At 39.0% G+C, this 72,089-nt stretch overlaps 4 protein-coding genes across 4 annotated transcripts; all 4 read right to left on the bottom strand.

Annotated features, from left to right (window-relative positions):
* Positions 1 to 24,395: 24,395 nt before the first annotated feature.
* LOC121795491 (glucomannan 4-beta-mannosyltransferase 9-like) lies at positions 24,396 to 26,495 on the bottom strand. The gene is made up of 8 exons (XM_042194034.1): positions 26,076 to 26,495; positions 25,760 to 26,012; positions 25,591 to 25,701; positions 25,374 to 25,510; positions 25,187 to 25,300; positions 24,917 to 25,116; positions 24,646 to 24,840; positions 24,396 to 24,555 (listed from the first exon to the last, which is right to left on the bottom strand). Exons 1-8 carry the CDS (start codon positions 26,493 to 26,495, stop codon positions 24,396 to 24,398), a joined length of 1,590 nt encoding a protein of 529 aa, XP_042049968.1.
* A 1,419-nt stretch (positions 26,496 to 27,914) lies between these two features.
* On the bottom strand, positions 27,915 to 28,596 carry LOC121795496. Its single transcript, XM_042194039.1, has one exon. The coding sequence runs from the start codon at positions 28,529 to 28,531 to the stop codon at positions 28,082 to 28,084; it is 450 nt and encodes a 149-aa protein (XP_042049973.1). The 5' UTR covers positions 28,532 to 28,596; the 3' UTR covers positions 27,915 to 28,081.
* Positions 28,597 to 30,618: 2,022 nt separating this feature from the next.
* On the bottom strand, positions 30,619 to 32,517 carry LOC121795495. The gene has a single exon (XM_042194037.1). The coding sequence runs from the start codon at positions 32,079 to 32,081 to the stop codon at positions 30,789 to 30,791; it is 1,293 nt and encodes a 430-aa protein (XP_042049971.1). The 5' UTR covers positions 32,082 to 32,517; the 3' UTR covers positions 30,619 to 30,788.
* Positions 32,518 to 37,318: 4,801 nt separating this feature from the next.
* On the bottom strand, positions 37,319 to 40,425 carry LOC121795493 (sulfite exporter TauE/SafE family protein 4-like). The gene is made up of 12 exons (XM_042194035.1): positions 40,033 to 40,425; positions 39,745 to 39,904; positions 39,429 to 39,629; positions 39,271 to 39,332; positions 38,898 to 38,943; positions 38,762 to 38,814; positions 38,589 to 38,675; positions 38,444 to 38,494; positions 38,136 to 38,375; positions 37,954 to 38,047; positions 37,740 to 37,880; positions 37,319 to 37,644 (listed from the first exon to the last, which is right to left on the bottom strand). Exons 1-12 carry the CDS (start codon positions 40,204 to 40,206, stop codon positions 37,562 to 37,564), a joined length of 1,392 nt encoding a protein of 463 aa, XP_042049969.1. The 5' UTR covers positions 40,207 to 40,425; the 3' UTR covers positions 37,319 to 37,561.
* Between the last annotated feature and the right edge of the window lie 31,664 nt (positions 40,426 to 72,089).

Here is a 72,089-nt window from a genome sequence, read left to right as displayed (position 1 = left end):
AATCTTTGCAAAAATGACTAAGCCTGTTGGCCTGATCCCTTTCAATGGAAAAAATGACTTTATGATCTGGAAACAGAAAATGAAATGTGTTTTGATTCAACAAAAGGTGTTTAAGGTTGTTGATGGCTCCTTACCTGAAGATACTGCTCAGGATAAAATTGATGAGATGAATGAATTGGCTAGAGCCACTATTGTGTTAAAACTGTCTGATTCTGTGATTAGGAAGGTTGATCATATAGAATCTGCTTCTGAGATGTGGAAAAATCTTGATTCTCTGTATACTGAAACTTCTATGTCTTCTAGAATGTACCTGCTTGAAAAATTGTTCAAATTTAAGCTTGACTTATCTAAAGACATTGATGACAATATTGATAGATTTCAGAAGCTTGTGCAAGACATTAAAAGGTCTGGTGATAAAACCATAGATGAATAAACAAGTATAGCTCTAATGAATGCCATACCTGACTCATATAGTGATGTTAAAGCTGTCATTAAGTATGGCAGGGATTCTGCTCCTCTGGATTTAATTGTAAGCTCCTTAAAATCTAAAGAATTGGAAATAAGGGAAAGGGCTGCTGATAAGAGTGCTTTTAATAGGGCTCTAAATGTAAGAGGAAGATCTCAAACTAGAGGGGGCAAAGACTCTGATTATGGATCAGGTTCCAACTCAAATTCAAAGAAAAATCATAGTCTAGGTCCAATAGCAGGGATCCTAAATCCTTTAGAAAGTGTTTCAATTGTGGGGAAGTAGGGCACTATAAAAAGGAGTGCACTAAGCCTAAAAAGAAGAAAACCCCTAATAATGACACTCAACTTGAAAATCTTGTCAATGTGCCAAATATGATGCTGATAATGAATGTGTTTTCATGGTGCATGATCTGATGTATATTAATGCCTCTCCTGTGTGCCCCTTTACTTCAAATGATTGGCTTTGTGACTCAGGATGTACATATCATGTTAGTCCTTTTAAGGAGGTGTTCTCTGAGCTAAAACATGTTATTAATACCTATGTGTCAATGGCTGATGACAAGAAATGTGAAATCCATGGAATTGGCACAATATGTTTAAAATTTGACAATGGTTTTGTGCTCTGCCTGAAAAATGTGAGATATGTTCCTGATTTATGCTACAATCTGATGTCTTGCACTGCTTTAGAAGCTGCTGGCATGGGGGGAAAATGGGGGGATGGATGCATGAAAATTTGCAGAGGATCTATGTGTCTTTTCAAGGCCAAAAAGAAGTGTGGCTTGTATGTTTGTAATGTTGTGCCTCTATCATGTGAAAATGCTTATGCCAATGTGATTAAGAGTGATAAAACTATGCTGTGGCATGAGAGACTAGGACACATGAGTGAAAAAGGCTTGAATATACTGAAAAAACATGCTATGTTGACTGATTCTGATGTGCAAGGCAGCCTGTCTTTTTGTGACACCTGTGTGCTGGGTAAACAACACAGGGTTTCTTTTCCTTCTCCTGTGCCTGTTAATGTGAGCAATGTGTTCTTGAGTACTTGCATATGGATGTGTGGGGTCCTGCCTCTGTATCTTCTCACTCTGGTTCTGTTTATTTTCTATCTATCATTGATGATTACTCTAGGAAGGTTTGGTGCTTTCTCATGAAACATAAGTATGATGTCTTTGAGAGTTAAAAACCTGGAAAATGTTGATAGAAACTCAGACATGTAAGAAGATTAAAGCTATCAGAACTGACAATGGCCTTAAGTTCTGCAATAAACAGATTGATGAGTTGTGTGCTGCTCATGGTATTAAAAGACATAAAACTGTTCCTTACACACCCCAACAAAATGGAGTGGCTGAAAGGATGAATAGAACTTTGCTTGAAAAAGTGAGATGCATGCTTGCAAAATCTAATTTGTCAAAAAAGTTTTGGGGTGAAGCTTTATTAACTTCTACTTATCTGATTAATAGATCCCCTTCTGTGCCTCTAAATGGTCAGTGTCCTGAGCATGTGTTTACTGGAAAAAACTTATCTCTTTCTCACCTAAGGGTGTTTGGCTGTACTGCTTTTGTGCATACTAAGTCTGATAAACTTGAGCCTAGATCTAGGAAAGGTGTTTTTCTTGGATATCCTGAGGGTGTTAAGGGTTATAGAGTCTGGCTGAGAGATGAACCAGGGTTCAAGGTCATTATAAGCAGGGATGTTGTCTTTAATGAGACTGAATTCCCTTGCTTGAAATTGACCTCTGACTCATCTCTACCACCTGAGGACAGTGAACCTCTTATGGAGGAAGAGTGCTCAATACCACTCACTGATGTGGAAAATCAAGATGATGCTCCAAGTGAGGTGGAGCAGCCTTTCTGGCATACTTATCCAGCTCTTACATCTGATGACACACCCCATGAAGGAGAGTTAATTGATAATGTGCCCCAAAATGTGAATGACAATGATGTGCATGCTAGCCCTATTAGGCAGAACTCTCCTGCTCAGAATGTGTTGCATAGTCCTGCTGGTGTTCAAAATGCTATTGATAATACTGACTTGAGCAATTATGTGTTAGCTAGAGATAGGACTAGAAGGCTTAATGTTCACAAACCTGTTAGATTTGTTGGCTTGGTTGCTCTCATTAACTTGGCTTTTAATGTGTTTGAATCTGATGGGGATGAACCCCAGTCCTATAAGCAAGCTACAAAGTCTAAGTTCTGGAATAATTGGCATAAGGCAATGTTAGAGGAGATGCATTCTCTTAGAGTCAATTTTACCTGGATTCTTGTTCCTTTGCCTCCTGGTGCATCTGTGGTTGATTGCAGGTGGTTATATAAGCTAAAAAATGAGGTGGAGGGTCTTAGGTACAAGGCCAGACTAGTTGCAAAAGGGTTTACTCAACAAGAGGGGGTAGATTACACTGAAATCTTTGCTCCTGTTGTTAAATTTACTACTGTCAGATTGATGCTTGCCTTGTGTACTCACTTTAATTGGGAGTTAAAACAGGTGGATGTTAAAACTGCTTTCTTGCATGGTGATTTAGATAAACCTATCTATATGAAGCAGCCTGAAGGCTTTGTTGATCCCAAGCTCCCCAATCATGTGTGTTTGCTAAAAAAGGCCTTGTATGGCTTGAAACAATCCCCTAGGCAGTGGAATATCAAGTTTAATAATTGCATGCATAAGTTAGGCTTTGTAAGAAGTACTTTTGATGCATGCTTGTATATTAAGAATCTTGAGTCTCCTGTGCCTGTGTTCTTGTTGCTCTATGTTGATGACATGCTTATTATGGGACCCTGTTTGAAGACTATCAAATCTGTGCAGTCTGCTTTAAGTGAAAACTTTGACATGAAAGACTTAGGTGATGCTCAGAAAATCTTAGGGATAAATATTTCCAGAGATAGAAAGTGTTCTACCCTTGTGTTGAAGACTATCAAATCTGTGCAGTCTGCTTTAAGTGAAAACTTTGACATGAAAGACTTAGGTGATGCTCAGAAAATCTTAGGGATAAATATTTCCAGAGATAGAAAGTGTTCTACCCTTGTGCTGCATCAAGAACCCTATGTGTGCAAAGTGCTTAAAAAATTTAACATGTTTGATGCAAAACCTACTTCAGTTCCCTTGGCTGCCCATTTTGTGTTGAGTAAAGATCAATGCCCTCAAACTAAATCTGATATTGATGCTATGAAGAAGGTTCCCTATGCTAATGCGATTGGCTCAGTGATGTACTTAATGGTAAGCACTCGGCCTGACATTGCCTATGCTGTGTCATGCCTAAGTAGGTACATGTCTAACCCTAGTCCTGTGCACTGGGAAGCCTTAAAGTGGCTTCTGAGATATCTGAAACAGACTGCTAAATATGGCCTGTGTTATTCTAAATGTGATGAAGGTGTTACTTTAACTGGTTTTGTAGACTCTAACTATGCCAATGACAGGGATAAGAAGAAGTCAACTACCTCATATGTGTTTACTGTTTGCAAGTCTTGTGTTAGTTGGAAGTCTCAGTTGCAGCATATAGTGGCTCTTTCCACTACTGAGTCAGAATATATTGCTATCACAGAAGCAATGAAAGAGGCAATCTGGTTGAAGGGAGTACTCTCTGAACTTAAGTTTGTGAAGTTATCTCCTATTGTGTTCTCTGATTCTCAGTCTACAATTCAGTTATGTAAAAACCCTGTTTTTCATGATAGGACAAAACACATTGATGTTAGATTTCATTACATTAGAGACATTGTAGAAAAATGTGAAGTATTTCTTCAAAAGGTTCACACTGATAAAAACCCTGCTGATATGGGGACAAAAAGCTTACCTGTTGAGAAACTTCTTTTCTGCATAAGGTTTTTGCATTTTGATTTAGGTTAGATGCATGTCCCGGGGATAAAGTCCTCAGTCATTTACTTGCATTGGTAAAGCAGGTATATGGCTAGAGGCAGGAAGTCCTCCTAGACTAATGGGTTTAATCCCTCTGGTGTCTGGAGGCAGCATGGTGATTCCCTAAATGCCAGTGAACCTTGGTTGTGTTCTTTGAGGCTGAGGGGGATTGCCTTATTGGCTGTGATGAGTTTCACTTTAGCTTGTAGCACTTGCTGGTTTCTCAGAATGAAGTCCAAGGTGGAGTATGTTGAATAATTGGTGGACCTTCATTTGGGCTTGTCTATTTCCTTGGCCCATGTGATGATTGAATTGGGCTTGGCCCAATACTTACTCCTCATACTCCAGATGCCGCCATGTGTACTCTCACCCGGATCAAGGCTCTAAGCCGTTGGATGGCGATGTGTGCTTGTTATGTGAGAGGTTAGACCCTTCAGTTTCATTCATTCACTGACACACACTCTCTCTCACTTCTCTTGCTCTCGCTCTCTCTCGCTCTCTCCTTCTGCTTTCTTCTCCGACGGTTTTCCGTTGGTTCTTTTGGTGATCTTGCACGGTTGAAAGTGCAAAGGATCTAGCTACAGTAACTGAGGAGGCAACCACTTCGGTTGCTAATGTGTTGGGCGAATTAGGGTTTCATGTGTGAGGTTTTTCTGGTGAGATCGTTCTCAGAGGTGATAGATCTGGTGTTGTGGAGCCTGTTGGTGCTGGAATCTAGAGTGTGAGGTTAATCACCCAAGGATTCAGTTGTGCTCCCTTGGATCTGTGTTCTTGAGAATAGGCTGGTGCTATCGGCGAGTGTCTGAGCCGAAGCATTGTGTTTCAGTGTGTTTGCTTTGTGTTCTGTTGTGTTTACTTGTGTAACCTTGTTAGATCCGTGAGGATCGGTTTCTTGTGTTACTGACTCGGTTGTTGAGTGTACAGGTGGAAGACACTGGAGCTTGAACTGGATTCTTATCTTGTGTAATAGTTAGACTCCTATTCTGTATTTCGATATTCAATTCCTTGTAATATCAGTCGCTTGGTTGGAGTTTGACTGAGCTCCCTTATAAAGAACAAAGAGGTCTTGGTAATTAGTGAATCCGATCTAAGTCTGATCCCTACACAACAAAACGATATAAAGCTAGACTTTTACGCTTAAAATGGAGATTTACTAATTATATTTGTATCTTTGGTTAAGTATGACATGACATTTTGATATAATGGTTTGATGAAAAGGTGTATAATTAGTGAATTGATTATTCGCCTTGAATCATGCTTATCCTTATGAGATTTGAGTCTTTATTTCTTTTTAGTGTGATTTATCTACAAGCATGTATATGTTTCTAGAACTTACTCCTAATCTGCCTAAGTCAACATAGTGTTTAAGTTGATTTAAGAGAATGTTAGGTCATCTTTTCTTAGTTGTTTTTAACCTAAATTTTCGACCCTCTCAAAGTTTCATTTTTCCTTTGGAGCCAATTTTGAGCCTTTAAGCATATTCTATGGAAGCCAAAATAAATGAGGACAATTCATTGGGTTAGTATAGTTTTTGATATCTTTTGTAGAGGAATTGGAGAGATAAGGAGGAAAGTGTAAAAAGTAGTGTGCTTAATATAGAAAAGTGCAAGTTGTGAAATAGTAAAAAATTTAAAATGCATGTTGATCTAAAAAGGATGCTTATGAGAAAGAAAAGAAAAGAACGAAAAAGAAAAAGAAAAGTTGTGAAAGGTTGTGAAAAGAAAAGAAAAACCAAAGGATTGGAAAATGAGTTGAAGGAGGAAAATAAAGTGTTAGAAGTGTCTTGGGTTTTAGAAAACTGGAGTAATTTAAACTCTACTTAGGATATTTTTATGTTTGAGTCACATTTTAGCCAAATATTCCCCACCTACCAAAGAGCCTACATTACAACAAAAAATAAAGACATTTCGGACCTTTGATGCTTAATCACATCTAGTAGAAGAGAGATTAGACTTTGAGCAAAGCCTATGGTAAACTTTGCATGATGCATGATTTGAGTGCTTATACACATTAACATTTATACGCTTTGAGAGTGAGAGATAAATAACTTCCCATCTTTGGAAGTTTGCCACATGTGAGTGCATGAATTCAAGGTGTTCTACGAGTTAGTAATGAAAGTACACATATAAGCCTTGCTTGATTTGATTGCGTTAATTCATGCTTAATCTATTATTCCATCTTTTGAGGCAATTAAGACGTCTAGTCCTTGTGCATTCCGTGTGTCTATTCTTGTGTCTTTTATGTTTTGTTCGAGGACAAATAAAAAGGTAAGTTTGGGGAAGTTGAAACCCTCGGATTTTGCACGGTTTTAAGGCCATTATTTGGTCCGTTTTGAATGTCAAAGTTGCATTACATGTCCATTATTTGCATATTCTATGTATTTTGGTATTTTGACATGTTTTGTGAGAAATGTGCATATTTGAGCTTAAAAAAGGAGTCAAAACGCGTCGTAGGAAATCTGGAGTTTCTGATAGCGTCCAGCGACCGCTGCAACATTGTCGGCAACTGCCGGCGCTCAGCGTCCGCCATACCTATAGCGGCCCGTTCCGGAAAAATTGTGCAACATTGTCGGCAACCACCGACGCCCAGCGACCGCTGGACAATTCGTGGTGACCGCCACCCAAGAGTTAGAAGCCTCGGATCAATGCATGGCGACCGCTGGCCAAGGTGCAGTGGTCTGCCACAAAAACGCGGCGAGCAGATTTGCCTAATTTCTCTCCAAGATTTAACATATTTTGCAACCATTTTCCTTATTTGAGACGAGGCGATTTCTTCCCTATAAATAGCCCCTCAAGCTTCATCATTAGGATCCCCCTTTTTAAAACATATTTTCCAGGGATTAAAAGTTAGAGTGCTTCATTGTGCAAGGAACTAGAGAAGGATTCAAGAACATCAAAGCTACACGGATTCAACCTTTGAGTTTTATTTGCTTTAGTTTTATGTTCCAATTGTTTTCCCTTCAATCTATGTTTTTAGATTATTCTTGTTAGGGTTTGTATACTAGAAATCACCTTTCGAGTGATTGAATACTGTAAAACTCTAATTATTATTTTCCAATGAATGCAACAGATTATTTTTGTCATGATGTTGTTATGTTTTACATTTAATGGATGTTTATTGCATATTTAAATGTACAAGCGAACATAACAAAGTCTAAGTCTTTGTTTTAGTAGACCGGTTGTGGGCTGCGCTCAATTTAAGGTACGCGGTCGGTCCTGAATAAAGAAAAATAATAATTTCACAACCTAGATAGGCCTAGACTACCTATCGTGAAAGGTTGCAATGTCAGTCCGACTATTTCTTAGCTTTATTGAAATAAGATGACGTTGGTGTGGTATAGCACTGAATGGATCTAACAGCAAGACGAGTCTTTATGCTATCTACTGAAAGACGAGGTCTTGATAATTAATTTCTTAATCAATGTACGTTAGCATTGACCATACGATATTGAGTATCTACTACTTTGACTTACCAAAGGTGGGGGTTTTTCATCACCCAACGATCCAGGTATATTGGGTAGTGGTGATCATTATCTGGCGGTGCTAGGATTGCAATTATGTTGAATCGTGCGTGAGGAGAGTCTCGTTTGATAACATCCACAAGAGGAGCTCGAAACAAGGTTTTATTATTCGAAACCTAGCTAGTTGGAGTTTTATTACTCTATGAATAATAAATAAGAGTTTCTTGCTAAGTCCACTCTTGGAGATTAAAATATGTTAATTAATTAAGTCCATAGCAGGCATTGATTAATTAATGGATGTTTCTATATTAAGCACGAGAAATGAATTACACACACAAAAGGAAACCCGAAATACTTGTAATTTCAGATTTGGAAAGGCAGTGCAATATTACTTCTATAATGGCTGCTTATAATATTCCAGTATAAGCTTGTATTAAATTGTGGGTTCAATTTAATTAGTAAAAAGCTAATTGGGTGAGGCAATGTCCAAATTCTTCCTTAGATCCCTGACTGTGCCCAATAAGTGACTTAATATAAATAAAGAATAAATGAGACAGAAAATACACTTTTTCCTGATCATAATTTTCGTCCCTCTCCATCTAGAGAGAGAATCGAAAATTGCTCTCCTTCCGTGAGCAGTTTTTTGTCTTCGTTACTTAAGTCCTAGTACACTGGTGAGATTTGCCCACACAAATATCAGTCTACAGTCCGGGACACCAGTCAGAAGATCCAAGGTCGAGTTCTCAAGATCTTCACGTAGAGAACACGCAAGACATCTTAGATTCTCAAGTGAATCAACGAGGTAAATTGGCTAACTCCGTAGTACGCATGTTTTAGGGATATTTTGTGCTAAAGCATGTTTATAATTCAAGTTGCGAGCATGATACATGTGATAATTACGCGAATAGAGTTTGTCTGAATAATCTGCTAAATAGATCAGTTTTGTGTGATCCGTTAGAACGCACGCTTCCGCTGCCAACCCCTTCAATTCTATCATGTGTAACTAAATTTATAGGATTCTAGGGATGTGTTAGTAACGAATTTGGTTATACAATTCCTTTTCTATTTAATATCCGTTTTGTTATTACTTTGTTTCTTCCTTAAGTTGTTGGATAATGCTTCACGTTTGAGTGACACATTCTGTGATGAATTAATATAACTTGCTACTTAATCATAAGAGGAGGTTGGCGAGTTAGGTCCACTTAATAGACACTACAATTAGCTTCGTTTAAAACGGCACGGTTAAATGAGAGTGAGGACTTTTTAAGGGTCTTAGGAGCTTTTAGGACTTACGTATCGATTGACAACCCAAATGTTTGTAACCAATGTTTGCATCGCATGAGCATAAACTAGGTGACTCGTTCTACCCGAGTAAGAACTGTGCTAGGGTATTGTAGTTAGAATTTGTATAACCATAACTGTGAACGCATATCCCTGGAATTCCCTTATATCGATACTTTTATCTCCGTGATTTATTTGCAATTAGTTGTTTATTACTTTTAAACTTTTCTTTGTTTTAAAAAATCTTCAAATCTTTCAGTATTATTTAATTTAGAGTGTAATATTATTTAATTTTAGTTTACTTTCTTTTGATTTTTTTAGGTACATGAGGAAAGCAAGGAGCGCAACAATGGAGGTGTTCTAATATTACTTCAAATTTTTAGGTTTTAATTTTGTTTTCGTTTTTCTTAAAAAAAATTAAAATTAAAATTTTCCTTGCTTAGTTTTTTTTTCCTTTTTAAAAAAAAAGGTGCAGCGAAAGAGGAACAGTAAGGACAAACCATCCTCAGCGGTCCGTTGGACTACAATCAGCGACCGATGTGACGAGTCAGACGCGACATTCTATATAAGGTATGTTTCCTCCTTCCTTCTTTAATTCTTTGTAAACTTAGCATTCACTTCTCCCCTCTCTTTAAATTCTATTTCTCCACATTATTCACACACCCACACTCCAAAGTCACATCAGTCAATTAAATTCTTTGGATTCTACCAAATTGTTCTTGTGCTCAATTGTCTACCAACGCAAGGTACGTTCTTCTTGTAATTTCTGAGCTTTGTCTTGAATTCTTTCATTGGATGACTTTGTTGTTGGTATATATTTTGGTAGTTTAGATTGGAATTTGATGGAGGATGATATACTTTTGATAATTTGTTGGTGAACTTGTGCGTTGGATTTTTTGGAATTAATTATTGTTGGGTGTGCTTGAATTAGCCTCTTTTTGTGGATGAAATTTGAATACCCCGTTGACTTAATTGTTGATACGCATAGTTCATGTTCATAGTATTGTGAGGCTATTTTATTTGGCATGACTTGTGTATATTTTTGAGTTTATATTGTTTTGCATGATCTTGGTCTATTATTGGAAATTCTTGCAAATTTTAGGGGAATAGAGATCATGATGGGGGGATTATTTTTGAATCAAGGTAGATTACTTGGTCTTGCATGTGATTATTTTTACACCTTGATTTGGTTCAAGTTTGGGGGATTGCCAAACATTATGTGTTGTATCCTACTACAATTTTCATTATTCTATTCTCACATTGAGAATTTGTAGGTACAAAGGCATCCCAACAAAATTCCCACAGTGGGGGGTAACTCATGAGCTTCAAAGAACGTCAAGCTAAAGACGAAAAATAAGCGCTTGTTTAGAGGCAACCCAACCATTTATTCCAGTTTTTACAGTTATTTTTGCGTTTAATTGTGTTTTCATATTTTTGAAAATTTTTGCAGGTTGTGGAGGCCGCAGCGGCCCGCTGGCCAACTTCTGGAAACATTCTGAATCGCCGCAGCGACCGCTGGATGGCCCCCAGCGACCGCCGCTCAATTGCAGTTTCCAGCATGATTTTTCAAATTTTTTGAATTTTCGCCTCGTCCAGCCTCTACATGAAATTTTTCAAGGTATGTTTTCTTTTTAGTAGTTTACTCACGTCCCTACTAACTCTACAAACTTATTTTACACTTTGTTGTAAATAAGTTTGAGGGGATGAAGTGGTGGACCGTGAGTTTAGGTTTTTGTTTTAGTTTTTTTTTTTAAGTTTTTGTTTTAAAAATCCCAAAGGTGAATCCATGTCATGAACTTAACATGGAGAACTTAGAAACACGCATGCTTAGGGAAACATTAGATCGAATTGCCAATGATATGAAGTTCTTTTCATCTTTGATTAAGTATGGCTTGACGTTTTGATATGATGCTTTGGTGAAAAAGTGCATAATTTGTGAATCGCTTGTTCGCCTTGAATCATGCTTATCCTTGTAAGATTTGAGCCTTTATTTCTTTCTTGTGTGATTTATATGCATCCATGTATATGTTTCTAGAACTTGCTCCTAGTCTGCCTAAGTCTACATAGAGTTTAAGTTGATTTAGGAGGATGTTAGGCCATCTTTTCTAAGCTACTTTTATACCCAAATTTTCGACCCTCTCAAAATTTCATTTTTTTTTCCTTTGGAGCCTATTTAGAGCCTTTAAGCCTATTCTTTGGAAGCCAAAATAAATTGGGACAATTCTTTGGGTTAGTATAGTTTTTGATATCTTTTGTAGAGGAATTGGAGAGATAAGGAGGAAAGTGTAAAAAGTAGTGTGCTTAATATAGAAAAATGCAAGTTGTGAAATAGTAAAGAATTCAAAATGTGTGCTTGATCTAAAAAGGATGCTTATGAGAAAGAAAAGAAAAGAAAGAAAAAGAAAAGTTGTGAAAGGTTGTGAAAAGAAAAGAAAAACCAAAGGATTGGAAAATGAGTTGAAGGAGGAAAATAAAGTGTTAGAAGTGTCTTGGGTTTTAGAAAAGTGGAGTCATTTTAACTCTACTTAGGATATTTTTTATATTTGAGTTACTTTTTAGCCTAATATTTCTCACCTACCAAAGAGCCTACATTATAACCAAAAATAAAGACCTTTCGGACTTTTGATGCTTAATCACATCTAGTAGAGGAGGGATTAGACTTTGAGCAAGCCTATGGTAAAGTTTGCATGATACATGATTTGAGTGCTTATACACATTAACCTTTATACACTTTGAGAGTGAGAGATAAATAACTTCCCATCTTTGGAAGTTTGCCACATGTGAGTGCATGAATTCAATGTGTTCTACGAGTTAGTCATGAAAGTACACTAATAAGTCTTGCTTGATTTTATTGCGTTAATTCATGTTTAATCTATTCTTCCATCTTTTGAGGCAATTAAGACGTCTAGTCCTTGGGTATTCCGTGTGTCTATTTTTGTGTCTTTTATGTTTTGTTCGAGGACAAACAATAAATGTAAGTTTGGGGGAGTTGATATGCTCGATTTTGGAAGGTTTTAAGGCAATTATTTGGTCTGTTTTGAATGTCAAAGTTGCATTACATGTCCATTATTTGCATATTCTATGTATTTTGGTATTTTGTCATGTTTTGTGAGAAATGTGCATATTTGAGCTCAAAAAAGGAGTCAAAAAGCGTCGTAGGAAATCTGGAGTTTCTGATAGCGTCCAGCGACCGCTGCAACATTGTCGGCAACCGCCGGCGCTCAGCGTCCGCCATACAATAGCGGCCCGTTCCGGAAAAATTGTGCATAAACTGAAGACACGCCCAGCGACCGCTGGGCAATGCGTGGTGACTGCCACCCAAGAGTTAGAAGACTCGGATCAATGCATGGCGACCGCTGGCCAAGGTGCAGCGGTCTGCCACAAAAACGCGTCGAGCAAATTTGCCCTAATTTCTCTCCATGATTTACCATATTTTGCAACCCTAAAACCTTATTTGAGAAGAGGCGATTTCTTCCCTATAAATAGCCCCTCAAGTTTCATCATTAGGATCCCTCTTTTTAAAACATATTTTCTAGAGATTAAAAGTTAGAGTACTTCATTGTGCAAGGAGTTGGAGAAGGATTCAAGAATATCTAAGCTACACAGATTCAACCTTTGGGTTTTATTTGCTTTAGTTTTATGTTCCAATTTTTTTCTCTTCAATCTATGATTCTAGATTATTTTATCATGTGTAACTAAATTTATAGGATTTTAGGGATGTGTTAGTAACGACTTTGGTTATACAATTCCTTTTCTATTTAATATCCGTTTTGTTATTACTTTGTTTCTTCCTTAAGTTGTTGGATAATGCTTCACGTTTGAGTGACACATTATGTGATGAATTAATATAACTTGGTACATAATCGTGAGAGGAGGTTGGCGAGTTAGGTCCACTTAATAGACACTACAATTAGCTTCCTATAAAACGGCACTGTTAATTGAGAGTGGGGACTTTTTAAGGGTCTTAGGAGCTTTTAGGAGTTACGTATTTAGGATTGACAACCTATTTTTTGGAGATACCCTTGGCCATTTTGGCCTTATTTATCTCACTTTTTCTTAGGGTCAGGTTACATCATTTCCCGCCCTTCTATTTTCTACTTTCTTCTCTTTTTCCAGGCCAGGTTATAAATTCTTCCTGCCCATTTTCTAACTCTCTCTTTTTTTTCTGAGTCAGGTTACAATGTTTCCTGCCCGTTTTCTTTCTAACTTTCTGCTTCATCTTCCCCTGTTTCACAACCTATCTCATATCCCGAATGGTGAGTTGCCCTAGCCTATCCCCTTGTTCACATGATTTGAAAGAATTAAGCTCAACTTGTTATTCCTATTGCCTTTAGTCTTCACTAGCCTATGTCATTTCCCCCTAAAGCATCAATGGGAGCCTCTCCAATTTTTGTTTGAGTAGAAAGTGTTCTACTTTGGCTTCTAACTCACATTTAGAGGGCTTAACAGAGGGATTAGATTAAAGCTACTTCTATCATTCTTACATCCTCCAAACAGATTTCGGTTTATTAAAGGTGGGAGTCTCACAAATCAACATGCATCCTTTCTTTAATCACGTTTACTAAGGGAATCTTGACTTTATTTTGTTAAACCAGTTCATATCTAAAAACATATAAGTTCAAAACAACTAACAAATGAACCCTAATTGACTCATACATACACATGTTGACAATGACTACACGACTGTTTCCCCATCCCACTTCATTACAGCTTGTCCTCAAGTGGATTGATGAAGTGGAAAACATGGTGTTTGGTGTCAAAACAGACAAACAAACTTCTCACATTTAGACCAAGCAGTGGGAGAAGTTGAAGAACATCAAACGAAAAATAAGCCCATTAAAAGGAATCAGAGAAACTTCTCACACTTAGACCAAGAAATGGGCTAAGTGGGTGAAGGCCAAACCAAAACATATAAAACATATTAACAAGGAAAAGAAAAACTTCTCACACTTAGACCAAACACTGGGCTAAGTGGGAGAAGAACATGTATAAACAAACAGAAAGCAAGTAAACATGAGAAAATAGGCAAACATGTTTACGCAAAAACTTCTAACACTTAGACCATGCAGTGGGCTAAGTGTGAGAAAGTCATACAAAACATACACATAGACAGATAGGAGCATGGACAAGCTGACAAGAATAAAATTGAACCAGAAATTAAAATTTACTTCGTTCTGCTAGTTTAGTTTTTCATCTGGCTCCCCTCGAGCCAGATTGCCTGGTCAGCCTGGTCCTCTTGGCCGTGGATGAGCTATGTAGTGCAAAGGTGGTTGGCTGGTGGTGGTTGGATTCCTTCTCTTTGATGTTCCAGCAAGGTTAGTATCTGGAACGTTCTGTTGGGGTTTATTCTGACTTGTTGTTGAACCTGTCGGTGAGGGTTGGTAGGAGGATTGGGATTCTCTCTCCATCCAGGAGATTACTCTGTCAACAAGGTCGACCATCCTTGTCATCTGCTCTCTTTGGCTTTTCAGCAGTGCGTTTTGTCCCGCATTCTCTGCTATTAATATGTTCACTGTTTCCTACATTCTACTCCTCCAATCAGCAGGTGCAATTGCTTCCTCATCATCCGTCTCTGTCAAATCGTAAATCTCCCTGATGGGATCTTCTTGGGGTTCTCCTCTGACCACGCCTGACGGAGCTTGCAGTGGCTCCCCCAATTCCTGTGTTTCTTTTCTCTCATTTTTGATTTCACGCATCTCCTGAATCACCTCAGACGTGATTTCTTCAAATGTCCACCCGGTGCCCTTCTTCCCTTGGCCTTCCTATGCTTCGCTTTTGTCGTTTGTGCTAAACCTGAGTGACGAAGACGACGTAGGGAAAGTGGTTGAGGTGTCTGATGGGGTTGCAACTTCCCTTAAACTCTCAATAGAGTTTGTCTCTCCCTCCTTGATTTCATCACGATTCAGCTTGGCCATAGCCTCCTTGATGATTTCTGAGTACAAATTGCATGTGGACGTCTACGGTGGCTGAGATGTACCAACATTCGGGAGCTCCATAGGTTGTGATGCGGGAAGTGTTTTGCCCTCTGGCTTAGGAGTTGTTGGAATCAACCGAACTCGACGTCCGGTGTAAGGTTTCTGCGGTTGACCGGATGTAGAGGGTTTGTCCATTTCTGGCAGAAAGGATAGGTTGCAGAGGATTGAGAAAAATGGATAAGGGTTCGAGGATTTTGAGAATCGGCAATCAGATTTGGTTGGAATATGGAATGGGAGAATAAGTATGTTTAGATAAAGGTGAAGGGGAAGGTGAAACGGCTTCCATGACATCAGCGACTGTTCGCCTTCCTGCGCCAAAATTCAAATTTCGATAGTTTATGAAATTTATTTGTTATATTTTTTAAAGTTTACCGGTTAAAATACAAAAGGGCCCAGTAACCTTCCTTTTTTACTTATTTAGCCAAATCTATGCTTAAAATAAGGTGAAAACAACAAAATAAAAGGATTTGGGGGAGTACTGGTTGAAGACTTCCAAAATTTTGAAAATATTGTATTAGAATCCCTTCTACATATATCCAAAAATTTTGAAAATATTTTTGTCATTTTCTGAAATTAATTGTTTGGTATTTTCTTAAAATAGAATAAAAGACAAAAAATAAAAATATTTATTCCAAGTTATGGACAATTCTCGAAATCCACTTGATTAAGTGCCCTGCTCACACTCGTGTATTGAGCTGAGTAAGTAAATCTTCAAGGATTGTCCAACGACTATTTAATCACTTGATTAAGCTGAGTATGCGTAGTGGGATTTCTCCCGCTACACATACTACCGATTTATTTACCATTATCCTTTTTAGGTGGATTAATAAGAAAAAGGTATAAAGTAGGATACTCACTGAAATTTTGCAATTCTCAGGATGTGGTGGATCAATTGAGCCCCTAATTGCTTCTTGTCTGTCTGAGTTCGACTTGCTTCAATTTCCACCGAAACTTGAGAAGTAGTACTTTCTGCCCAATTGATCATTTCTGCACCTCTGTGCTTATGGGTCGGCATTTTCCTTCACTTATCATAGTCATCCATCCTCTGATTCTCGTTGCCCCTTTCACAGTTAGTTGGATCAAGTGGTTTTGAGTTCTTTTTCATCTTTATTAGCTCAGAATTTGGCAAACCTTTATGGGAATGATCATCAACTGGGGATCCTAAATTAACTTTTCCTCTTTCTATCCACTAATTTTTCTGAGGGTATATCACGATCATGGTAGCCAGCTTTTTCTTATGATTCTTGTAAGTACCCTGAATCTTTTTCTTTTCTTTGGGGCGCAATCCAGGGTCAAGAGGCTTCTCTACTTTAGGCGGTTCAGGTCATGGTTGTAACTGCATCCAGTAGGTGAATCTTTGATAAGGCTCATTTCATGCATTTGTTTTAGATCTAAATTTTGTGTTTTCGATACACTAATGTATGAGGTACGTAATAAAACTGTCGGGCCCAGGAATTGGTGCTAATTAACCTGGCAGATGCAAAAGAGATGAATTTTGAAGTGAAATGTTAGAAGTCGTCGCTCGAACCTAGGAGAATCAAGAAGTTGGCGACAGGAGTAGAATGGAGCAAAGAGCAGAGTTTAAAAAGATCCTATTCAGGGGTATAAGCATTAATTCACCAAGAACATGCCCTAAGGATCAGAGTCTTACCTATATAAAGAGCTCAACATTGCAGAAGGAGGATATACACTTTGAGATCAATTTAGGAGGCTCCTAGCTCTCTCACTTAGCTCCACACTTCAAAAATACACTTCAGTTTGCTGCGCACTTGGTTATGGGGTGATTTTTGGCTACCGTGGTAGTTTTAGTTCGTTTGCTACTGTGTAACGCCGCCTTGTGAAGGCGAAGAAACAATCTTTTACATTCTGCTTTGGATTACAATTCGTGTTTAAGTACATGTTGTTTTTAGCTTAGCAGTTTCTGTTTCTGACTTGGATCTGCTGGAATCAAACTTAGTTCTAAATATCATGGAAGTTGGTTTCGCTGGATCTTGTTGAGATGATTTGTGTTTACTATTTTCCCATTTCGTATTTGCTATTTGTTGGATGTTTGGAGTTGGGATCTGTTGGATTATTGTTGGAGGTTGTGGATCTGATTATGGAGACGTTGGGACTTGGGAGAATCGTGATGGATCTGGAGTTTGCTGTTTGAATTCTGCATGATTATGGTTGTTTACTGTTTGTTCTTGCATCTGCTAGGCCCAGTAGTTTAGATCTGTTGACTTTAGCCTTTAATTCCTTGTTTAATTTCAGATCTGGAACTTGCTATGTTTTCATGATGTTTATTACTCTGTTTTATTCTGTTTTTCCGTTGGATTCCTGAAGCAGATGAAGTTTGTTGGTAATTAGGATCAAATCTGCAATTTGCATGTTCTCTCTGCTTTGTCCTTTTACTTTTCTGCAGCTTTTCCAGAACCTGGACACTTAGGGAAATTTGGTCCCCACTTTATGTGCTAGTTGTTCGGTCATTTTAGGAAAGTCAGTATAGTCCCAGCTCGTTGATTTTATCTCTCAAGTTGATTTACATTTTGAGTCATGCATGTGCCGTACGGACCCGTTTCCTGGACCCAGTAGATAGAGTAGTTAGTTTCATTTCCTAAGTCTAGTAATTAAAATTCTCAACCCACCCTCCAAATGCATGCTAACTCATCCGTCCTCGTGGGATCGATCCTTTGCTTCTTTATACTAGCCAATAGTGTAGTGGGTTGAGGTTTTTGAAGCGGAAAAGTGTGTGTCCAAAGACCGAAATTCTGAAGGTTCCACCATCCCCTAGACCCTGTGATCTAGCGAATCCTCTGGACCTAGGGGTTTGTGATATATCAATAGCAAGAGTAACACAGAACACATTTTAAGCCCACTTCAATCTTGCAGCCTTCCTCTTGGGCCTCTCCTCCTTCAGCTCTGGCTTCTCTCCTCCGCAGCCTCCATCAGACTTGTCAATCATTGGAGGTGGTCTTTCTGCAGGTGCACTTTCTTCTTTCACTCCAGATACAACTCTCTTTATTTCTTTTTCGAGGTCATGCCCTGTTCTTGTCTGGAGGTAGAATAATGAAGCGCCTAGTCCCTCGCAACGCTTGATGATCGCTTCTTCTTTCTTTTGGGGTTCATCCTTCGCCCCCTCTTGAATTTTCTGTGACGTTTCGTCCTCAAGAATTATGGCGGTAGGCTCTTCTTCAGCTCGGGACTCCTCCTTTGCTGGTTTGGCCTCAATGGCTCTTACTTCCTCTTGCTTCTCCAATAGTGCCTCCGACTTTTGCTCAGGACTTGATGGCTCTATTTTCTCGGGCTCACTCACACCTCCTTCATCTACCCTGTTTTCATCCACCCTAGGCCTTGCTCTGTCCTCTTGTATCCCCTTCATAATATCAATTAGTAGGTGACCTTCTTGATTATTTCATCCATGCTAGATTTTTGATCATCATACGTGCGCTGTATTTCCACTGTCAACTCATCATTTGATTTCAAGCAATGCCTCATGCTCTGCTGGGATACGATCAATCCTTTGATCCTTTCTTCTGTAGAATCTACATAATGATTCTCATCCAATGGTGGTTCAAAACCCTGTTGAGGATGAGGTTGATACTGATGTTGATCAAGACAAGCTTGGTTTTGGTAATAGTGGGGATCCTGAGTTGGCCAATCCTCATTTGACCATGTCGGATAGTGATCCCCTGCATCGTATGACCATGGTGAATAGATTTGATTTTGGGAGAGTGGATAGTGGCTGGGGAAATTTGCTTGATAAGTTGGTTGACAGGGCTCATAATCTTGAAAATCAGGGTGAGGTTGGTGGTCTGGATATTCCATTTGCCATGTGGACATTTGGGTGACTGTTGGATATGGCTCTAACTAGTATGGGAAAGGTGGGTATCCTTCTGCCCAGCTCCATTCTCCGCAGTGTGGGTATTCATATTGGTGCACCTCTGCTTGCCCCAGGATTCCAACTCCTGTTCGAATTCCAGATCTCACCCGTATTCTGGCGATGACTCTCTTGATCTGTCTGGAAGTGGGGTTTGATTGAAGGAACTTGCAGATGTCTTGACTCAATTGTTGAACTGAACGCTTCCTCAAGTTTATCGATCCGGCTCTTCAGCTGATTGTTTTCATCCATCGTGGGAATATAATATTCATCTCATTTACTTGGGGTGTGGTGATCAATGTATCATTGTACTCTCTTTTTGCACTTAGAAGTTTCTCCATGACAATCTTAGCCTTACTCAACTTGAGTTTTGAGAAACTTCCCCACTTGATGAGTTCATCAGATCCTTACTCTTTGCATCCATTCCCTCATAGAACCTTGAGTAGACCTCCACTTCCAACATGTTGTGGTTCGGGCATGCTCAGAAGACCTATGTATATGTGCCAAAATTTGCTTAGGCTTTCAACATACCCTTGGGTAGCTTCTCTGATTTCCCTTCGGAGTGCATTTGTTTTTGCTGCTGGAAAGAATTGGTTCAGGAACTCCACCTTGAAATCTGACTATGTCTTGATAGTGTTAGGCTTCAATCCTCGGAACCAAGTATCTACTTTTCCCTTCAATGAGAGGGGAACGACCCTTAGCTTGAAATCCTCCTCACTTGGCTCCTTTGGCCTTTTCTGCACTCTGCAGATTTTACTGAACTCATGAAGGAATTCAATTGGGCTTTCAGCACTAGTTCCCAGGAACACAGGTAAAACGGCCAGCAATTCTGGTTTCACATATATGGCTTCCTGCCCAGAGGTGTTGGAGATAGCATGAGTTGGCTCGTTCTCATTGTGGGCATAGAGTGAACCTATCTCCGGATCCTCTGTCTGATCCCAAACCATGGATGGTTTTTCCTCATTTGGGGTAGCCACTGATTCTAGCGGACTCATGAAGGTGATGTCCTGACTTTCTTCACGGCTGGTATCCGAGTCAGTTGGCTGACTAGAAGGTGGTCTAGGTTGGACAACGTTTGGTTCCTCTTCTTCCTCTGTTTACCTCCTGAACTCGGTGCCTTCGAATTGGGGAAAACAGAAAACGACAAAAAGTTTATTCACAATATTTACACTAATTTTCTTAAACAAAACCTGAGACGCTCCGCCCATCTATGTGTTCTTTTGCTCCAGTTATCCCCTTGGTCCACACCAGCAGGGAAAACGCTTGATCCATATAGATAAGGACACTGATTCTTTACTGTTGTTGACCTGAGCTGTCTCTAAACTGCAATCAAAAGGAAGAAAATATTAACAATATGTACACCAAAGTGTCTTGCAACAAATGTATGGTAAACGCCATCATCCACAGCAACGGCCCCATTTGAAAACTGCTACTTTCTTCGCTTCCTATCGTTGTGGATTGCTCAAGTTGAATTGTCAAACTGATCCATCTGGCGTATGTGTGCCCTTTTCACTTGCGAATATTTGTGAGTGGTTCCAGAGGAGATTCAGACTGAACAACTTGACTCGATCCGACTTGAGTGAGATGAATGGCGGAGCTCAAAAGCTTTTTCAAAACCTTAACCCACAATACTATTAACTAGTATAGGGAAGTAAGGATCGATCCCACAGAGATGATGTGTTTTACATTTGTTGTGGATACAAATGGGAATGGTTGCGGTCATGCTTTCCAGGGGTGGGTAAATTTAACTACTTTGGCTTAAAGGGCTAAACTACTAAACTGATCCACTTGCTAGAGCTTAACTAAAATCTACTTGATCAACTCATACTAAAATTTTCCTGAAATGGACAAACAGAATAAAGTGGACGACTGTCAGTCTCCTGCAAAACGTACGATAAAGTAAAACCTTTCTAACAACTTCATCTTCTTCACAGAATCAACCTGAAAAAAACATAGCATAATCAATTCTGAACAATCACGAACAATGAAACATCATAACAACTTGTAAACTTGAATCTACCCCTAACAACTAAACTACACCTACGTAAATAAGAAACTAAACCATAATCATGCAGAACTAATAACTCATCTATCAGATCTAAACATCTTAAAACCCTTCATCCATAATTTTCTTCTTTACTAGATAAAACATAAGTCGAAAACTCAGATCCAACTAGATCAACCCGTAACAAAACACTTGAGCTAAGATATGCATCATAAATCAGAAATCAAAAGTAGATCAGAGAATTTATGCATGGTAAACAGAACATTTCAACTAGAATCAAAATCATGACACTGAATTTACTGAATAAAAAACATTCTTAGTAGAAATTGTTTCATCACCCTTTCTCGAAGCGGAATAGCTTAACAAAACGATTGAAGTGATATATACAACACCAAACCACTACGAAACTAAGCTAGAGCAGGAACCAAGTGTGTATGCGACAGAATGTAGGAGCTTGGAGTGTTGGGAGCCCCTATTTCAGCTCTAGAAGAGAGCTGAAAACTACTGAGCGTCAAGAACTGGGAGCTAAAGGCGCTGCCTCCTTCATCCTTTTCTATTTCCATTTATAGGAAGGCGCGAGGTCTTGATCCCCAGGGCATCTCTTCTCTGAAAAGTCGTCCTTACCCTTTGCCCTTGTGGATTTTTTTTCTTGTGTGACGCTCAATCTTTTAATCGGGTGCTCCTGTTGCATGCTATTTGATCTAACTTGAACCGTTTGCACAGCGAGTTGACTTCTTTTCCTTGATCCATTTGTCCGCCCAATTGATTCACTTGTTTTCTGAATATGGTGGACTTTCACACACTTGGCTCAAAATTAGACGTTAGATCACAGATTTGAGTGTAATTTTACCACAGAACACATGCATGAAAGGAGCCTTATCAATCCCCTCCCAATTCTCTACTCATACAAAACTTTTTTACATTATTTTTAAATTTTCAAATTAAAAGATTATAAATTTTAGATTTTAAATAAAATTTGATAAAATAAAAAATTACACAGTATCTACACATTAATTATTTCTCCATCTGTCCCAAAATAAGCAAGTCGTATTCCTTTTTGGGATGTCCCACTGTAAGTGGGTCATTTCCCCTTTTTAGCAATGATTCATCTCTCCTACTTTATTCTCCACCTACTTTATTCTCTTTTCATTCGTCTATTTTTCTCTCTCTCATACTTTCTCTTTTCACTTTAACTATTTAAATATCAATTCCTTAAATCTCGTGTCCAAAAGAAGTGTTTCGCTTATCTCGATACAGATGAAGTATTATTTTATTATTTTTTTCACTCCATAAATATATTTACTACGGCATAACTATAAATATATAAGAATGATGCCAACTAACCACCGGTTGTTATACAAAAAAAAGATAGCAGTAGTTTTTTTTTTCAAATTCCAGATTTAAAAAAAAAAACGGATTATAAACTATTGAAAATTTATTACAAAAGTATTAAAGCGTTAATTATTACTAATTAATAAATATCTGCCAAAAAATTGTGTGAGCAATAATAATAACTTTTTTACTCATAAAATGTTAAAAAGTGGTTTTAGTTTATTGTAATGTAAATTAACTTCCATTTTACTTAAAAATCTAAAATAAGATTGATTTTGAAGTACCGCTATTATTGAGTGCATAGTGGTAATGAAATCATTCATTCCGAATCCTAGATGCGGTTTCAACTATACCAGATACATCTTGAATCCATCCCAGTGAAATTAAACTAAACCAAGCCATAAGTATATTCGTGGTGTTCAGTTTTCTAGATAAAATAATATCAAGATATAATTTAGGATTGATTTGTAAGATTATTTTAGACATACATGTTAGCTATGACAAATTATCTCATGATTATTCATCTAGGATTGAATAGTGTGATTGAATCTTATGAATCAAACGCATTACATATTTAATCCCGAAATATAATCTTGCAAACTGAACATCCTCAATATGGATTTTAAAATTTTAAATATCCAACCCTAATTAAACGCATTGTTAAAAATTTTGAAGAAGTAAATTTTCTCAACTATCAAACAATCTTATCCATTTGTTTAGTACCTTATTGATTAAATTAGAGCAGCATTCCGAGCCGGACCACATCTGGATCCAGCTCCGGCATGTGTGCATTGTAGGTGATGCATGCCGGGTTTGGGCTGTGACTCAGGCCGCCGGAGGAGCCTGAGGTCGCGCCCGTTGCGGTCCGGCCCGGCATTGCGAGTACTCAGGCTAGACCCGGCAACATTTTTTAAATCGAGTTTTATTTTTTTTTTGCTTATTTAAACTCCACACCATTTTCATTCCTTTTACATTATTCCTATGAATTTTCCGAAATATATTTGTTCAACGTTTTCAATTTTTAGGAATTGTAATTTTTTTTTAATTTTGTGTTGTAATTGTAGTTTATAGGGGTTTGTAATTTATAATTTCCGAATGACTAGTGAATTTTTGAAATATAACTGTCAACATTTTCAATTTTAAGATTAAAATAGTTTGAAGTTGTGAATAATGCAATTTAATGTTTGTGGCCTAGGCCGGGTTGAGTTTTGGTCCGGCACAGGGGAAATGACGAAGAGGGGATTTGAAGCATGGATCCAGGAAGGAATTGTGGATGCCCTTAGGTTCTTTAGTACTGGTTTTTGATGTTGAAATATTTTATTTATAGTTTATACAGGACTCACAGCTGCCGAAACAGAGGACGTTACCTTCCAATTTTTCTGATCATCAATATTTAGAACAACATCTCCTATTAATCCCAGTAGGTGGAAACAATAAAGATCTACTGTTCAATTACTCTGTGATTCTCTTTTTTTTACTTAATTATTCCCTCAATTCCCTCGTAGTTGAGTCATTTTTTTCATTTCAGGAAGTTCCCTCATAGTTGAGTAATTCCATATATAGTAGTAACTTTTTTCTCTTTCTTACTTTAATCTCTTCTATTTTATTCTCTCTACATTTTTCTCTCTTTTACTTTTTTAACTATTTATTTAATACACTCAACATTCATTTCTTAAACTTCGTACCGAATAGTTTTCGCCTCAACTATGAGGGAACGGAGGGAGTATTTTATTTTATTAGAAAACAAAAAATTAAGATTGGAAGTCTGTTTGGTACTATTACAGTGCAGTGTGCCTTATTTTTCCATCTGCTGCTTTCCAGACTAGCTTTGATTTCCTGTTTTCTGCTCTCTTTTAGCCAGACAATCTTAAATCTACAAGAAACCAGAAAATGAAATTGATACAAATGAACAATAGTATTATGTACTACAATTTTCTGATAAAAAAAACAAAATTCCACTACCCTGAGCTCCAACTCCTATGCCTAAACCTAAAAGAATACACTTACTTTCTAGATGTAGCAAAGAACTCTAATTAAAAAGCAGCATAAAAGATTAAGAAAAGAAGAGAAAGTGAAGCAAGTACTTGGAAGCCAAGACTGCCCCATGCTTCCAAATTCAGCAGAACACTAATCGAAGCAAGCAACGAGCAGTTTCTCCTCGTAGTTATATCACGAAGGGACGAAGGTGCCAACATAGCCGAATCCCATGATGATGAAGGCCATTGACTGGACAAAGAGGTATATGAAGAAGTTGTGTTTCCCATACGAATAGTCGTAGCAGCCACAAAAGAAGAGGTAGCAGCCAGTAAAAAGCTCTACCAAATGGATTCTGTTTTTGGAAAAAAATAGCTATCAGATTCTTGCATATATATATTTATATACATGATCAAGAAATGCATTCACTGATCACAAATTGTACCTATCTCCAACCCTAAACCTATGTTTCTTGAAAGCTTTGATTGCGGATTTCAACCTAAGGGCCTCCCCGAGTTTCTCAGTGACAATCCATTCGTTCACTCTCCCAATCTCAAACAAACCCATCAGGGTGGCCTTGGCGCGGTGCATTGCCATCACATTCTCGAACAGGATCCAGAAAATAAGCAAATGGACTGACCTACACACGCGCATTCGAACTCATGACATGAAACAAAGAAAAGTGAAATGAGGCATTAGGCCAACTCGAATGGGACCTCGGAGTTCCAACTGCGTTGAGGAGGGTGATGATGGTAGGAATGTAAACTGCGCCCCATTTCGGGATCTCGACTTCGGGTATCAACACAGTGGCAGGCAGCACTATGCAGTAGAACAGAAAAGTGACTATATGGGCTATTATCTTCCTTATGAAGAAGAAACTGTATATCACATAAACCTTCTTCCATGCTGTTACTTTCTGCAAATAAACACATGTAGACTAGTTAGTTTGATCATCTTTCCCAATCCATATTCATATTCAGACAAACCTTGTTTCTTATAATCTCACAAAACATCTTTCTAAACAGATTTGCAGGACCACACGACCAACGATGTTGTTGGTGTCGATATGCCTTGAAAGTACTAGGCAACTCACTTCTCACCTGCAACAACAAACAACATCTCAGTATATTTGTTAGTACATCATTCATCCAATATGCATTTTCCAGTTAATACCTCTAGAGAGCCAAGATACAAAAACTTCCATCCCTTGAGGCTCGCGCGAACCGCCAAGTCCATATCTTCAACTGTCGTACGATCTTTCCATCCTCCCGCTTCCTCGATTGCAGCAATCCTCCACACACCGCCAGTTCCTTGAATTTTCACAAACATAAAAAATTCACTACTACTAAAATGCAACTATATAATATCATAAGAATGTGTGATTATATACCGTTGAAGCCAAAGAAAGCATATGTAGATGAGCCAACTTCTTGCTCAACAGTGAAATGATAGTCGAGCGACATCTCTTGCATTCTTGTCATCATGCATTCGTTCGCATTCACTGCGAAGCTAAATCATTAGTATTTCGTAAAATTAAAGACTGAGCATAAAAAGAATACCGAATTTCCAGCGAGCTTGGACGAGGGCGAGGTCAGGGTTGTGGACGAGGAACGGGATTGCTCGCCACAGGAAATCGGGCTCAGGTTGGAAATCTGCATCGAATATTGCCACGTAATCGCAGTGTTTAACGTAGGAGCGCGTGAGGCCTTCTTTAAGGGCTCCGGCTTTGTATCCAGTTCTGTTGTCTCGGATTTCGTATTTGATGTTGATCCCTTTGCTCGCCCATCGCTGGCACTCCATCTCCACCATATTCTGTTAATTGAATGTTAGTAAATAAATACAATACTTGTGATAATGAAATACTTATTTACGCACCTTGATGGTGGAGTCGGTCGAATCGTCGAGAACTTGGACGATGAATCGATCGGACGGCCAAGAGAGGCCGCATGCAGCTCCGATGGAGAGCTGATAGACCTCTCTTTCGTTGAACATTGGGATTTGGAGGAGAACGACGGGGTAGGCGGAGTTCCCGTGCTCCAAATCGTCCTTCAATGCCTCCCATTTGTATCTCTTATCTGGTTTGCGGCCGAAGATTTTGACGAAGGTGATGACCACGCCCATGTACAGCCTTTCAATGAACAGAATTACTGACATTGACAAGCACACCAACACCCCCAAGTTCAGCAACGGTATGATTAATGGTTCCTTAATTAGGCCCCAAATTACCAGCAATTGCTCCGTCATGTCGCTGTGGACGCCAGAAAATGATTCCGGCAGCACCGAAAACAACTCCATTTTTTAGGTATATATGTTAAGACTATTTCTTTTGATTTTGTTTATCTCAAATGGGAAAAAACAAATCAATGCAGCTCAACAATCACAACGGCACGCGTCTTTTTTTTATCTATTTCTTTTGTTTTCTGTTTTTTTTTCTGAAATTGGCCAGAAAAAACTCGTTCTCTGGCCTTGGTGAGGAATGCAAATGTTGCTAGAAACGAGATGAGGAGAAAGAAATGGATGGAATGGGAGGCAAACAACCTCTTAATAGATGTTCTAGTTTGAGGTTTGCTAAATATTTTACTACAAATTTTCATGTTATTTTTTATATTCTGAGTGCTAATATTTCGCGGGCTAATCTGTTTTTTAACAAACTCATGGATCTTGACGGCTGAAAACAACTCTCCAAGTGCAAAATTTCCGCCGTCCGCGGATATAGTTCGCCTACACTTATTTTGCTGATGTACAATACAATTCACAGACACAATTAACTTTCATTAGTTATAAATATGTGTTTGATAGAATGATAGTTGTATTTGTGATTTAATTTTATATTTTTTTACATGGGTAGGGTCAGGCCCAGGGTGGTATCAAGATATGTCTATTGGATCAGCTCAGCAAGCTAATCAGATTATATACCAAAAAAAAATAGACAAGTATTACCATTTTGGATCATCCACTAAAATTATACCAATTTCTAAATATGAAAATTTTTAAATATTTAAATGCTACTACTAATAATATAGACTTCACAATCCACTAACACCACTTATTTTTTTCCTCTCTCTTACTTTACCAATTAGACATAGTATTTAATTATTTATATAGAATGAAAATATTTAATAATGAGATTGTTTAAATATATGGTTAAATTATAAATAAATTATTTGAAACGCTTTATACGATTGGTATTTTGACTTGAGATTTATAAAACGTAATTATATGTTAAAAAGTTTTACACTATTGGTAGTACTATTTACTTATGATTGTTTTAAAATTTAAAATATTTTATAAGGAAACTGAATATTTCTATTCATTTACTGTATTTATTAGTATTGTATAGAGTACTTTTAGAGTGCCCACAATAAAGGGGACACTCTGGTGGACAAGTCACTTTTATTTTGTCTACAGCCACAAAAATTTGTCCACCCCAATAGTGAACAAGCCACAGCTACTAATCACATTATTTTTTCAATTGTTGGCACAAATCAATTAATTTATCACAAATCACATTATTTTATCACAAATCAGAATATTTTATCACCAAAAAACCTTAAAAATTCAAAAAAAAAAGAAATAGGGAACAGGTGGGCAGAGTCGCGGCCCTACTCGTCCCGCCCCGTCCACGCCGACTACTCGGCTAAGCCAAACCGCCGCGGCCCATGTGTCCTCTGCAATAGGGTTTAGGGTTTAGTGGACCCTCTTATATAAATAAAGTTAAATAATAATATAATTTGTATAAATGTTGAATTAGTTATCAAGGCAAAAGAATTCAATATCAGACTACCTATTTGATAAAGCTTGGCCGTGCCGTATATATATTAAATCACAGCATATTACACCAATTTCTTCGAAACAAACTGGTACAGAAATTCACATTCAAGTTAACTCAGGACTAGACCGTTATTGTAGTTAATTTCCAAGCGAGGATCAACTTGAACACGCGCCACCCCTTCCTCCGCCAACTTAGGCGTCTCCACCTCTCCCACCACCATCTCATCGCCCGCATCCTCCTCTTCCTCCACGTAGTTGGGATCCTTGTGGTCAATCGCGGGCTCAGCCTCCTGCTCGGCCTCAAACTCCCTCTGTGTGCCCTCCCACGTGTACTTGCCACCGTGGCCCTTCTTGGGCTGGTGCTTGAACGGCAGCCCATCGGCCGGGTGGCGGTCCAGCCTCCCCACGCCCTTGTCGGACATCTTCCTCTCCACGTACTTCACCGTCTCGGCGTCGTGCGTCCGCAGCTCCACCTTCTCCAAGTGCTTCCGCCCTTCGTCGGCGCCGCACTCTGCCGCGATCACCACTTTGTCCTGTTTCTTGTCGACCACCGCCTTCATATTCAATTCAGACAACGATTTTCTTGCTTGCTTTATTTAATACACGTGTGTTTGTGGTTTTGGAATGTTTCGTGTTGTTGATGAAGAATATTGGGAGGAATGGTGTATTTATAATTCTTGGAATGGTATAGAAGGTGCTGGAAAGGAGTGGGCAATTGGTAGTAAGATGAGTGTGTGGTAGAACTAGAATGTTCCCGGTGGCTCGTTGCGTTTCCATTCGCCACCTACACAGATCTACTAGTTTCTAGTAGTGGTAGTAAATTTTTATACTTGCACAAAATAATCTTTTGGCGAGATATACAATTTAAAAAATTGTTATTCCGTATTTCTTTGTACAAAAACCAATTGTCGCAATGAAAATGTTGACTTTCCACATATCTACAAGTCTAGAGAGTAATGTAAAATTTGACAAATAAGCGCAGCCAATTTGCATATATTAATCTTGTTTCCAAAGGAAGAAGTAAATAGAAAGTAAAATTTTATAATAATTATTATATTTATTATCTTTTTGTGAAAAATTATTTTTTAAGGAAAATGTATTTAAGAAGGTATTATAGAGGTAAAATATTATAACTACCATATTTGCATTCTTTTCATGAAAATAATTCTTAAAGGGGAAGATAATTGAAAATTTATTATACCTTTATGTTTTGAAGGAATGCATCTTTTACAATTTTTTTATTTTAGAAAATGGAGTAATTTATCTTTTTATATACATTTTTCCTTTGGAATTTGTTACTTTATGAAGAGTATATTTTTCTTTTTGAGAAGGTAAATAGATTATACTCCCGTTGTTGGGAATATGAGTTACTTTTTTCTATTTCGGTCCGTCTGCGGATAGGAGGCTAGTTCATTTTTACTAAAAATGATAAGAGTGTCCACAATAGAGTGGCACAGCCACGATTCCGCCAAGGCACAGCCACAAAAACTCTTCGACAGCCACAGAAAACCTGTCCAGACCAATGGTGGAATGAAAAAAATGATTTGGTAATAGATTATTTATAGATAAAGATTTTAAAAATATAAATAAAAAATCAGGAGGCGGCGCCGCTCCCTCGACCCCACTACCCCTTCCTCCCACCCCACCACGGCTCCCTATTCCCCCGTTATAGCGCGCCGCGGCCCTCCTATTGGAGTCACTCTAATAGACCACACATTCCACCACATTGCATCCCACTAACTTTTTTTTCACTGACTTTTTTTAAAAAAATTTTAAAATCTGTGCCGAAAAAAATGAGACTCTTATTAGCCGACAGAGAGAGTATACATTTTCTATAAACCTTACCCCTTTGGAGATGCTCTAATATGTATCTCACTTTAACTAAACACGGATTTAAGGCTACTCCATATTTGTTGGGGTTATTTTAGTTGTGCGGGAAAAGGATAATAAAGCCTTTAGATTTCATTGTTGCCCCAATTCAGGATGAAATGTGGCATAAATAAAGATATTATAATTGTAATTTGAACAAGCGGGGAGTGTTCTCCAGAAATCAAAGCCTCAAATTGTTGTAGCATTTTGTAATTCTTTTGGGTTATGTCTTGCTCACTACAAGATTCAGGCGCGGTAAGGGTCTTACGTTTGAGAATATTGTAAGCCGAACACTACTTTTGCACCTCAATTTACCTTATTTCAGGTTAAGACTGTTGGTGGCATTATGAGTTCTCAAATATTTATTATAAAAAGCTTTAGCTTCAAGAGAGAATTGGAATTTCAATTAATGAAGAGTTTTGCAAATTTATTGCTTACACACTTATTAATCGCTGTAGACTGTTGAATCGATGGACCAAAATAGAGTTTCATGTTATAATTTATTTGACATTTGATTGTTAGTTTTTGATAAAATAATCCTGACAATATGAAAACAGAGTCAAGATATATTGTCATGGGCCGAACTTAACATACCTTGTCACGGTCTGAATCTCTAATCCTAATTTTCATTTCTTGTCTTGCCGCTTTGCAACATCAACTGTCCTAATTTTTATTTCAACATCAACTACTCGTGTATTTGTGTCTCTCCAGTGCCTCAATGCTACATATAATCTTCACCTTTCACCTTCATGGTCACCAAATCCCAAATATTAAGATGTAAAATTGTGTGATCAATTATCATCTATTGCCAATAAAAAAAACAAAACATCATCTCCTTGATCAGTAAACTCCTAAATTAAGCAGTTAACTATGAAATTCGTAAAATGTAGTGTAAATAGCTATAGCTAATTTGAGCAAATGTACAAAAGATTAAAACTTTTCTTATCATCATCCAGTAATGGAAGAGGGATCAGTCTTCTTATTGGAAGATTGATGCTCAATCAAATCAAGCTCCTTGTGCCTGATGAGGAGCATCATCCTCTCATTCTCAAGCTTAGTCCTCTCATTGATGAGCTTCTCCCTCTCCATCTCCCTCTCCTTCTTGCTGCTGAACTTGAGCCACTTGAGCCTCTGCTTCTCCAGCTGAAACGACTGCGAATGGATCCCGAGCCTCTCCTCCTCCAGCGCCACCATCTTCCCCTTCAGCCACTGCCTCTTCTCCGCCATCGTCCTCCCCCCCTCCCTCGACATCTCCGCATCCAAATGCTGAGCCAATGGCACCATCGTCCCGGTCCCCTTCCTCGTCCTCGCCCTCTTCCTCGAACACAATCTCTCATCATTAACATCATCCTCTTGCTCGTCATCATCAATATCATCCTCTTGTTCGTCCTCATCAACCTCATCTCCATCATCTTCAGCATCATCCTCCTCGAATTCGTCCTCATCCCGCAATTTAGCCCCTTCCTCACTCCCCCTATTCAAATTGGGGGTTTTCTCAGCCGCCGCCGCATGCAAGCACACGGCAGCAGCGGCATTCGTCTCAGTCGGAGGCGATGACTGCGACTGCTGACCCGCGCCGCCGCCTCCGCCGCAGCTGTTGTGGTAAGCGCACATCTCCCTGAAATACAAGTGCTTCGAATTGAGCAGCTTCTTCACCTCATCCTTCACCTTAGGTGCCAAATCCATGGAATCGAGAAGCGATTGATTCTCCACAACGCGGCAAGACGTTCCCTTCCCCAAAATGTCATTAACCCTCTTATACCTCTTATTCAAATCGTTGAATTTATCCTCGCATTGCTGCGGGGACACGTAGAAACCCCTCTCCATCATCGCCCTCGACACCGATTTCCACTTCCCCTTCTTCTGCAGCACCCCGCCGCCCTTCTTCTTCCCCCCCGCCTCCCCCGCCTCCGCCGCCCCCACCTCGTCGCCGATGTAGAACACCACCATGATCAGAAGCCTCACCATGTTGTCGGTCCACTTCATCCTCTGCCACGGCGACACTCTCCTCTTCCCGTCGTCGGCCGTGAATCCCGATTCGTCGTCGTCGCTTAGCGTCAAGCTCTGGTTCTTCGATTTGGGGTAGGGCAATGCCGCCATGGGGCTGTGCCGCTGCTGCTGCGGCGGCGGAATGTGGTGTGGATTTTGGGGATTCTGAGCTGGTGGTAAATTGTGATGGAGCGACATTTCTAGCCCTAACATATTAGGCTGCAAATTTGAGTAAATCCCACTGGATTCCATCCAAAAACTTAAAAGATCCAATTTTTCACATAAATATAGCGTCAAACTAGGAAATTAAGAACAATGAATGGGACAAATCGTGATTGGCCAGATTCTTGATTGATGCTGACCGCGTTTCTAATTCAGTATTGTGATAAGTAGAAAAGATCAAGAAAAGGGGAAGATAAGAGGAGGTGGTTTTGGTAGTACGAAATCAGGGGAATGTGATATGTATAGAAGGGGAGAATCGGAAATCATCATAATGTGGGCGTTTGTGGAGAAATCAGGGTAAGGAGCAGATGGTTTTGGTGGAAGAGGAGTAGTAGTTTTAGCTTATTGTTGATTGCAAGAGAGAAAAACAGCTATTTGCCCATGGTTTTGGTGGGTTTTTTCTGGAGTGTGAGGTCTATTGTTTTGTGGGGTAGAGAGAGAGAGAGAGTCCACAGGTTTTGGCAAAACAAGCATCTGTGTTCAATGAATTTCCAACCCACTTTCAAAGATTTGGTGTGATCTGGGCCGTCCGTTTCAGATTCTATATGATTTAGATTTGGTGTCAGGGTAAATACGTCATTTGCGAAGTTAAGAGGCCATTTACAATTTTACATAGTATAGGTGGAATTTTAAATGATGCGTAATCTTATTGTCCTTTTGTATCTAAAGAACAAAGTAGTAATCTTTTAATTTACACTCTTCCTACAACTCGGAGGATCCCCATCCGTACTTTTACTGATGAGCATGGACGTGGATCCACACTCACGTTCATACTTTTTCGCAAGAACATGTTCAAGGGTCTCATCATTCCATTATTTAATTTAAATACGTCAATTACTAAAAACATTTCCACAATATTAAAATGCATTAAAAATACCCGGAATACTATTACAAATTACAAAAAATATTAAAAATTACATAATTAAAATCCTAAAAATTAAAAATTACATAATTAAATTCATAAAATTAAAAACACCCACTACTCGTGGCCGAATTTCGCCCAAATAGATGATGAATGTATGTATTTATACATGATTTTGAGATTCAATTTTTTAAAAAAATTTCAAAAAATTTAAAAAAACAGTAATAAAACGACTATATTTTTGGGAATTCGAAAATATTTTTTTTAATTTTTGGTATTATTTTCAATTTAAAAAAATGAAAATGAAAATGTCAACAGCCAATAGAAACGCGCCACGTCGCCCTACTCAGCGGCACGGACGTGCTCGATGTGTCGAGCAGAGCCGTGCCGCTGGCAAGAGCACAGCGGCGGACATGGGTGTGCCGTGCCAGCGGCACGGACGCCGTCATTGCGGAAGAGCACCGCTGCGGATGCTCTTGCGATACAATATTCTATATTGACTTCACTCTTTTATAATTTGAGAAAACATTTATATCCAATTTTGACTTAGGATTTTTACGAAAAAGCGAAAAAATGGATTTTAAAAATTAGATTTGAGAAAATATGTATATCCAATTTTGAATTAGGGTTTTTGAGAAAAAAGTGAAAAAGGATTTCAAAAGTTAGAGAGAATATCCTAAAGAACAAAGTATAGGTGGAATTTTTAATGATGCGTAATCTTATTGTCCTTTTGTATCTAAAGAACAAAGTAGTAATCTTTTAATTTACACTCTTCCTACGACTCGGAGGATCCCCATCCGTACTTTTACTGATGAGCATGGACGTGGATCCACACTCACGTTCATACTTTTTCGCAAGTACATGTTCAAGGGTCTCATCATTCCATTATTTAATTTAAATACGTCAATTACTAAAAACATTTCGCACAATATTAAAATGCATTAAAAATACCCGGAATACTATTACAAATTACAAAAAATATTAAAAATTACATAATTAAAATCCTAAAAATTAAAAATTACATAATTAAATTCATAAAATTAAAAACACCCACTACTCGTGGCCGAATTTCGCCCAAATAGATGATGAATGTATGTATTTATACATGATTTTGAGATTCAATTTTTTAAAAAAATTTCAAAAAATTTAAAAAAACAGTAATAAAACGACTATATTTTTGGGAATTCGAAAATATTTTTTTTAATTTTTGGTATTATTTTCGATTTAAAAAAATGAAAATGAAAATGCCAACAGCCAATAGAAACGCGCCACGTCGCCCTACTCAGCGGCACGGACGTGCTCGATGTGTCGAGCAGAGCCGTGCCGTTGGCAAGAGCACAGCGGCGGACATGGGTGTGCCGTGCCAGCGGCACGGACGCCGTCATTGCGGAAGAGCACCGCTGCGGATGCTCTTGCGATAGAATATTCTATATTGACTTCACTCTTTTATAAATTGAGAAAACATTTATATCCAATTTTGACTTAGGATTTTTACGAAAAAGCGAAAAAATGGATTTTAAAATTTAGATTTGAGAAAATATGTATATCCAATTTTGAATTAGGGTTTTTGAGAAAAAAGTGAAAAAGGATTTCAAAAGTTATAGAGAATATCCTTAAAATCATAAATTTTCCCAAAAATTTGGCGAATACAGTTTATTAATTATCTATATAAAATATGTAAAATTAATAAAAGATTTATATGATTCGGTTTAATTGATTTAATTCAATACAGTATGTTATATAATTAAATTACCTCATTTATTTTATGTACTAGTGAATTAATTGAGGTTTGAATTTTAATGTACTAGTCTGTCTATATTTTGACTGGGCTATATATTTTTTAAAATGGTTTTGCACGCTATTAATTATAGAGGTGATCCGTTGCTAATTTTCTTAAGTTGTTAGCTCTGCTAACTCATCAATGCAGTGTATTAAAAATGTCAACACGATGACAGTAAAATATCAACATAAACTTAGTTGATATTTTAATACACTGTATTGACATTGATATTTAAAATGTCATCACAAATTTGTGTTGATATTATAATGTGATCGTGTTGACATTTTTAATATACTGCATCGATGAGTTAACAAGTTAACAATTTAAAAAAAGTTAGCATTATAATGCACCCTAATATATATAAATCAAATAAGAATCCTATCAACATCTTTTTAAGCCGATCTAAGTTAAATGTGTATAGTTAATTTTCAAATGTGATTTGTTTTTAATCAGTAATTTACAACCACACTTGAAAAATAGTGGCCGATTATCTTGATTATCCTAACTTGTGTAACACTAGTGCTATGCACGGACTATTATTTTATTTTGATATTTGTTTAATTTTTAAACAATTGAGCAAAATCTATATGACATAAAGAAAATAATATATATAAATATATATTGTATACAAATATTTCCTCCGTTCCACAGTAATAGAGACATTTTGAAAAAATAATATTAAATAGTTAAAGTGGAAAGAGAGTAACGTAAGAGAGAATAGTGTAGAGAAGAGTCTTATCTACAATATTCTCTCTCTTACTTCACTTTTTCTCCACTTTAACTATTTATAATTATCTTTTCAAAATGAGTGCGCAAAATGAAATGTCTCTATTACTATGGAATGGAGGGAGTACAATTTTAGTACATTCATAAATAATATTTACACTAACATTGTTTATGATACTAATAAACAATAGTGATACTATTAGTAATATAGAAAATAATATAAACATATATACATGTAGGGATGAGGTGCGTTAGGGTGACACCACTCTTAAAGTGACAACGTGACAACAAGTAACATGCAATCTGCAATACATATGCAAGCAATATGTGATACATAGGCAAGCAATATGTGATACATAGGCAAGCAATTCGGCATATGGTTCCAATCAATATGAAATACGAAATCAAAGCACTATGGTGACACCATAGGTAAAATGACAATATAGGCAAGTAATCTGCGATACATAGGCAAGCATTCTGCGATACATAGGCAAGCAACTCAACATATGATTTCAAGCAATCTGCGATATGAAATCAAAGATAATCAAGCAATCTATGATACATAGGCAAGCAAGTATGCCACGTGGCAGGCTATGGTTGAATCTGCTCCTAAATCTAGCGGTTGTCCTTGTGGTACAGTGTCATCTTAAATGGTGTTGTCATTTTAACACAAACCTGTAGGGATGTATTCATTTTCAACATGCAAATATTGTTCAAAAACAAAACACTTGGTTGGGTGTTAGTGTAGACATTTTCAACAATAATTTTAGTAAAGTCATTAATACTACTCCCTTCGTCCCGGCTAAGATAACACCTTTCTTGGCCAGCACGAGATTTTAGGAGCCATTGGTTAATGTGTTTAATTGGAGAAAGAAAAAATTGGGTGTAAGTATTAAAATAGAGAGAGAAAAAAGATAAATATTTTAATAAGAGTGAGAAAAAGTGGTTTGGGGTATTAATTAGAGAGAAAAAGTTTCCAAAAAATGAAATATATCATGTTATTTGAGACAAACTAAAAAGGAAAACATATCATCTTAAGTGAGACGGAGGGAGTAATATAGTATACACACACATCAGTCTCAGCCGATTGCCGACGGCAATCTCGCCCCCTTCTCTTCATACATCACACGTACGTCTTCTCTATGTATAATACTTCATCAATTCCTTGTTAATAGAGGCGCTTCTTTCGGCACGGAAATTATGAATATTGTGTTAAGTGAATAGTGAATAAGTAAAAGAGCTAAAGATAAAGTAAGAGAAATGATTACTTTTTGTCATAAATAGAAATAACTCAATTATTTTTCAACTTCACAAAATAAAAAAAATAACTCAATTAATGGGTAGAAAGGGAGTACCACTGACTCTCTTCTCCTCACCTCCATGTCCCTCTTTTTTCCTCTCTAAAATCCATTATCATAATGGTGGTGTAAATTGACCCCATTTCGAGCCATAACAAAACTAAACCCATTTCTCATGACCCTAACTAAATATTCAAAGCCCAATCTATTGAACCCAACAAACAGCTCCTAAATGAAATCTAGCCAAAAAAATTGAAGATATGGCAATGTGTACCATACATAATGGGCATCACATTTGGGCCACTTGATATTGAGATTGTGTCCCTACCTTATCCTATAAAAATTCTAGAAAAAACGAAATCGACAATCATCCTAAACTCATAAAATATTTATGTTTTTTTTATTAAACATATACCATTTAATGATTGAAGATAGATAGAAACAACAAAAATATCATAACCAAGTACACGTCTGTGGATAAACATAAATCAGTTTTAAGATATGTTGAATCATTGATTGCCGTGAGCAGCCAATATTATAAGGGTAGGCTAATATGTAATGAAATTATTGTGGCTAACACTATACATCCCAAACCTTTGAATAGAAAGAAATGAAGCATTTATTTTTGAGATGATGCAAAGCTATATAGCAAGGATGGTTGGTCAATTAGGCATTGACCAACACACCACACAAAAACAAGAAATTTGGAGAGATGGTCAACTAGGCATTGACCAACACACACCACACAAATTTATAGAACAAGAATTTTGGAGAGAGGTGGTCAATTAGGCACTGACCAAGCAAGAACTTAGTCTCTAGGTATTTTCTTGCATCTAACTAACAATCATTGGCTGCTGCAAAAATCTAAGAACCCCATGAACTCGTGATTGTGTATCATCTTCACGCTTTTATCTATCCCAATCACACCTGCCGAGAGAGAGAGAGAGAGAGCAACGTTAACGAACTCTGTATCAAAGTTGCTAGCAAATAAAAACATTGTAGCATGAGTTGATAGTTCTTACCCATTGTGAAAGCACTGGCGAAAATGACACCGGAGAGGACGAACACGATGAGGGAAGCCCTTTTCAGGATGCTGATCATCTTTCGTATGAAATATTGACCCCAGAAGCCCGCCAAGATTGACACTGACATCAGATACAGAGCTGCAAAGCAAATTCCAAAGCTGATTAATCATTCTCTCTAGAATAACAACATGGTGATTGCAGACACACATACCGTATGGCATTGGAAATCTCTTGAGAAGATAAAACTCCACCACAGATAGAGATGAGGAGAACATCATCACAAATGTTGCCGTCGCACTAGCAACCTGCAAAACATAACATCACCTCATCCAGTTAGCCAAACATGAATAAGAACATATCTACAATCATTGATACAGAGAATAATTGACGTACCTGAGGGATCACCCCAATCTCGAGCAACAGGGGTCCGAGAATAAAACCTCCACCAGAGCCTAACAGTCCACCTACAGTACCTCCCAACACACCACAGAGGGCACAGAAGGTGATATTTGTAGCGTTCCATTCGATTGCTGCCTCACATACATGTTCTTGATTTCCAGCCATCCTCCTTTTTTTGCTTTCCTTGTAAAGTTTCACGCATTCATAGCCAAACACAACAAGCGCCACTGGGAACTGGATAATATACAAGGAAATGTTAACGATTATACAATAGTTAAAATGATATTATATTCATAGGTTACCTGTAACAATGTAAGCGTCCAATATACCGGGCTACAAGCAGCTGTGCCATTCTGTAAACCAAAACACATTAAACAATGCTCTAAGCCAAATAATTGTGTTTGTTTTCGAAGAGAATGTTGCAGGAAAAACTGTAACTAGACTTGCCTTGATCACTTGAAGAAGCAAGAAACAAATCCATACAGGTACCAACACCGACATTCTCTTGATGTTCGTGTTATCTTTCATAATTTGCTGAAACATGGAGCAATGTTAATTCGACTCAACTTATTAAATTAAAGAAGCAACCAAAGAGCACAACATTCATCAAATATACTGACCAGTGCTGTTTTTTGTTCTTTAGCCACCAACGGCTCATATGAATCAATTAGCACTGACAGGACAAAATAAACAAAAAATATCATATGGTCACTTCTTGAGCTCAAAATGCTACATTTTTATCATAAATTGACGTACATTCTCCATACGAACTAGCAAATCCCCGTCGGTCTTCCATAGCTTTCTGCATTAACCATCCAGTCAACATCCAAGATTTTTTTTAAAAACAATATGATTTAAAATATTCCTTGTAAAATAGACAGCATTTCAGTTGGTCATGTGACTAAGATGCTTCCTAGTTAAAATTTTTGTTAGGTAAACACTCACTTTCCAGACAGTTTGAATTATCTACCATCTGATTTGACCAAAGGTATGTTAATTTAAGGTCATTAACATAGATCATAGGGATTGAATATTATAGTGACAAATCACAATTAAGCAAACAGCGAAACGAGTGCTTCTTGATAAGCATATTTTGTTTTTGTGAGTATCAATCAATCAAAAACTTTACCTTGAGCACAGTTTCCTCCTTCCACATCCCAATTGCCTTGCAAAAGGATCTAGAAGAAGTCCCTGTTAGAAACAATGATGAGAACATAAAATTGTCAAAATCATACTCCTGTTTGAGTGCAACTACACCAGTATGACTACTACTAAACAGAAGCATACCTAAGAACAAAATGATGATTAAGACTGTAATTAGCCAATAGGGGAAGACAACACTCAAAGAGACACCAAGGGTGATGCCAAGCATGAGCATCGGCTGAAACAAGAGAGCCAAATCATAATCAAGTATGGGCACTTCTCTGCATGGATGAGGCACCCTCAAATTGTACCAAACAGAAGATGCAGATGCCCCCATGATCATGCCTGCACACAATTACACAAACCTCCTTATTTACTCAAAAAAGACTCAACTTTTTCAAAGTTCAAATCAAGGCACACAGCAAGTCAAATTGGAGATAAATGATAAGTTAATCATTACACTTGGAAATGGCAGCAGCAGACTTGGTGTCAAAGCCAACAATCAGAGTGAGCATGGGGACAAAAATGCCACCCCCACCAACACCACCCACTGTACCACAGGCTGAACCTAAGAACCCAATCACAGTCGCCAAAACAACCCTCCAACCAAACTCCAATTCCTGCCAAAGCCCACCAATAAAAATACAATCTTTCAACAAAATTACAATAAAAATACAATCTTTCAACAAAATTACAGGATCTTTAGCATGCAACAATGTATGAAGAGAGAATTAGGCCACAAACATACAGGCCAAACATGGTCTTCAGATTCAAGATTGTGGTGCAAAGCATTGGATGTGGAAGATGAAAGAAGTGACGGTTTTGCATCACCACCATTTGCATAATTGTTGACGAAATAGACGGAAGCAACAGCCAAAGAGAAGGCCGTCAGCAGGTAGACCACCAGCCCTTTAGCAGCCATCGATGTTAAAATCACAACTTCTTTTCTTCAGAGATTCAAACGCCGGAGCCCTTTTTCCCACTTTTTGATGAATGGGCAGTTTCTTGCGGCGTTTGTGTATGCCTTCTATTTGTTGATGAATTTCGATAAAACAGTGTGTGCGATTTTTTCCTAATAAATAGACGAAATCCCAAAATTCAATTTGGATACAAACTCAATTCTCACTAAAGATTCGTTTTATTTCTGACATCTGTATCACATAAATATCCTCTATGTATATGTACATTTTCCTATATTTAAAAATAAATATTTATGTTCAATACTAAGTAAATTTTTAAACATTCAAAAATATATTTTTATTTAGATCCACGTCGCTTTCAATTACTATAAAACTACAATTTAGAACAAGACTGAAAAATGTTTATACAATTTCATTCAGAGATTAAAAAAAATCACAATTTCAATAGGGCTGAAGTTGGTCAGATTTCTGTTTGTAACAGTTTAGAGTTAAATCCTTTAAATGTCAACTTAAATCTCAAATACTCTTCCGTTAAGCACTGTATGTTTTGTCTCGTTCACACCACTCTTGGATAGTATTAAATTCATGCTTTATGAAATTCAAAATATAAACATGGTATGTAATTAACTCGGTTTACTTGATATAAAATCGTGTAATATCTCATTGCATTTATCAATAATTGCACTGTATAAATAAAATTTTAAGATATGCCAAAATCTACTTACGAAAATTCTGTAAAAAAGTTTGATGGAACAAATTATTGCATACCATAATCTACTTATTATTAATATTTTGCCTAACATGCAGATTCTTTAAACTTCTGTTAAATAGTAGTACTCCTACCATAATTAACAAATAGTATGGAATATTCTCGCATCCAATGAGAGACAGTCACTCAATAAGGAATTTTTTAGTATAAGGAAATAAGTATAATTGAATATTCAAAAATCATGTGGCTATATTTGCTGAGCATGTGACACACAGCTCACAAAAATTCAGTTCTGTGATTACTATTTAGACATAAATTGCTCATAAGGTCGTCAAAGACGCCACCTGGCAGAAAGCTTATTATATGTAGTATTTTTTACTAAAACATGTAACTAAACGAGAGGAAATAAGGGTATCTACTATGGATAGCTGCGGCTATAGCCACGGGTTGGGGCGGTCGCGGGGCGAACCGTATAGGCGACGTCCGCCCCGGGCGGACGAGAAACGGGGGGCGGACGGCCATTCGGCGAAAGTGGGGCGAGGACGCGCCGGTCCGGGGCGGGGCGGGGCTATCTATAGTGGGGCGGCGGTTGGCACGCCGGCCGCCCCCTTGAATTTTTTTTTTTTAATTTTCGACAATTTTTTGAGAGATGAAGGGAGAAGGAGGAAGGAAGAAGAAATTTTTTTTAATACACGTTTTTTGTTATAATTGATTATAATTGGTTATAAAATTTTGGGGCTATTGGAAGTGTCCACCATAGTGGCGGAAATAAATTTTTGGGGCTATGGACAAAAAAATTGGGGCTGTGGACAAAAAATGGGGCGGAGCTATTGGAGTGTCCGCCTTATAGTGAACACTCTAAGGGACATTTTTATCATTGTAATTGCGCTCAATCTTAGGTAATAACACTTATAAGTAACTCGAAACAAATTAATATTTGCTCCAATTAATTTATAGATAGGTAATTGTATACTCTCTCCGTTCCATGTTAATAGAGTCATTTTTCTATTTCAGAAAGTTCAAGATAATTGAGTCATTTTCATTTTTGGCAAAAAGTAACTCTTTGTTTTAATTTATTCTCACTTAATCTCTCTTACTTTATTATCTCCTACTTTATACACCATCCATTTAACACACTATTTTTAAACTCCGTGTCAAAAAGAAATGTCTCTATTGATAAGGAACGGAGGGAGTAATATCTTGTCATCAATTAATCTGTCGCGTCACCTTTTTTGGGAGAGGATTCGATGCACCGCTGGTATGTAGTAAAAAATACTAGGCTAATGGGGCAAATGTTCGGTGAAATAGTATATAAGTGTGGAAAAAATGACTGGAAAAATAATGACTTATTTGGACTTGATACTGAATTTATGTAGACAGATCAATTTAAAGATACGGATCTTCCTATTCCGAGATTTCACTCCATAAACACATATTTTTGTTTGCAAAAGTTATTGGATTAAGATTTCTGTAATCCCCAATTCATATCAGTATATAATATACGTCTGAAAATTGACACCAATTCTTCACAAATTCCATATCAAGATTTCCCTAATATCGTAATCACAAGCCATATTTATATTAAGTGAACTATTATTTTATACATGAATTAGTTCCCTAAATTAAATTATATAGTAATACGATATCCACATATGACTATTAGGCAAAATAAGATATACTATTCGCTCCATTGAAAAACAAATTCCGATGAGATATGGTCCAAAAATTATGTACACGGAACAAAAATAAAAATAAAAATAAAAATAAAAAGTATAATAAGTTTTGATGAAAAGAATAATTAATGGAGTAATATGAGTATTGTTCATGAAGGTGAATATGAATATGAATATGAATATGAATATGAATGGGAATGGAAGTGCTATGAATGAAATATACGAATTGATATAGATATATAAAACTCACAAGTATGAAATATCGCTTTCTTTCGTTCTTAGTTTTTCAATCATTATCATATTTTATGTTTTTTAAATAAAAGTTAAAATCATCAACCACTTGTGGTTGTAGATGACATATTGAGGCTATTTATTAGTTTAGGAATAAGAGCACCCGCAGCAGTTGAAGGACGGCGTCCGTTCGTCCGTGCCAGCGGCAAGGCACCCGTTGTCCGCCGCTGCGCTCTCGCCGCTGGTGCGGCGCTGCTCGATGCATCGAGCACGTCCGTGCCAGCGAGCAGCTGACGTGGTGCGTTCTAATTGGCCAACGGCATTTCCGTTAGAAATTCAATTTTTTTTAAATCGAAAATAATACCAAAAATAAAAAAAATATTTTCATATTCCCAAAAATATGGTCGTTTTTTTTTACAGTTTTTCTGGATTTTTGTTTTATTTTTTATTTTTTTATTCCCAAAATCATCTATAAATACACACATTTATCATCCATTTTTCACATCAAATTATCTCTCATTCACCTCTCATTCATATTTTTCATACAACTTATCTACATCTTCCTCTCTCACTGAAACCCTCTTAAATGGATTTCATCAATCTCATTGCAGAAGCGGAGCGCGAAGAACAAGAATACTATGAAGCCTATGTCACAGCGAATACCCCCGCCCCTCCTCCTCGACCAACTAGATCTCGCCGCTACATCCATCGTGACCGGGAGGGAGCCAACGAGCTCATTGCCGACTATTTTTCCGACCAGCCGCGGTTTCCGGAAGATTACTTTCGGCGTCGTTTTCGCATGTCAAAACGCTTGTTTATACGTATTGTCCACATTATCCGCCCGTGTTAAATACTTTCAAACAAGTACAGACGCAGACGATAGGCAAAGTCTCTCAACGTTGCAGAAGTGTACGTGTGCCATCCGACAACTTGCTACTGGGCAAACGGCTGGCCTCTTCGACGAGTATTTGCATGTCGGTGAGTCAACTGGAATCCTTTGCCTTAAAAATTTTTGCGACGACGTTCGTTCAGCTTTGGGTGAGGAATTCCTTCGGGCACCCATCACCGATGATTGCCAACGGTTGCTTCGCCTTCACGAAACAGTCTATGGTTTTCCCGGTATGCTTGGCAGCATTGACTGCATGCATTGGAGGTGGAATAATTGCCCGACTACTTGGAGGGGGCAACACTTAAGCGCCCACAAAGGCGGCGGCCCAACACTTATCCTTGAAGCGGTCGTGGACTACCGCCTATGGATTTGGCATGCATATTTTGGTATTGCCGGATCCAACAACGACTTGAACGTGCTCTATTCTTCACCACTATTCAATGATGTTTTGAATGGTGTAGCATCGGCGATTGACTTCACTGTCAACGGAAATGCATACCACATGGGTTACTATCTCGTTGATGGTATCTACCCAAGGTGGTCGACTTTCGTGAAGACGCTCAGCAACCCGCAAGACTCGAGACGAGTTCTTTTTGCGCAGCGTCAAGAGTTCGCTCGGAAAGACGTCGAAAGAGCTTTTGGGGTCCTTCAAGCCCGATTCAACATTGTGAAGGCCCCGTCTCGGCTGTGGTACGTGAAAAATGTCACTGACATCATGTACACGTGTATTATCTTGCACAACATGATTATAGCTGACGAAGGACCGATGGCGGCTAGCTTTTACGACGAGGATGAAGCCGGAAGCTCAACCGCGAGGTCTCCCCCACGCCGAGGTGTGCATACGACGGTGGGAGAGAGGATCGAAACAAGGAACACAATGCGCGATACCCGAGCCCACATTGAGCTACAAGAAGACCTAATCAAACACATTTGGGCGAAATTATGCCACGAGTAGTGGGTTTTTTTAATTTTATGAATTTAATTATGTAATTTTTAATTTTTAGGATTTTAATTATGTACTTTTAAATTTTTAGGATTTTAATTATGTAATTTTTAATTTTTTGTAATTTGTAATAGTATTCCGGATATTTTTAATGCATTCTAATTTTGTGGAAATGTTTTTATTTAAATTGAATTAATAGAACGGATGTGGGTGTTGTGCTCTTGCCTAAGAGCAGAGAGTAAACGTGGGTCCGGGCCCATATCCGTGCTCGTTGGCAAGAGCACGGATGGGGATGCTCTAAGATAGGTCACCATAAAATAAATACTACTATAATTACTCTGACACAATCCCCAACGATTACGCTTTAAAATAAACGATGAATTTAATTAAACATTTTCGTCAATCATACATTTATTCTTTCTACAAATCGAATTTGTTAGAGCACCCACAACGCATCTCGCAGGTGTCTCTTATCTCGTCCCTCTGAGACGAGATGGACGCGGGACGCGTTGCAGCGTCCCTTCCCGTCTCGTCACCATCCCGCCGAGACGCCCATCCCACAGAGACGGATGGCGAGCCGTCTCGCCACGCGCTCGCGCGACGTGGCGCGCACTCGCCGGTCCGCGAGTGGGCTTCGTTACGCTGACGCAATAAATCATTTTTTTAAATTCGAATTTAATAAAAAATTTTAAAAATTTTAAAAATCAAACGGTAATATTACCGTTTTTGACCATTTTTTCTTTTTCTTTTATTTTTATTTTTATTTTTTTTACTCTATAAATACTCATATTTCATTCTCATTACACACACAAACACACATCTATTCTTTCCAAATCATCTCCATTTCCTCTCCAATTTTTATCTAACCTCTCCAATTTTCATCACAAAATGTCCGGCGACGGAAACTCTGGCGGTGAGGGCTTCGGCGGGTTTGACATCAACGCGTTTGACGACTGGGGGGCATGTACAATGTATTGGGTGGTTCGGGTTCCGGTTCATCGACGCCGGGCACCCAAGGCTCGTCGACACCGGCGGGGTACTAACCACCCCATTTTGATGTGGATGCATACGCTTTTCCCTCCGCCCTGAGTTATTTGCAGGGATTATCCCAAATTAGGGAGGATTATCCAGATGAACCCACTTCGGAAGGAGGACGAGGCGGTGGAAGCTCCAGGGCATTCGACGCCGTGGAGGAAGAGGCGGAGGCGGCCGAGGAGGAGGAGGATGTAGGCCGATATCCGTACAGCCGCAAGGACATGATGGATGTGTACAATGCCTGGATCAGCGTCTCGTACGATCCCATCGTCGGGAATCAACAAACCCGGAAGTGCTTCTGGGAAAAGGTCACCGAGGCCTACAACGAGATAAAGCCGAAGGGGTCCTGCCGCCGTACATTGAAGATGCTCCGTGCTCACTTTGACCGAGTCGACAGAGAGGTCACAAAATTCTGCGGCATCTACAAGACTGAAGCGGCTCATTACCAAAGCGGAGCCACGGGAGCCGACATTCTGAGATCGGCTTTGCGAGTCTATTTCGACGGCACCGGCAAAGAATTCAAACATATCGATGTTTAGGAGGTCGTCAAAGACGAGGCAAGGTGGGTCAGCGGTGTCCAGTCCAGCACTGGCTCGACCTCGAAGCGCACGAAGCACACGGTGGGTGGCCAATACTCGTCTAGTGGGGGCGGTTCAGGCAGCGCCGCATAAGAGGTTGCCTAGCAGGAGGTTGAGGGCACGACGGACGATGTAGGGGGGTCCTCCCGTGGGCGCCGTCGGCCGAAAGGGACCAAGGCGGCAAAGGCGGCTAGAGGGAGGAGGGGCCGAGGCGAATCAAGCCAGGCGGGCTCCCAAGGGCCGCCCTCCTCCTTAATGTCCATGTACTTCACCGCCACGATGACGAACACTTCCCGCATGACTCCTACCCAATTTCAAGCCCATCATGCCGGCATTGTGTATCTGGCGGGACAACTTGGTATTCCGCCTCCACCGCCTCTGGGGGATGATTCGCCGGCGGAGTAGTTTTTATAATTTCTATAAAATTGTATTTTAAATTATGTTTTTTTATTTATTTTGCTACGAATTTAATTATGTATTTTTTTAGGATTTTAAGTTGTAATTTCATTTTATTTAATGAAGTGTGTTTTTATTAATTGAATTTGTTGGAAATAAAAATAAAAAATGAAATTGAATGAATAGTTAAGGGATGAGATGATTAAGAGACGGATAAGAGATGGAGGGTTGCATGTTTTGTCTCTTAGTTAAGAGATGAAGTGAAAAGTACAGTGGGACCCATGAATAGTTAAGAGATGAGACGGTTAAGAGACGGATAAGAGACAACGTTGCGGATGACCTTAACCATGATAGTACGGTGCATTTCTGCAAGAATATTTGTCCTTTTTTTCCCAAATATTTTAGTACCCACACCACAACTACTAACTACTTGGTCGGCCCTTTAATTTCGAAAGAATTAATGTTCTTTCATAGAATATTAATTAGATTTTTACACTCATGGATAAGCTTGTGAAAGTATAGTGCATGGCTAAAAAGAAATAAAATGACATGTATAATTTGATGATCCTTTTCTTTTAGACAAAATTTGATTTACTTACTTATTGTGGATGTGTTCATATACACGTGTATATAATATGCAACACATCTGTTTACCGGCTCCACCATTTAGCCCAACAAATATTTACTTATCAATTAATTTAAACAAATTACTATATAAACATTTCTTAACAATGACTATAAATTAAAACAATTCGAATGGAAATATTTGTTTAATTCAATAGATTAATGTAAACATGGTACTTAATTATTATTGTATACGTTATTCCACTAATATTTAATTAATAATAGTAGTAATCTTAATAATAATAATAGGTAGTACTATATGATGAGTCATGACAATGAATGAGTGGGCTTATTATAAGTGATGGTCATTATTTACGTTGTCATTGTCAAGTAAATGACTACAAATGGGAAAGTTATTTGGTGTATTTATATTATACACATGTACAAGAAATAGTTTCTAAACCTTTTAAATGTGTAAAACAAGTACTCCGTAGTAGTAATTAATTACTACTGTACTACTCCCTATTCATAAAATTATTTTCCATTTTGAACATTATAATTCCATGTAAATCATTTCATTTTTTAGTAGAAAGTATAACGCATCACACACTCTTACTTTTTCTTCTTTTTTACTTTATTCTTTTTACTCTTTCTACTTTATTAGTATCTTTTCATTTAGAATAAACTATGCAAATGGTACCTAAACTATGCGTTTTGCACACCAATGATCCTTAAATTTTAAAAATATCATAGGTCCTAGACTAAGGTAGTAAGGTGTAATCACATTCTTGATACTTTTTCATTATTCATCACAACTTTTGTACCAAAAATACCCCTCAGGCAAGTAGGACATTTTTGGACTTTCATATTTAGGTACTGGATATGATATTTTTTCTCTATCTTTCCCTCTAGTGTAGGATATGATATTTTCTTATAATTTGAGTGCCTAAAATAATATTTTTCACTTCGTTTTTTCAATCACTTATATCAATTCCTCTTTTTCTCTCGTTCTTTAAAACTTTTAAAAAGTAAAAAGTTAAATAAAAATACTATTAAATTCTTAAATATATTAATTATAAAAATCAATATTATAAATTTAATTATCAAAATAACTTGTACCTAAATTTAATTTGATTGTGATTTGATTAATATTTTAATATTAATAATTAAAAATTATTATTAATAAAAAATAAAAAATTAGGATTAAAAAAATAAAAATATTAGGATTAATTTTTTTTAATTTATAATGTTAAATAAATAATCAAATCAAAATCAAAATTAACTTTAGCTAAAAATTATTTTGATGATTAAAATTTTAATTTTAATTTTTATAATAATATATTTAAGAATTAGATTAAAATTTTTTATTATAATTGTTTACTTTATAATAGTTTAAGAGAAAGAGAAAAAAAGAAGATCTGACATAAAGTGATTAACATATAGTGATTGAAAAAGTAAAGTGAAAAATATCATTTCACACACTCAAATTATAAGAAAATATCATATTAATAATCAAATACAAGAGAGATATAGAAAATATCATATCTAGTACCTAGATAGGAAAGTTCAAAAATGATCTCCATGCCTTATGGGCATTTTTGGTACAAAATTGTGATGAATAGTAAAAAAAACAAAGAATGTGATTATGCCTTAGTCTAGGGACTACCTATGATATTTTTTAAGTTTAAGGACCATTGGTGTTCAAAACGCATAGTTTAGGTACCATTTACGTAGTTCATTCTTTATTTAATACATTACACACTCTTTTTCTTAATTTTTGTGTCGGAAAGAAATACCTCCACTACTATGGAACGAATGGAGTATATTTTTAATTTAATTTTTGCTTTTTAGTTGACCACCTTGTGAGAGCATCCGCAATCCGACTCTTAGCCATTTCCATCTCAAGCGAGACGAGATGGCTAAGAGACTGGGTTGCAAGCAATTGGTCTCAAAAGAATCTCTTGGGGGTGGGGGGAACATATTATCGAGCCAGCTCTCCACGCACCCCCACCCACACATGGCGAACTGGCATGGGGGGTTGACGCTTACTTGATTCCAGCGAGTGGGCGTCAAATTTTATTGATTTTAATTTATTTTTTAAAAAAATAGAAAAAATTTAAAAAATATACCAAAATTAATACAAATTTTCCAATTCCATAAATGTTAAAGTTTTATGACCGATTTCTTAAAAAAGAATTATTTTTTATTATCCAGTTATCCTAAACTCTTCAATAAATGCCTTCATCACATAAATTTTTTTTATACCAAAGAAACACTATCTCACTAAATATATTAATTATGTAATTTTCATATTTTGAATAAAATATACGAATATTATATTTAAAATAATATTTCATCCCACTTAAATTAAATTTGTTTGAAAAAAATAAAATTGAAATGAAATAGGAGATCCATAAATAGTTAAGAGATGAGATAGATTGGAGATGGAGGGTTGAAGGTGTTATCTTTTTAGGAAGAGATAAAGTAAAAAGTGGTGTGGAACCCTAAATAATGTAAATACGAGATGAATTAGAGAATGAAGTAAAAAGTGGTGTAAATACTCTAAAAATTTAAAAGTATCACATTTGGTGCTTACCTTGTACTCTGAACTGTCTTATCATTAAAATAGAAACAAAAGACGTTAGTTTTGGGAAGTTTCATGGAATCTTCCTCATGCGATGTATAGCCTCATCAGCCAATCCAATGAAATTATTCTGAATTTTCCTCAAACTAAAATTGATTGTAATTGATGAAAAACACAAGATTTTGAATTGTGATTATCTTGACATTTTGGATTATAGTACATGGAGATAACTTATTTTACAGGTGCTGTAAACAAATGGGGTCATCATTATAATTAAAAATAAAAAAAATATGAAATTTGAGAAATAGACAGTTCATCCTAAATGACTAAATTTGTGTAAGCATGAATGTATAACATAATTAAAAAGTTAAAAGTTTTAACTATACGTGTTATTTGTAATCTATTATATTTATGTTAAAATCGACCCAATAAAGTGCGTTGGACCTAATATAAGTATAACCGTCGTACGCACTTATGTAATTCCATGTCATATTTTAATCATTAATAGTATCATTAGTCAATCATTCAAAAGTAATAGTACTCTTTTGAATTTGACTAAATTGATATAAACATATGTGAATACCACTCAAGATTTTAGTATTGTTTGTTTTGTTTTATATACTAGTAGTAGTTTGGTAATGCATTAAAAATGTTATTAACATTTGAAGTTTACGAAGCTGATAAAATCAAAGCTCAATTTATTATTTTATTTATTTATTTTAAATAAATTAAACCAAATTTAATATATAAAATAAATTATATTAAATGTGCATCAAAGGATAATGATACTCACATGAGATATGTAGCATATCATTTGTTATACAATCAAAGTCAAGTATATAAGTAAATATATTAAAACTGAACTGATAAGGGAACTAGCATAGTTATCAATTCATGGATCGAAAATTCAACCAATCGAACTGGAATATTGTGCCAAACATAATATAGATATATGAAGAGAGTTTGTAACCAAATGTTAACCCATCCTAAAATGCTAGCTACTACCAACTATAGACTATACGTTTTAGAGATCTAATGATCTCTAATATTGTCATTTATAGTTTTATTTTTTATTATTTAATACTTAAAATAATGATAACAATTACTACTCATTATATTTATAGTATAAGATTATAATATATCAATACAGTATATTAAAAATACCATCATTCCAACATAATTAAATTAATTAAAATGACATAAATAAATTAGATTTGATGGTATGAATTACGTAACCCCATCATGAAATTGGCTCTTTATGGCATGAGTTTTAATTTTTAACAAATATAGCAATTTAATATAGAAGTAATAAATTAATACAAAATGAGATGATTGAAAAATTATTAAAGCCAAGGTACATGTCTCACCTTTTCAGAAGTAGTGATGAAAATTGACGTGGCTATCATGAGGTAAAATTTCTAGGAGTATATAAAACTTTGTTTTTTAGATAAAATAAAAATTTGTTAAACTTACTCCATTTTAAAAATTAAATAAAATATAAAAATATACTTACTCTATTTCACAAAATAAAATAAAATAAAACATAAAAATAAACTTACTTCATTTCATAAAAATATAAAGAACTTCCTTTTCATTTGTATAAAAAAAATACTATCAACTTTCTTTTTCACTTATTCGATTTTGTCCCATAATGATTGAATCGTTTCTTTTAAACATGACAAATAAACAAGACAAATAAACAATGACGTGAATTCATTCCATCATGGTTGAATTATTTCATTTGAACATAATACTCAAGAAAATGATAGTATTTAATAAGTTAGATAAAGCAAAAGTAAAATATGAAAAATAATAAAATAGATAATGAAGAAAAAATAAAATATAAGAGAGAACTAAATTGATAATTCAAAAAAGAATAGTGGACAGATTAAATTATAAATATGCTGATTTTTTTTGATCATATGAAATGGCTCAGTCGCCAATGACAGAACCACAAACTTATATGTGAAGAATGCTCAATAACTCCACGCTTAGTCATTTTCAGAGAAGGTTTTAAATACATGTTTAAATCCTGACCGTAGATGCATTAGTTGATGGATTGTTCTCTAGCCGTTAGATCAACTGATTAGTTGATATTGTTTTTTTGTTTTTTAGCTGGAGATTAAAAGGGCTTGAGCCGAGAGATTTTGTAATACATTACTTGTAACTTTACTCTTAGGCCATGTTTGGTTGTCAGGATTCTATCTGGGAAAGTAATCTGATTCCTTAAATTTTAAAATCTTGTGTTTGTTTCGGTTTTTAATCAAATAGAGAAAGTAATTAGAATCCCGAGACAAGAAAAATTAGTATAACTTTCTAGGATTCTGAATCCTAATTTTTCTTAGGTATTCTTTTTCCAAGTCTTAGGATTCTTACATATTTGATGCAATATAAGTATAGTTTATTATTATTATTATTATTATTATTATTATTATTATTATTATTATTATTATTATTATTATTATTATTATTATTATTATTATTATTATTATTATTATTATTATTATTATTATTATTATTATTATTATAATATTTATGATTTGTAATACTCCATGTAACTATAATTGTAATTATATATTATAATGGATAATTCATATTTAAACTAATAAATATAATAATATAATTATTATCATTTGTAATTAATAATTTATTAAAAAATTATATTATAATTCTTTTTTATAAATAAAAATAATAATAAGTAGGAGTATAAATTTAGTATGGTGTTTAAATCAAACATAAAATTTAAAATCGTGATATTTTCCAAACACAGGAAAGTAAAGTTATTAGGAATCACATTCCCGGGATTCATTTTCCCATGAATCATTTTCCTTGCCAACTTTACTTTCCCGTCAACCAAACATGACCTTAGGTTAATAAAATTCTCTCCCCAAAATTCTCCCCATATTGTTGCGTTCTTGTGCGATTCGATTCCATCGGCTCACAAATTGGCGCCGTCTGCGGGAATCACATGCAATTGAGATTGTGTTTTGATTGGAATCGAACTTGCGAGAAGAAATGGCTTCAAGATTTGAAGCAGAAAAGTTCACAGGGAAAAACGACTTCGGTCTGTGGCGGATGAAGATGCGCGCGATGCTCATTCAACAGGGCCTATCGGCGGCGCTTGAGGAGGAGAAGGATAAGGCTCCGACAGATCTTGATGAGAAGGGAGTTATGAAGCGAGCTGAGGTTATGGCGAAAGCACACAGTGTGGTGGTTCTGTGTCTTGGGGATAAAGTTTTAAGAGAGGTCGTGAAGGACAAAACAACGGCCGGTATCCTTGCGAAGCTTGAAAATCTGTATCTGACGAAATCCCTCGCGAATCCCCTATGTATGAAGCAACGGCTCTACTCGTACAAATTCTTGGATGAAAGGGGTAATAGAGCAGCTGGAGGATTTTAATAAGACTATCGATGATCTTGAAAACATCGATGTAACAATAGGTGATGAGGATAAAGCTATACTTCTGCTTAATGCTTTACCAATATCTTATGATCATATCCGTGATGCGATGATGTATGGAAGGGAAGGGACTATCACCTTCTTGGAAGTCCAGTCTGCACTTAGAGCTAAGGAGCTGCAAGACTCAGGTTCTAGAGTTGGGGATACTGCCTCAGAAAGTTTAAACATAAAGGGGTTTAAAGGAAAGAAGGGATTCAAGAAGAAGTATGATGGTCCTAAGATTTCTGGAACCGATCAGAAGGAGAGCCGAGTGTGTTTCTGGTGCAAGAAGCCCGGGCATCTCAAGAAGGACTGATTCGGATGGAAAAAGAAGCAGGCAGCGTCTGGAAATCAAGGTACAAACACATCTGATTGTGTTGAGTCAAATGAGGCAGCTGAGGCCTTGAATGTAATGGAGACCATTGATGGAGCTTCTTGGATCATGGATAGCGGTTGTAGCTTTCATATATGCCCGAATTTGGATTGGTTTGAGCAGATTGATGATGCTTCTGGCACGGTTATTCTAGGAAACAATCAAGTATGTAGTATCAAAGGAATTGGATTCATCAGATTGAAGATGCAAGATCAATCTATGAAAGTACTCAATGATGTCAGGTACATTCCAGAAGTTAAAAGAAATTTGATAATTGGGATCATTGGAGTTAAAGGGATGCTGCTTCTTTTCTTCTGGTGGAAGGATTATAGTAGAAAATGGGGATAATGTGACCATGACAACTGAGAGAAGAGGGAGTCGTTGTTATCTCTACGCATCTGTTATTAAAACTCATAAAGATGTGCTAAATTTGGTGAAGTCAGCCAGTATAAGGTTCTGGCATGAGAGGCTTGGCTATCCAGCAATGGATAGCATAAGGGAGTTGGTAAAGAAAGATATTATCTCTGCTGTTGAGACACAAGATATGCCACCATGCCAAGACTATATCCGAGGAAAAGTAAAGAAGCTTCCCTACCCAACTGGTAAACACAATTCCTCTTTCCCTCTTGATTATATCCATAGTGACTTATGGGGTCCTGCATCAGTAAACACTATAGGGGGTAGATATTACATGTCCCTAATTGATGACTATTCAAAGAGAATCTGGATTTATATTTTGATAGAAAAGTCAGAAGCATTTGGAAAATTTAAAGAATGGTGTACTGAGGTTGAGTTAGAAAAGGGATGTAAAGTGAAGTGTCTTATGACTGATAATGGGCTTGAATATGTGTCTAAAGAATTTGATAACTTCTGCAAACATAGGGGGATAAAAAGACATAGAACAATCCCCATGAATCCCCAACAAAATGGGGGTGGCAGAGAGGGCCAATAGAACTATTGTTGAAAGAGTAAGATGCATGCTTTTCTCTTCTGGGCTAGGGAAGAAATTTTTGGGGGAAAGCTGCATCTACTGCTGTGTACCTGTTAAATAAGTGTCCATCATCCTCAATAAATGGTGATACACCAGATTTCAGATGGTTTGGAAGGCATTTGAGTTACTCTGGTTTGAGGATATTTGGTTGCAAAGCCTTTGCTCATGTGAAGCCGGGGAAGTTAGATCCTAGTGCACTGATGTGTGTGATGCTAGGATATCAAAATGGGGTCAAAGGTTATAGGCTGTGGTATGTGGAGCCTAGGAATCACAAAGTTTTAATAAGCAGAGATGTGACTTTCTTGGAGAGTGATATGCCTTATCTGAATAAAGGGAATGTTTATGATGGAATCAAAATTGTTGCTAATGACAGCAGTGATTTTGAGGTAGAGCCAGGAGGTAGTAGAGGTGAGACTCAAAATCAAGACACATATGAAAGTGGAGGTGAGGGTGAAGATATGGATGCTGGGGTTTGGTGCCCCTTGCACAGCGGAAGACTAGTACAAAACAAATAAATCAGATACAGATCTATTTGATCAATTATGCGATTAATCAATTCACATGTTAAACAGATAATTGCATGCTAGAACGCAAATAATTCATGCTTAGAGAAAATAAATCCTAAGCATGAATACTACGGTTTAGAGTTACCGATTTGATTCTCCAAAGAATCGTCGATTGCTCGCGCCTTCTCCATGAAGATCTTCAATACTAGACCACAGATCTTCTGGCTGGTTCCCGAACTGTATCTCGATATCAGGGTGGGCTGATCTTATCAAAATACTAGGACTCGAATAAAGAAGACAAAACTTTCTCACGGAGGAGAGCTGAAAAACTCAGTGAGGAGAAAATCATGAAAATTTCTTCTCCTACTAAAGAGAGGAGAGACCAAAATTATCAATGAAAATAAGTGTCTTTTCTGTCTCATTTATTCTCCTATTTATATTAAGTTCATATTTGGCTCAGTTAGGGATCTATGGAAGGTTTTTGATATGGCCTCACCCAATTAGCTTTTTACTAATTAAATTGAACCCACAATTTAATATAAGCTTATATTGAAATATTACGAGCAGCCACTATAGAAGTAATATTGCACTGCCCATCCAAATCTGAAATTACAAGTAATCCGGGTTTCCGTTTTGTTTATTGTTTATTTCCCGCGCTTAAGATATAAATGTTCATTAATTAATGTATTTTATGGACTTAATTAATCAACATCTTATTTATTTCAAGAGTGGACTTAACAAGAAACACTTATTTATTATTCATAGAGTAATAAAACTCCAACTAACCAGTTTTCGAATAATAAAACCTTGTTCAAGCTCCTCTTGATGACATTATCAAACGAGACTCACCTCGCACACGATTCAACATAATAGCAATCCTAGCACCACTAGATATTAATCACCACTACCCAATATATCAGGATTATTGGGTTGCGAAAAACTCGCACCATTTAATAAGTCAAAGTAGTGCATAACCAATACCGTATTCTCAATGCTAACGTATGTAGATTAAGAAATAGTAATTTATCAAGACCTAGTCTTTCAGTAGGTAGCATAAAGACACATCTTGCTATTAGATCTATTCAGTGCTATACCACACCAACGCCATCTTATTTCAGAAAGGCTTAGAAATAATCGGACTGACATTGCAACCTTTCACGATAGGTAGTTTAAGCCTATCTGGGTTGCGAAATTCTTCTTTTTCTTTTGCAAAGCATTGCATAGAACCAACTGTGTTACCTTAAAGTGGGCGACGCCCACAACTAGTCTACTAAGCAAAAGACTTAGACTTTGTTTGCTTCTTATACATTTAAATGTTTATAAAACATCTTATAAATGTACAAGCAAACGCAATGTAATAATATGATGATTCTATTCGTGTGAAACTGCTCGAATAATACTGAATCGGGATAAAAGTGGATTGTAGGTTTAAGGGTGAAATACATGCTACTTGATCGGTTTATCGCGCAAAACAAGTGTTAAATGTGCAGAAATACCACTTAACCAAGGCAGCAAGGCCGAACTGATCAAGCAAGTACAAAAGGCGATAAAAGGCCAAGAATCGGGTGAGTTGATCAAGGGGGAGCGATCAACCAGTTAGGTGGGGACCGCTGGCTTCTAGAAGAAGAACACGTGAGGAAATGAGCTGGATATAGCGCACCATTCTGTTATCAAGGACGACGTTATAGAAGGGGACACGTGCTGGAATATGAGACGCAAGGACGGAACTGAGTCACGAATCTGTTACCAAAAAGCGTCGTCATTCTAGAAGAACAACACGTAGCAATCAATGAGTCGCTCACTCTCAGAATGAGCGAATATTCCTTGTCAAGATCGTTATCCAGCTGACGGCCGAATCGAGCTTATAAATAGAGGGTGTGCCACCACAAGAAGGCATCCGAGACTTTACTTTCCATCTAGTTTAGCTTAGCTTAGTTATTTAGCGTAGTTTAGCTCTCTAGCTTAGTTTAGTTCAGCTCTCTAGCTTAGTTTAGTTCAGTAGCTTAGTTAGATAGCTTAGTTTAAAGGGCGACCAAAAGGGAGCGATGCAGAATACTCATTTCTGTTAGCGTTATCTTAAGTTTCCCGCTGAGATTTTTCTCAGTTTTTACCGTTTTCTTAGATTCCAAAGTGTTAGCTTAGTTTAAATTTCACGTTGTACTCAGCTTTTAGTTTAATTAAAGTTATTTTCACTTTTAATCCGCGCATTTACTTTTCTGTTATTACCTGCAATTCACTTGATCCAGTAGTTAAATTTCCATTGATCAAGCTAGCTAGTTTAATTCTGTCTAGATTAAAACCAGTAGTTAAAAACTCCCAAGTTAAAGCGTGGCAGCAGCCAACCCCCCTGTTCACTACTCACACACTCGACACACCAACTTCTCTGTGGGATCGACCCCGAACTTGCCGCTTTACTGTTAAAGTTGTGCAAAATTGGGAGTTATAAATTACTTTGGCAAGGCGGAAAGGGCGAGAGCTAGATTGCATTGATTAAGTTGCAATGACATTTGCTAACGGATCCAATCGGTTCGGTTATCATTCCATATAACTTGATCTGCATTCTATTCGTGTTTTCGACCTATTTCCAAGTCCCTCCAAAATGGCGCCATTTCCAGGGAAGCATGGTGGTACTTTATGTTTGTGCGTAGTGCGTAGGTGTATATAATTTTGTTTCTCATTTTTTTTGTTTTTCCTGCTGTTGATGAGAATGTACCACCAAGACGATTACTGGAATCATCCCTTGATATACAGAAGAACTAACACTCAGTGGAGAGTCCAGGAAGCCGGCGTTGTCATCACTCGCAGAGCCGCATTAGAAGCAGCAGCAGCCACCGAGCAGAAAACACAACCACCACCACCAGAACGAACGGAAGCAGAGATGGCCGTTGTCGCCGACGACTCGGGAATCGGCTCTCTACACGCTCATGATGAGAGACAACCCACACATACCATCGCCACTACTCCTGGAATGCGGACCATCGCAATCAAAACAGGATTACTGGCCGTTTTGTCCCATTTCTATGGCCTTTCGAAGGAATGTCCGTATGCTTTCCTGGAAGAATTCTGCAGATACTGTGATATTCAGCTCGTGCCAGCTGGATCCACGTCCGAAGATTACAAGCTTAAGGCTATTCCCTTCAATTTGAAGGGCGATGCGGGTGTCTGGCTGTCAAGGCTGCCGGAAGGATCCATCAGGACGTGGGCTGAGTTCCGTATGATATTCCTTGATCATTTCTTTCCAACATAAAAAACAAGTGCCCTAAAAAGGGAAATTACAGAAGCCAGACAAGAGTATGATGAGCCCCTCGGCCAGTACTGGGATAGGTTCCAAGGGCTGCTTCAAGCATGCCCTAACCACAAGCTGGGAGAGAAGGAGATCTACTCGATCTTTTATGGCGGACTCACGGTGGACAGCAAGAACGACTTCAACCTCGCAACACAAGGGGATTTCTCAAAAACCCTTTTTAGCCAAGCTAAGAATATTTTGGAGAGGCTGATTGAGGCTAAGCGGTCGTACGAAACATCTCGAGGGCAGTACAGAAGAGGAGCAGTGCACGCAGCTGAGGCGCGCAACGATGAAAAGCTGGAGGCTCGATTTGAGCAAATGGAGAAGAAACTGCTGGAAGCAGTAGAAAAAACAAGACCGCCGCCACCGCCTGCACCGAAGGAGACACAGTATGTGCCGCAGTCGCCACCGCCAGAAGAGCATCATTACTATTACTGCGAGTTTCCCCGTGAGGTAGAGCAAGTAAACGCCGTAGGCCACTGGAACACAAATGGCAACTGGATCCAGGGGAAACAGAGAGATGCTCCGTGGAGGGACCACCCCAACTTCAGATGGACTGATCAGAATCAAAGCCAACCACAACAGGTACAGTCCTCTGATGGGCAGTCCAACTGGCCACCTCAAATCTTGGATAGACCAAACACTGGAGGGCATAGAATGCAAGGAGGTCAGTGAAACGGTTATGACTCAGGGCGCTTAGGTGTCGTTCAAGCAAGGATACATCCTACTGGTCAGGATAGAGATCCTAACTAAGCCTAGACCCTGGTTTCAAAGATTCCTCAACCCACTCCTACTGATCAGTATAGTGGTGGTAAGGGTCGAATCCCACAGAGATGGTGCGTTAAAACTATTGTGGTGATATTCTGGATGGTTTGGTTAGCTACCACGCTCGGGTTGAGTCTCTACCTAGGCAAGAACTTAAAGGTAATTTCCTACTGACTAGAATAGGGAAAGAAGTGTAGAGGTGCAGCTGTGTACGTGGAAATGTGGAGACATTTTTGTAACAGAAAATATTTGGAAGGTACGGGATTCTATTTTGGGCTAGACAGAATATTCAGAGGGTAGTGGTAGTCATGGTGACTAGGCTGACAGATCTGCAGGTTATAACTAAAAGTAAAGGACAAAAAGCAAAAAGCATCTAAAAAGCAAAGTGGTCCCCAACATTAGACATGGACATCTTCTTCTTCAACAACACAAACTAAAATCAGAAAATAATTCCAGATTCGACACGGAAACACAGTTTATCAATTCGCGAACACAGATCCACAAATAAGAACACCAAATCTGAAATCAAAACACAGAAACTGCAACTCCGCGTACTGGTCAGCAGGAAACGAAACGCACTCAAACTAAACTTCACATGCAGCGATTCACTCACGATCGAACAGTTCCACGTTTAACTAAAGGAAAATTGCGACGGAAACAAGGAAAGAAAAGATTCAGCACTTAAAACACCAAGGAACCTTAGATCTAAGCTAACTATGCGGAATAGGAAGGAAAAGAAATCATCACAATAACCGAAATGGAAATCAACTTCATGGCATAAACACGTTCAGATCTTCAACAAGTACTTCAAAAGCAGAAAACATCCAAAAGCAACAAAGATCCAACGTAAAGAAAGCAAGTAAATTAAACTACGAAAGCGAATAAAAGTGTTTTGCCACTCCGGGCGATGGAATCTCTAACTACGATTCTGCTGGCTGGAATGGACGATTTGGAACTCCGGGAACATCTAGATCTTCAAGTGACCATGGCAGTGGCGAGGAACGGGATTCTGGACTGGGCTGAAAGACTAAACTCCGAGAGAACTCTCCTAAAAGTGATGATGATGAACGATGTTATCCTTCTCTCCAAGTGGCTTCCTTTTATAGGGAGGCTTACCCTTGATTTTTAGGGTAAGACCTTGCGGTGAAATGACTTCTTTACCCTTAATTGTGATTGAGCAGTCCCAACTATCCTCCTTCTCCATCTCGAGCCATTTTTGCATGTATACTGGTCAGTACGTAATCGTCCTGACGCCCTTTTCACTTGAAGTGTCTGAAACTCTGCCTACTGGCTAGAACGCTTACCCTGCACGCTTAAGCAACTAGTTTTGCAGATATAATTCAATTATGCACATTATACTGACCCGTAACTTAGGCCTAGAATACGACTTATCAAACTGCTCACACTTACCACATGCTTGTCCTCAAGCGTGAAGAACAAACAAAAAGGAATAAGTCGAATTCTAGCCTGGTTACTCCCCTGACCGACTCTACCTAAACTAGACTCTATACTACAACGACGTAAAGAAAAACACTTGGTCAAACACAGAAAAAACACACAAACACACAAACACAAATAAAACTAAAACACAAAGATTGGGCTATATTTTCAACCATCCCTTACCTCGGGATCTGGTGCAATCCGGCCTTAGACAGCCTTGAAATTCTGCCACCCCCCATTCCTTCCTGGTCAGTATATCCGCTTGTCAAGATCGCCCAAACTCTCCGCCAAACACTAGATTCACTCGGTCTCTCATACCTCACCAGGAATGTTAGGACCGCATTCTCTCAATATGCTCAACCACACTTGCTTCGGACTTAGATCTCACGTGCAGCTACTGAAGGGTTTAAAGGCTTGTAATGGGGCTATTGGGTTGCAGTGTTTTGGGGTAGATGTTCCTAAGGCTCTAAGTCTTCAAAATTTCTATTTTATTGATGTGGGGGGGAACTGTGTGCATTGGGCTTCTGATCAGTTGCTTCTTAGCTGGCGCTTCTGGCTTGGGTTTCCAACTGGTTAGTATCATCTTGTGGCTTTGCCACCCTTATTCCTTCTCTTCTTTTTTTTTCTTCTCTCTTTTATTTTCCCTTTGTGGCTTCGCCACCCTTATACCTTCTTCTTCTCCCCCCTTTTTTTCTTTTTGTGTGGAACTGGGATAACTCCCTGATCGATTTTCTTCCAAACTTTCTTGCCCAACTGGAGTCTGCTCTCTTTCACATCTTTCTGGCCAGTAAGCTTCATTCGCCTCATGCCTCGCACACACACAGCCCCAGTGGCTAGGGGTATTTATCTGGGTAAAAGAGTTAGAAAAAAAAGGTTCTAAAGGTGGTTGTTTTTTTTTTTTTTTTTAACGGAGGGGGGTTTCCTACTGCCTTCAGTGTTTGCTACCCGTGGTCACTTCATCCTAGGCAAATTGTGGCAGCCTCTCCTTCTTTTCAATATTTGTGGAAAGTGGTTCCACTTTAAGCTTATAACTCACATTTGAAGAGGGCTTTCGCGTTTGACTCTAAGTATGGGCTTTTCTCTCATACTCACATCATCTATCCTGACTAGGAGGTACTAGTGAGGGTGGTTTCGGTTTTCCAGCATGTCTTATTTCCCTCAGTTCCCTTCACCGTCAGCTCAAGACGGTTGAGTTTTAAGCCCAATCAACACACAAATTAAAAAAAAAAAAAACTAAACTTAACAGGACACTAACACAAGCACGAACACAAAAACTACACATATACACATACTCATCATACTGGTCATTGCGTCCCCCCTCCCACTTCACAAGTGTCTGCCCTCAGATAAGGCTGTGAAGTGGAAAAGGTAATGACCAGTATGATGGACACATAGACAAACATACAGAAACAACAAATTAAAATTAAAACTTCTCACACTTAGACTATGGAATAGGCTAAGTGGGAGAGTTTGAAAACCTAAACAGACCAACAAAACACACATATATATAAAACTCCTCACACTTAGGCCGTGCAACGGACTAAGTGGGAGTCAACATGCGTACGAAACAAGAAAAAGAAAAAAAAACAAAAACATGCTACACAGAAACAAACACAGAAGTTTACCTATCACAACAAAAACTAACACCAACAATTATGAAAAAAAAACTTAAAAACAAACAGAAAGCTAAAAATAAAACTAACTTGTCAGGGTGGGGGGTGGTCTAGCGAAGTCTCCTGCTCCTCCGTGGGGCAGGTGGTGTAGGCTGCTTTTCCAGGGGTTCCTCTTCCGTTCCAGTGTGATCCTCATTTTCCTTCGCCGGTTCCTCGGCCTCTGCCGCCACCTCGGCGTTCTCTTCCTCGGGCTCTTCTATCATCGTCTCTGGTGGGTGGGTCTCATCGTCCTGGCCTCCATGGCCGCTTGTTCCTGTAGCTGGTTCCTTCTTCCGGCTGGTCACTTCCTTCAACAACTCATCTATCACGGATGCCATTCGGCCCATCTCCGTGATCAATCGATGGTTCTCCTCTCCTAAAGTAGTCACTAACGTCTCCATAGCATCTTGCCTCTGAGCCAATGTCCTCTGCTCTGCAGACCCTTCTAACATCCGTTCCACTACTCCCGCTAGCTTGACCATCTCTGCCTTCAACTGCTTATTCTCCTCTCTAACTTCGTCCATTGCCTTCTCCATTCTGGCTTGACGCTGTTCCTGGTCTGATGCCAATCCGATCATTTCTGCCCTTATCTGTCTGCTTTCCTCCGCTATTTCCTCCACAACTTTTTCCATCCCCTCTTGCCTCAGGTCGTGTGCCGGTGCTTCATGAGCTGCTGCTAACCGAGCAATGGGTATAGCTTCCTCTCCAATCGCATAGAAGTGTGGCACGCCTTGCCTCATGTATACCGCATTCGTCCGGACGAACAGGGGGGTATCAAACAATCCTGGGGCGTCCACCATCGTCAAGGGGGTTAAGTCTTCGTCCTCCGAAACGGTGATGTTGTTTCTCACAAAGATTCCCAATATATGGCAGAGGGAAATATTCCGTGCTGGGTGGGTAGCGATGAGATAACATGTGTATGCAGTCCAGAACCCTAAGTGCAACTTCCTGCCCTTCTTGGCACACCACATAAGATACAACTCCGTCATCGATGTCCGGACTGCCGAATTTGACTGTCCTAAAAGGTTGTAATCCAAGAAGAGTTGAACCAGGCGTAGATTAGGATTGTTGAGATGGATAGATCGGGAGATAGTGGACTGAAACTGTCCTGCCCCGGGGTGAGTAAGCTCTTCCCAAGCTACCTGGGGCTCAAAGTCCACATGCCTGCGGGGAATCCCCCGCTCCCTATCTCTCCACTCGGGCCCTATGGCCTCTTCCAAACTGCATATTCCTAGCCGAACAGTCCATTCAATCAAATTCATCCTAATCTCACCTCCAAATACTCTGAAACTGATACACTCTACATCCAAATCAGTTGTGACCTTGAATCGAAAGGTCGCGAAAAATTCTTTGGCCAAATCGACCGGAACATTCAAATTCTCATTTCTTAACAGCCATTCAAAACCCAACTCATGCACAAGGGCGAGAAACGATTCCCGAACCTTCAATTCATCTAAAGAGGGGAGATGAATTACCTTTCCACACTTAACCTTCTTGCCTTTTGCATTCTTGGTGCGATAGATGGACTGGAGCTCCTTGGAGTTAAAAAATTTCATCCCCTCCACCACGTCATCTGTGAGCTCCACCGTCCAACACTTATATCGGAGTGGTTCTGCAGGTGGATGCAATAGTTCCCGATGATCGTTAGGGAGTTGCTGCTCCTTGTACTCCTCATCTTCCATGGTCGTATCGCTATCGGATTCAGATTCTTCACTTATCTCATATTCACTATCACTCTGTGTTTGCCGGTTTGATGGGGTCCTCGGGTCAGCCTCAGTGATCACTATGCCTGTGTTCACGGTACGCGGTTTTTTGGTACTCGGCTTGTTTTTCACAAAGGTTTTTCCTTTCCTTTTCCTTTCTATCTGGTACCTGGCTTCCTCCTCAGCTTGGAGTAAGGCCTCGTCCTTCTCAGATCCATCAGACCTTCCTGACGCTGATGTGAGGTTCGGTTCCCCAGCCATTCCTTCCGTTGTCGTGCCCGGTTCGTTCTGTGCTGGAGACACCCCTGTGTCTTCCTGATCAGTAGCTTGAACAGGTTCACCTTCAGCCTTTTTCGGAGTGGCTCGCTCTTCCTCGCTTGCGATCTCTATGGGGTCCTCCGCCTGTTCGGTTTTGCCCTGCTGGAGGCCCACTTACCCAAACAACGTTGCGACACCCTCTGCGGCTTGGGCGAGTCTGCCTTGGGGTCTGCTTTCACCACCAGTTTTCGCCTGACCGGAATCGGCTTTACAACCTGAGGTGCCACTGGGGTGGGTGCTTCTACTTCTGGCTCTGCTGTCTCTGTTCCTGCGTCCTTGACTTCCGTAGACGCAGTACCTTCCTCTCTTACTTGTATTCTATCATCCTCGGCTTTCACTTGGGGGTCTACTTGTTCTTTTTCTTTACTCGGTACTTCTTCTTCCCCTCCTACCAACTGGAAAGGTCGGCCTTCCGGTATGTTTCCTGATGTGGCTTTCTCCCTGTTTCCTACTGCCCCCAATGCGAGGTCTAGACCCTCAGCCATTGGTGCAGTGTCCTCTTCTCTCCGGACCCTGTTCAGAATCGAGTCAAATTCTTCGTCTGTCATGAGGCCTTGTTTTCTGGCCGATTCATTCAAATCTATTTCCGGCCTTCTCACTTCTTGAAATACCGGCTCCGCTTCGGGCATTTTCTCTGTTCCTTCGCTCCCCTCCGGAGTTGTCTTGCCTTGACTCGACTTTTTCTTACGCTCCTCAGAGTCGGAGTCGTAATGTGCGGCGATAGCGTCGAGTTCTGCCGAATCCGGTACTGAAACTGCTGCATGACTGACCGGCGCAGGCGGAGCTTCGCTGGATGTGGTTCCGACGCCCCCCGTTTGGCTGAAACTGGTCAGAGCCGTCGTCCAGTCCCTAGTTGGGTCCTGTTGGCGAAGAAATGCCATCATGGTATCCAAGGAAACCATGGGCGATGGCTGAGCGACGGGTGCTGGTGGGGTTGGCTGTGGTCGTGCCTCCGGGGTTTCTCGGCGGCTGGGTTTGGTTTTCTTGGCGAATGCTTTCTTACCCATGAGCGGAAATTACGATCTGGAAATTAGGGTTGGGAGTCGGCGGAGATGAAAGAGGAATTTTTCGAGAGAGAGTGCAATTGCAAAATGAGGGTTTGTGAGGGGAAAAGGTAAAGCGGTATGGTTATGTGGGAGAGAGAATGCAGTTCCAGGTGGTTGTAACCGGTTATCAGGGGTAGCCGGTAGCGACGTTTCAGACGGGAAGGGCGGTTGAGGTTTCTGGCCTCTGATTGGTCCGCGCGTCTTTTCCCTCTGCTCACGCGCCATTTTTCCTGCTGTCACCCTGCAAAAGCTGCACAAGCTTTAATTCAAATTTTCGTCCTCTCCATAATTTCCCCTATACTTACCTAAAAAAGAAACTAATTCAAATGGGCACTTAAATAAAATTTTGAAATAGCAGCAGATAAGTAATCCCTTGGTCAATGTGCACTCCAAATTAAAATTAAGGCCCGAAAATATTTTTGGATTTTTAGGAATTATCTAGCGTGCAAAGATTAATTACGTATTCACAATATTTACAACTTCCTTAGGCAATTTGGAATTCAACTTGGCCAGTATATGCAAACTATTTTCAAAAGGAAACTGGCCGCGCGGAACTCCAAATTCCTATCTTACTGATCAGTATGAAACCGATGTAAGTGGCTGTAGTGGAATTTCATCCACCACACCCACCTCGCTTTTATCCCTGAATATTTTCAACCTATGCCCATTTACTATGAAAGGTTCAGAGTTAGAAAAACTCCCTGAAATTTCTACTGCCCCATTAGATCGGAGTGCAGTTATGATGTAAGGTACTGTCCACTTGGACTTGAGTTTCCCTGGCATAAGCTTCAATCTTGACTGGAAGAGTAGTACTTTCTGGCCAACATGGAGCTCCTTAGTCCTCAGATTTCGATCATGCCATAATTTAGTTCGTTCTTTGTACCACATGGCGGAGTCGAATGACTCCAATCTAAGTTCCTCAAGCTCCTGCAGTTGCAACTTCCTTTCCTCTTCACAGGCTGTAGCATCCATATTCACTTTCTGTACTGCCCAGTATGCTCGATGCTCGATCCCAACTGGTAAGTGGCACATCTTCCCAAAAACAATCCAGTAAGGGGACATGCCTATGGGGGTCTTGTAGGCTGTTCGATACGGCCAGAGAGCATCCTCTAACCTTACACTCCAATCCTTCCTAGAAGTGTTCATCGTCTTCTCCAAAATTTCCTTTATCTCGCGGTTAGAGATTTCTGCTTGACCATTTGCTTGCGGATGGTAAGGGCTGGATAGTCTATGGTGCACACCGTATTTCTTCATCAAGGCTTCAATTGTGCGATTACAGAAGTGTGTACCTTGATCGGATATGATCGCCCTGGGTATACCGAATCGGCTGAAGATATGACTCTTTAAGAACTTGGTCACTTCCTTGGCTTCACACGTGCCTGTGGCCTTGGCTTCTACCCATTTGGAGACGTAGTCTACAACAACTAGGATATACAGATTCCCATAGGATGAAGGAAAAGGCCCCATGAAATCCATTCCCCATATGTCGAATAGCTCGCAAACTATTACGGGTACCTGCGACATTTCATCCCAGGCAGATATTCCACCGGTCAGTTGGCAACGCTCGCAACTTCTGCAAAACTCGTACGCATCTTTGTTGAGGGTTGGCCAATAAAAGCCGCTATCCAAAATCTTCCTTGCCGTCTTCTTGGACCCGAAATGTCCTCTGCATGCTAATGAATGGCAGTGGGTTAAAACATCCCCCTGCTCCCAGTCAGGAATGCACCTCCTTATCACTTGATCGGACCCTACCCTCCACAAATAGGGGTCGTCCCAAAAGTAGTATTTCGCTTCACTCTTGGTCTTCATTCTTTGGGCTTTGGTAACACTCGGCGCTTCTGGAAGCTCTCCAGTCACTAGGTAGTTGGCCAGGTCCGCATACCATGGTTCCTGCCCTACCCTCTCTTTTCCTTTTGCTGTATCATTCTGACCAGTAAGCTTGAACACTTCTTCCCAATCAATTCTTCTGGGCGCATGGTCCTCAGGATCTACGTAAATTTGGAAATACCCGCTGTACCCATCTAGAAAGCAGAAAAACTTCTTCCCAGCTAATCTCTCCAACATTTGGTCGATGAACGGTAGGGGAAAATGGTCCTTCCTGGTCGCATTGTTCAGCTTACGGTAATCGATGCACATTCGCCAACCCGTGACTAGTCTCGTTGGGATCAGTTCATTCCTCTCGTTCTGAATTACTTGGATGCCCGACTTCTTGGGGACCATGTGGATCGGGCTGACCCACTCACTATCCGGTACTGAATAGATAATCCCTAGCGACAACAACTTCAAGATCTCCTTCAATATCTCTTCTCGCATGTTAGGGTTTACCTTCCTTTGAGCATCTCGATGTGCCTTCGCTCCTTCCTCCAACCTAATATGGTGCATGCAGACGTCGGGGCTACTTCCCACTAAATCTGTAAGACTCCAACCAATTGCCTTCTTGTTCTTGCTCAGCACGGTCAGTAGCCTAGCCTCTTGTTCCTTCGTAAGGCTGCTACTGATGATCACTGGATATGAGTTCTCCTCTCCGAGGAAGGCATACTTCAAATTTGGTGGTAACTTCTTCAGCTCAACTTGAGGTGAAAGTGTGTCTTCGGGTAGAGGGTTTTGCTCAATCTCTCCTTCTTTTTCTAAATCTCCCTCCGATGGTTCTTCTATACTGGCTGGTAGCTGAACCCCTGCGGCTCCAATGAACTCCGATTTCTGACAGAATTCCTTGATTGCTGCTTCTATTTCCTCATCAGTTAACCCTTGGCTACTGATCAGATCACACCATGCAGCAGCTTCGACGTCAGCCTGCTCATAAACATCTAACGCTTGGAGTTTCTCCTGCAATAGTTCGGTCTCAAGAAAATCTTGGACAAGGGGGTCAATCACATCAACATAACACAAATTTTCAGAATCAGTCGGTTTCTTCTTGGCTTCATTGATATCAAAAGTGAATTTCTCTCCATGAAAATCAATGCAAATTGTCCCCTCGGCCATGTCCACTATTGTCTTAGCCGTTCTCAAAAATGGCCTTCCTAACAACACTCCACTAGATTCCCTAGCTTCATGCTCACTCATTTTGATCACATAAAAATCAGCAGGATAGGTAAAATCATGCACTCTTACTAACACGTTTTCTAAAACTCCCTCAGGACTTATGCACGACCTATCAGCCAGTTGGATCAACACCCTAGTATTCGACAATCTAACTCCCTTCAATCGGTTATAGATAGACAATGGCATGACATTTATGGATGCCCCCAAATCACACATTGCATGTTTGGCCTTCACATCTCCTATAGCTATAGGCAGAGTGAACATACCTGGATCGGCTCTCTTGGGTGGCAACTTCTCTTGCACTATTGCTGACGCTATCCCTTCCACCATAATCTTGCCATCCTTCTAGGCTCTCCCGGCTATGAAGTCCTTTATGAATTTCCCAAGAGGGGGTAGCTTCACGACTTGGAGGAATGGTATAGTGACATCCAACTTCCCAAAAATCGACAAGTAGTCAACCGGGTTCTCTTTCTTCCTCTTTGTAACAAATCGGAATGGGAATGGTTTCTCCCCTTTTTTCTCCTCTACTGGTTCCTCAGCAACCTTCTTGGAGTTTTTCTTGGGTAGTTCCTGGGTCTGAGCCTCCATTCTGGGCTCTACCTCTTGAGGAGGTTCCTTCCTGGTCAGTAGGGTGTCGGGTTCACCTCGTACATTTGGTGTATCATCCAAGAAGAATGGATCTTTCATCCGAGGCATAATTCTCCCTAATTCTTCCACTGAAATGGTATCACCTCCTATCTTCGTTCCATTGGATCCTCCACCAGGTTGTTTCGGTTGAGGCGCGTCATAAGTGGTTCATAACTCACATTTGCCTTTTCGGGCATTTGGACTGTAGATGGGAGTTTCCCTGCATTTCCCTTCAAATCACCCACCGAACTGGCCAGTTGAGCTAACTGCCTATTCATCATATCCATGTTCGCATTATGTTCCTTCTGGGCGTTTTACATCCCCTGCACGACCTCATTATGAGATTGCAATTCTCCTTTGATGCTCTGTTGTGACGCTAGCATTTCACCCATCATGTCTTCAACGGATCTCCTTGACCTGTTCGAGTTTTGGAAATGACTTAGCCCTTGGTGTTGATAGTTCTGGGAGTTTTGCTGGCCTTGATTAGGCGGGTACTGGTTATACTGGGCAGGAGGGGTGTACTGATCTTGAGGATATTGATTCTGGTGCTGGCCTTGGAATTGATTTTGGTTCTGATGGTGTTAGGGTCCTGGGTTCGGCTGATTTTGGAAATTTTGGAAGTTTCTCTGGTGGGGTGGCACATAGACAGGGTTCGGGTTCTGGTTTTGTGGGTTTTGGTTTTGGGAATGTTGGTTTCTTCCTGACCAGTTGGGCTGGTAGTCTGGATTTGCTGGTCCACGGTTAGGGTTTTGGTTCGGATGAGGGTTATACTGGTTCTGACCTTGGTTCTGATTTAGGCTCCCGTCACCCCATCGGAAGTTTGGATGATCCCTCCATGGTGCATCCCGTTGCCTACCTTGAATCCAATGCCCACTAGAATTGAAGTACCCCGCAACATTAACTTGCTCCATATTCCGGAAGTCAGTAGGCCGATCATAGTTTGGTCCTTGATTTCCCTGCTCTGCACCCTTGTAATACCCAGTTGGGGGGGTGGTGGAGTGCTCTTCTCGATCGCACTCAGAAGTGACTTCTTCAGCTCATCCATTTTCAAATCCATTTTCTGCTCCAGTGTATTTTCCTGATCAGTAACCGAGGCAACAGCAGCCCGTTCTCGGTTGTATCCTTCCCTTGAATGGTCATACTCTTTCTTTGCATTCAATAGCTTCCTTAGGACTCTCTTTGCTTCGCTAACCCGTAATTGCGTGAAGCTTTCTCCTGACGATGAATTTGCCAGGTCCTTGGTTACCGCGTTCATGCCTTCGTAGAAAGTATGATGTACTTCAATGTCCGCCATGCGATGGTTGGGACATGATTCCAAAAGACCCATGTATCTTGCCCAATAATCACTCAAGGGCTGATCATACCCTTGCTTCACATTAGTTATTTCCCTCTTCAGCGCGCTTGTCTTGGATGACAGAAAAAACTCACCCAAAAATGCTGACTTGAAATCGGCCCAAGTCTCAATAGAGTTGGGGGCAGGCGCATGAACCAGGTGTTAGCTTCCCCCTTGAGCACAAATGACAAAGCCTTCAGCCTATAATCATCCTCAGTTGCTCCTGTTGGTCTCCTCTGCGCCCTACAAATTTTGCAAAACTCATGAAGAAACTCATACGGCCCTTCGTAGCTCTTCCCACAGTACGTAGGCAGGATCGCGATCACATGAGGCTTCACATCGCAGGCGGTTTGCCCTGGAGTAACGACTATGGCTTGCGGGGGTTCTCCTTCAGTATGCGCGTTCAGCGTCCCGATCTCCGGGTCCTCATCTCCCTGGTTGGCCATTTCCCTTGGGTTGCCTTCCAACCGTGGTATCTCTTCTGGTATCAGTCCCTCTATGGTGCCCTTCTCTTCGTCACTACTCGTGCCTAGGTCAGACAAGGTGGTCGACAGGCCAGAACGAGTGGTTACGAGTATAGATCCTCGCTGAAGTATCTTCGGTCTCCCCTGGTCAGGAGCCGAACTGCTTCTCATAAACTGAAATGAAAAGAAAAGAAAAAGAAGATTATGCACAATATATACGCCAAAGTATCACACACAAAAGTAACTAGTAACGCCATCCATCCCCGGCAACGGCGCCATTTGAAACGGTTATGACTCAGGGTGCTTAGGTGTCGTTCAAGCAAGGATACATCCTACTGGTCAGGATAGAGATCCTAGCTAAGCCTAGACCCTGGTTTCAAAGATTCCTCAACCCACTCCTACTGATCAGTATAGTGGTGGTAAGGGTCGAATCCCACAGAGATGGTGCGTTAAAACTATTGTGGTGATATTCTAGATGGTTTGGTTAGCTACCACGCTCGGGTTGAGTCTCTACCTAGGCAAGAACTTAAAGGTAATTTCCTACTGACTAGAATGGGGAAAGAAGTGTAGAGGTGCAGCTGTGTACGTGGAAATGGGGAAACATTTTTGTAACAGAAAATATTTGGAAGGTACGGGATTCTATTTTGGGCTAGACAGAATATTCAGAGGGTAGTGGTAGTCATGGTGACTAGGCTGACAGATCTGCATGTTATAACTAAAAGTAAAGGACAAAAAGCAAAAAGCATCTAAAAAGCAAAGTGGTCCCCAACATTAGACATGGACATCTTCTTCTTCAACAACACAAACTAAAATCAGAAAATAATTCCAGATTCAACACGGAAACACAGTTTATCAATTCGCGAACACAGATCCACAAATAAGAACACCAAATCTGAAATCAAAACACAGAAACTGCAACTTCGCGTACTGGTCAGCAGGAAACGAAACGCACTCAAACTAAACTTCACATGCAGCGATTCACTCACGATCGAACAGTTCCACGTTTAACTAAAGGAAAATTGCGACGGAAACAAGGAAAGAAAAGATTCAGCACTTAAAACACCAAGGAACCTTAGATCTAAGCTAACTAGGCAGAATAGGAAGGAAAAGAAATCATCACAATAACCGAAACGGAAATCAACTTCATGGCATAAACACGTTCAGATCTTCAACAAGTACTTCAAAAGCAGAAAACATCCAAAAGCAACAAAGATCCAACGTAAAGAAAGCAAGTAAATTAAACTACGAAAGCGAATAAAAGTGTTTTGCCACTCCGGGCGATGGAATCTCTAACTACGA

The sequence above is a fragment of the Salvia splendens genome, chromosome 3, assembly GCF_004379255.2.
Source record: "Salvia splendens isolate huo1 chromosome 3, SspV2, whole genome shotgun sequence".
In the NCBI taxonomy this organism is placed as follows: Eukaryota; Viridiplantae; Streptophyta; class Magnoliopsida; order Lamiales; family Lamiaceae; genus Salvia; species Salvia splendens.
Note: the sequence above shows the minus strand (reverse complement) of the source record. Positions and strands in the feature narration are given on the sequence as shown.

Excerpts from the sequence above, each read along its gene's own strand:
- LOC121795491 (XM_042194034.1), bottom strand. The coding sequence starts at position 26,495 with ATGGAGTTGTTTTCGGTGCTGCCGGAATCATTTTCTGGCGTCCACAGC. Across the intron at positions 26,013-26,075 it reads CGACCGACTCCACCATCAAG|AATATGGTGGAGATGGAGTG; the intron begins GTGCGTAAATAA and ends TTCAATTAACAG. Across the intron at positions 25,511-25,590 it reads TGCTTTCTTTGGCTTCAACG|GAACTGGCGGTGTGTGGAGG; the intron begins GTATATAATCAC and ends TGAAAATTCAAG.
- LOC121795496 (XM_042194039.1), bottom strand. The coding sequence starts at position 28,531 with ATGAAGGCGGTGGTCGACAAGAAACAGGACAAAGTGGTGATCGCGGCA.
- LOC121795495 (XM_042194037.1), bottom strand. The coding sequence starts at position 32,081 with ATGGAATCCAGTGGGATTTACTCAAATTTGCAGCCTAATATGTTAGGG.
- LOC121795493 (XM_042194035.1), bottom strand. The coding sequence starts at position 40,206 with ATGGCTGCTAAAGGGCTGGTGGTCTACCTGCTGACGGCCTTCTCTTTG. Across the intron at positions 38,676-38,761 it reads AAGAACAAAAAACAGCACTG|CAAATTATGAAAGATAACAC; the intron begins GTCAGTATATTT and ends TCCATGTTTCAG. Across the intron at positions 38,048-38,135 it reads AGATTGGGGTGATCCCTCAG|GTTGCTAGTGCGACGGCAAC; the intron begins GTACGTCAATTA and ends TATGTTTTGCAG.